Source organism: Theobroma cacao, chromosome 10, assembly GCF_053813885.1.
Source record: "Theobroma cacao isolate CCN51 chromosome 10, ASM5381388v1, whole genome shotgun sequence".
Classification (NCBI taxonomy): domain Eukaryota; kingdom Viridiplantae; phylum Streptophyta; class Magnoliopsida; order Malvales; family Malvaceae; genus Theobroma; species Theobroma cacao.
Genome location: NC_142648.1, coordinates 6,399,021 through 6,471,109, shown reverse-complemented (window position 1 = coordinate 6,471,109; position 72,089 = coordinate 6,399,021). Strand labels below are relative to the sequence as shown.

Sequence of the window (72,089 nt, the reverse complement as noted above, 5' to 3'; positions counted from 1 at the left end):
TATTCATTTTTCTCAATTTTTTTCTCTCTCTACCAATTTGCCTCTCTCCTTCTCTCACTAAATTTCCTCCACCATGAAGGATAATAGAGGGTGGCGGCAACAACGATGGTGGGTGGCGATGGCATGCAGTACTGGTATCTTCACAATCAAACACGAGAAGCACAGACCAAGCGTTTCTCAACCAAATTGAGTCACAAAAGCAATGGATTTGACGCCTTCTATAGCATCTGGTCTTGAAAGTGCCAAATTTGGCACCCCCTCGTCAAATCCGATTGTGAAAATGCCAAATTCGATGCTCCTTAACTAGATCCAGCACAAGAAGCATCGACTCGGCACTCCACGATCAAATCCAACCGCGAGAACGTCAATTTGGTGCACCTTGACCTAATCTGGTCACATGGAGTGCATATCAACACTATTTTACACAAGTTGACCACATCTCCGGTGGTCAACTGTCGAAAAGAAAGAAAAAAAATAAAAAGGTTTAAGTTTTAATTCTAAATTATAAAAAGTTAATATTTAAATTTAAAAATATAATTAAAATTTTGTGATATTTTAATATTTTAAAGTAAAGAATAAAATAAAATAATGATATTAATATTTTCATTATAAATTATTAATGTTTTAACTACAATATAAATTATTAATATTCTATAAATTAAAATAAATAATCATATTAAAATTTAAATAATAATTTATTAATATTTTTAATAAATTATTTAAAAAATAAATATTAAATATAATTGTAAAAAGTATTTTTGTCATTTATCACTTATTCCTTAAGTATTCCTAAAACTATTCCTTCCAGCTAAACATTGAAATAATTCATAATAGCAATTCATATCCTATTCTACTCTTGTAAACCAAAATACATAATAATTATTCATTTCTTATTCTATTCCTACGAAATGAGTATTTCATTCTTACTCTATTCCTTCCTACGAACCAAGCACAATCTTAGGACATTGGTTCAAGTCTCAGTATGTGTGGGTTTGATCCAATTTTATGTTAGATGTTTTCCATTTAATCTATATTTGAAGAGTCTATACTTTTCTTTTAAGCATATGCATTCATTATATATATATTTTAACTTAAATATTAGTGATATCTAACTAATAATAACAAAAAATAAGAACAGAAAAATCTAGCGAAAAAGATTATAAATGAACAAATAATTAAGTGTAATTTGATTGTTATGCTAAACATAGATTAATAAGTAACCTGATGCTCAAGTTTTCGGATCATAATTGTCAATCATTATTCAATCAACATCTAATGATAAATGTTATATATATCCTCCATTAATAGAAATCAATAATTACCATTATTTAATTAATAAATTATGAGATCCATAAATAACTTAAATATAAGTTAAAACAAACTGTAAGAAAAAATAATAGGAGAAAAGAAAAACATGAATTGTTACGTATATATCATTTTGTTATTGGTTAATGCAAATGAGAGCGTCTCTAAATGGTAAGGAAAATGTCTTAAAATTTTTAGGTTATAGGCTCAGGTCTCACTATGTGTGGGTTCGATCCAATTTTATGTTAGATTTTGTCCATTTAATTTAAGTTTGAAAAGTCTTTATTTTTCTTTTAGGCATATGCATTCATTATGTATATTAACTTAAATATTAGCATTGGAAATGAATATTCCGCTCCAAAATTATATATATCATTGGACACGAAAATCTTATCGTTAGTCCATCATTAGAGTTTTCATTTATTTATTGACATGGGATCGATTTCTAGATAAATTTACCCTTCCTACAATGGAGTTACGAACTCACTACCAAGCAATAGAGAAAACATGGAAATGGAAAGTTCCCACTCCTGGCAAACTTGCATTCCTTCACCTTTTTCTTCTTTTCATTGATTACTTTGTCCAGTGTCCTGTGCCAATGAAAATGACAGACAAACAACGGAGATGAGAAGGAAACAACAAAGCAAGCAAAAAACAAACAAAAAATCAATGAGAAGAAAGACCCCAGCAGAAAACCACCCACCATAGGGGACGGCACCATGATTGTAGCCATGGTACCACAAAAGTGGTCTTGTTTTCCTGCTTGCTGGAACATAGAATTGGAAAATCAAGAAATGGCTTCAAGCGTGAAAAATGCCACTTTTCTTTAGGTTTTATTCCCTTCACTTGTTATGTATAAAAGAATTACAGACATATAAACCTCGAAAATACAATGAAGCTTAGTTATTAATAGAATTTTGAACTAACGAAATCAATCTATTGAGCACTTATTGGAGAATGGCAAGATTATCAAACTTTTATAAGATTTTTCTGTAGAAAAACGATATAGAAGAAAACTTGAAGAATATTAAGAAAGAAGAGATTGTTGTTTGTTGTTTTTTGTATGTTCTGTTGTTTTAAAGGAGAGTCCTTTTATAGACAAAGGTACCTATTCCCAATAGACACAATCGTGTCTATTTCAAACAGTTACAACTGTCTGTTTGTATGTTTCAAACAGATATAACCGTTGGTTTTTCCAACAGATATGACTTTTTACTCTTATTTCTTTTATTTTCCAATATGGGATTGTGTGCTATATTTATTTTATTTAAAAATGCTAACAATCACTCACCATTTTGAAATTAATCTAAATTTTTGATAATCTTGAAAATCAATTACATAAATGAAAATGTCTTCCAATTGAACCTTCACTTGGTACAAACATGTTAAAGTTAACCAAAATTACATGATAGACTATGCTTTCAACCAACTGCTCCATTTGGTTAATCGAACACATCTCACATAATGATTTCAACACCAATAAATGCATACTATCTGACGATACATTAATGATCATGTGTTTGTATCCTTTTTTCATTAGTGCTATTAGAGCCAACCTCTTGAGCTCCTAGAAACGGCCACACTTCATACTCACATAGGTAGATCTTATTAAAAATGCCTCCATAACTAAAGCATTCTAACAAATTTATGTTATGAGTCTATTAAAAGTATATAGCTCATCATTTCCTTATCATTATAGGTACATAGCACTCTACTTGGGATGGAATATAAAATATCATATTATGGTGCTAGCAACCACATATAGATGATGTATGTAGTTTCATTGAACTCAAGACTTGACGTTATATCAAGTGTTGAATGGAGTTTTTACCACATGTCACTTTCGAAGCTTTGTCGATGGAATATTCGATTGATACCCTTACTAACAAAATATTTTGTCACCAATAGATCTGCCATTACCGATGATAGTTATATCGATTGATGAAATATTCCATTAATAATACTCTATTCTTTTGTAGAGTAATTCAAATAAGATTTTTTAATATATTTTTAAAAAACTATAATGAAGATACTTTGTGATAGATTTCTAAACGAGTATAACAATTTTTTTTCTTTCTTTGTTTTTAGAAGCTTTTTAGATGTCAATAACTAAATGATATTTAAAACTTAGGACATGTCTTATAATTAGATAAAGATGGTAGTGCAACGCATGATGTTTGTAAAAGCGGTGGCTTAATCATAATTGAAACTATTGGCTAAAAATGATCGTTTTAAAGTTAAGATGAACAACACAACAAAAACCAGAGAAGAATAAAAGAAGGAAAATTTATTTAGATTATGATCTAATTACTCTAATCTCATTGGAAGGCTACAAATATGACAAAATAGAAATAAATCACCCATTGGAATAGATAACTTTAATTCAGAAGTTGAACTATGCTAGGCTTATAATAATTTTGTTTAAACATGATACAAATTTGAATTTAAATAAACGACCATTAAGTATAATACTATAGTTTAATAAATATTTGAAGGCAAATGCATTATTAATTAAAAATATTTGTATTACGAATTGACTTTTTTCTCACCATTTTTGAAGACAACAATAACCCTAAACAAAACTCTCAAGTTTCTAACTCAAATCATATGTACTACACTACTGCTTCACAAATAATAATCTAACAGATCATTTAAACATTTAATCGGGGTTACAAAAGGAATTAAAAAATAATTAACCATTAGTCTTATTAATAAAGAAATTGATAAACAATTATCAATATTCTGTTTTAGTAAGAAAATTCTATAAATATAATTAGGAACGAAATTCACAACTGAAGAAAAACATGTGAATGAAAATGGATTTGAATAGTAGAGTTTCTAGTAAATTATGTGTAGAGCTAAACACACTCCTAATTTAATTGTGGCATCAATTTAATCATTTATTACTTTATAGAATTTATTGTTAGACCATAGAGATATTCCACACTGACATTATAGTGTTTTTAGTTTGATGAAAAATTTTCATTATCATCAAAATATTTTAAATTGATTAACAATTAGTTAACCTATATTAGCCTAAACTTTGAATTTGTAATATAAAAGAATTTTACATATTATTTAGTCTATTAGGAGTTTTAGATGGAAATTCATTAGAAATGAAACTTGTTTTATATTTTCTTTAATTTTGTCAGTGTTTAAAATACTTTTCAACTTTTAAGTTGATAGCATGTTAAATAATTTAAATATTCACTTAATGGTTGTTAATTACAGTGAAAGGTAAAAATTTTTTCAAGTTTTTTAAACAAATAATGCTCAGTATTAAGACAAGTTTAAGCTTAACACTTGTTTTATAGTTGTTTTAGTTTACAAGAGTAATGTAAGAGTGCAATGTAAGGTTGTAATTAAGCTTGATAAATATATGAACAACCTTTTGTCTTGTTATTGCTCTCTCTCTCGCTTCTCTGTTTTCTTCTTTTGAACAGAGGTTGCTGTTTCAGCTAACCTTAGCTTCTTGATCGATTATAACATACAATGGCAGAAAATTCCACATTATTTTGCGAATGACTGACTCTCGGATGACTTATATATAGAATTACATAGATTGCAGATTTTACATAGATTGTACTCTAGTTTTGCAGCCTTGAGGTTGATTTCAGAGAAACTAACTGTCCAGTGAGTATCAGCGAGCATATCCTGGTAGCTTGGCAATAAATGCCAAAACAGCTTTGGCTGCGTTTACTGCTGCAAGAGACCCAAACGCCTTAATTGCATTCTCTCCTCGTTGTCTTCCAGCTAAATCCGATAGCCCTCGAATCACAATCAGAGGGAAGCCATTTGACAAGCTTGTCTGAGAAAAAATCCACCACTGTTGGTTTAATAAACCTGCTACTGACTAGAAATTCTCAAAGTGAAATGCACAATGAAAGAATAAAAATGAAAGTTATTTTTATCCCAATTTTGGAATTAGACTTGGATTTTTTACTGCCAGTATAATGTTATTGCCTAAATTTGAAACAGTTATAAATTGTATTAACACACTCTCTCTGTTAAGCCGGGTAAGACTGCAAACATCTAACCCTCCTCAGACCACAGAAAACAGAACCCTGGAACACAACATTCCAGTCATAAATTTATGCAGCCAGCCCATATAGTAGGCCAATTGAAAACAGATGATTATACAGTTCAGATTTAGCAGATTTCATATTAGGATGCCCCAGTTTGGCAAAACTGGTAACCCTCCAGCACCAGACAACTGTGTTTTCCCCAAATGCATCAACCAGGATGTTTACTCTAATCTTTACCCTCACTTGATCAAATTGTGGTTATCAGAAGCCAACATTTTGTGGATGCGAACCATTATAACAGAAATAAACGCTTGGAAACTAGAGTTGGAAGAAATCGTACCATTACTACAGCTGCACTTTCCATGTCCACTGACGAAATATGAAATGTTTGAAAAAGAAAGTCCCTGTAAGCTGCATTGTCCACAAATATGTTTGCTGTCGAGGCCCTTAGACCAACAACTAACTTGGGCTTTTGTGGTAAGCACAAGCTTGAATTCACACACTGCTCTAATATCAACTCCTGATGCAAGTTTAAGGATACAAAAAGACAATATACATAAGTCTAGAAAAGGCATCACAGAAGAATAATCTAATAACAGTGGAATAGAAGTTGCAAACCTGTTGCAGAAGTTAGATCTCTAAATCAGACAATTGCTTTCCACTACTTGTAATCAAATTTTTATTGCCTTTAATATGTTGTATGTCAAAGTCCATATAGGAGAAATGTTACATTCTGTTCGAAGTTCTTATGTACAAATAGGAGTCCAATTCTTTCCTTCGATCCATCATGGGGGCAGCATGATTTACAAGATGTTTTTTGTTCTGAGGAAGTCGAGAGGAAGACTAACACTTTAATAAGGCTACTTTGGTTATCAGAAATGAGGGGCATAAGCTTTCGTTCTTTGTTTCTTTTTTCTACTTTTGTCAACTAGATATCAGATATGCCTTCAAATTGCAGAAGAGTTGGAAACATATTGCCTAAAGTTATGGCTACAAGGTGGTGATAAATCAAGAAGAAAATCAGGAAAATAAAAATAAATAACTACATTGTCCAAGTTGGGAGCAAGCTATATGTTGTTGACAATAAATTAAGAAAGAGGAAAAAGAGTCTACCCCGAAGTTGGAAGCAAGCTGAAGCCACTGTGGACTTGTTTTAGCCCAAACCAGAGACTGAGCAATATTCGGCTCTCCTGACTTTGAAAAAAATTGCTCTTTCCTATACCCGATATGCCCTAAGAGGTTAGCTCCACTTCCTTTTGGAACATTGTAGCTTCCAATATCCAGTTGAGCAACATCATCCTGATCCACTGTCCCTTGTGGGTTCTGTTCATAACAAAATTGGAGATTATAGCTAAAATTGCCTTGTAACAACAAGAGCAACTTCTAACAGACAGAAAAGGGGATAAAAGTAGAGTCTTATATGTAATACCAGCCAATCCCAAATGCCGGTATGTGCAACTTGACTTGGAATGGTAACATCTCCAATGGACATAGAGTTATTTACATTGCCAGCAATTCCAAAATGGATGATTCCCTCCACATCAAACAGATCTAGCATTTGTTGTGTTGCTGCAGCTGCATTAACCTGATCAAGCCAAGCAGTAAACAAGCGTAAAGCAGGAAGTACCTTAAGCGATGAGTTTGTGCAGTGTTGATTGAGGTACAAACAAGGATTTCTAACTTTTCGTACGGGATAAGAAGAACGAGATGTGAATGCTGGTGTATCAACAGAAATTAAAAAAGTTGTGATCTACCATTCCAACCCCACATCTGACATAGATGACTTTCTTTCCATGAACTTTTCCTATGCGAAATCTTCTTCCTGCAACATAAGAATTCTTTTTACACTAACAGAAACAGAACGCTAGCATTAGAATACCCAGCAAATCATATCCAGTGAAGCATTACTTACCAGAAAGATCCACAAAAGGGTACTTGGGATCAGGCCTGAAGGACCCTGTAGCAAAAAATGCATTCTCCTCTGTACGAATCACAGTGATGAGACCAATATACGGCCCTCTACGGTTCAGTTGTTTGATTATGTTCAAAGATTTTTTCCCATTATTCGGTTCAGCTGAAACACAGACATATGCGGAGAAGATCAAAACCAGCAGTAAACATGGTTTAACGTGTTTTGCAGCCATGGTTAATCTTAAGCTCAAAGGAGGTCCCAGATGTAAGTTCAGTAAGTCAAGCACTTCCATCAGCGGATTATAACATAATGGTCAACTCCCATCTTAAATTTGAAAATTATTGATATTTTGTCAGAGGATTATCTTTTAAAACTAAAGGCTAGGACCAATTGAACCTGGGGCCTCCACTCAGATTTTCCTGTATTTCAACATCTAAAATATTGTCAGTCAAAGAAATGACTCAGTATGTTGGCAATTTCGATATTAAAAAAAACCAGAGAAATGCAAACAAAATAGAAAATTTTCAGTAGGAAAGACAACTGACAGGCAGGCTTCTTATCTCAATTTCACTTAGCTCTTCTGAACAAAGGAAGAATCTTTACAAGTTCACTGTATATGAAACAAAAGAGAAAAATAACAGTGAGTAGAGTTGAAGAGGCATACAATTGAAAGGTGTCCAATCTAAAATTAATTGATAATAAATACAAAGACTCTACTCTACTTGCATATTAAATCAGACTCATAACTTGAAGATGAGGAAATTGTGAAAAAAAGACCTCGTGATAAGGTGATTTAAAAAAAATCATCCATATAAAGTTATCTGTTTCTAACAAAAAAGAAGCATGAGTAGACCAAAATGCTTTTAACAATATCGTTTCGAATAAATGCTCAGCTGTTTGAGCTATCTCCCTCCCGTCAGAGAAAAAATAAAAAAAAATAAAAATAAATGCTCAGTTGTTTGAGCTCGGTCATCTTTCTCTCTCAACTCTGCCAAGTCTGTGTTGAACACCATCGTCGTAAGCTCTCTCAGATCTCTAAACTGTACAAGCTCTGTCAACTCTCTGTTGAGCACCATCGTCATCGGGCTGTGGTCTATCTCTCGGCATCTGGCCATATTATCGTAGATTAACAGACCCTATAGCAGAGATGACATTAAGGTATGTTATTGGGTTTGGGTTTATTGCTGCAACACTTAAATTTCTGAAATATTTGGTGTAAATTAGAACATGGATTAGAAACATTGCCAAGAGTTGTTACATGCCATGCATCTAAAACATGTGTTTCCGTTATTTTAGTGTGTCACGACATTGGTTATTTGCATGGCGTGTTACAACATTTTATGTTATATGCATGGCGTGTTACAACATTTAACATTATATGCATGGCGTGTTACCACATTTTCAGTTATATGCATGGCGTGTTAGCACATTTTATGTTATATGCATGGCGTGTTACTATATTTTACGTTATATACATGGCATGTAACAACATGACTGACAAATTTTTGAACAAGGCATGTATTGTGTAAAATGATTGACAAATTTTATTTTATTTTCAAAATTTTAGTGGAGTTCCAATTGTGCGACTTGTGATAAGACACGGTGGTTAGTGGGTGGATGGCATTTACAAGGGTGGTGAGTCAAGAATGCGGGGGGTTAGGAGTGATTTGTCGTTTACGGGTTTGATAAAGCTGATTGAAGATGTTGTTGGGGTAAACTCAAAATTTGACGAGATTGAGTTACATGCATTGATTAATACACCCGGAGAGCTAACACGGCCAATTATCAAGGACAATGAGGATGTTGCATTAATTCTGTTAAAACAAAGGAATGTTCCTGCTGTGTATGTCAACATTAAGGGACGCAAAACAAATTAACAACATGGTAATCAGCTCAATCAAAATGAGATTTATAATGCTTCACAATTACCACAACACTTACAGGAGTTTGTGCAACTCGGTTGACAGACAACATTCACAAAACAGTTGGCTACACAATTCCAATTAGGATGTGCATCAAACCAATTACTTGCTCTTGTCCAATAAATGCAATAATCGAGTGGAACTGTAGAGTGTGTAATGCCATTGTCAAATGAGAATAGGACAGTTGAGGACAACAATGTGAGGTTGGAGGGTGACACTGCGATGTTGGAGGATAATACTGCATTTGATGAGGGAAATGAGGATTCGTTCGCTGGTGGTGAAGATAGATTTGATGACAATTCAGATGATCGGCTTGAAAAATGGCATGATGACAGTTCAAACGATGACCGGCTTTATGACAGTGACATTCCAATTGCAAATAATGTTGAAGGCGAAACGAAATCTGTTGGAGGTGTTAATGTAGGAGATCTTTAGTGTGATGACCCCATACACAATAACCCCATCGCTGGTGAGAACGGAATTCGTTCCCTTGATACATTGGTCTATGATAGTTATCAAGAACGGGGAAATGTAGAGACATCTCGTATGTGGCAAATTGCAGGTGCAGAAAGGTTCTCTTTCCAAACAATTACCACTGAGGAGTCGACATGTACCAATGATCGCATATACAAAGGAAATATGTTTTTGTCAAAGGTCGAGTTGAAACGAGCTCTGAACATGTTGGTTATAAAGGAGAAGTTTGCGATAAGAGTAAAAAGGTCATGTCAACGTCGTTATGAGGTTGGTTGCAAGGACAAGGCATGCAAGTTCAGTGTCTGTGGAACAAAGTTAACTGACAGAGGAGAATATTGGCAAGTGCAGACGTTCCACAAAGTACACACCTGTACTATTGATGGTTTGCAAGGGCGATTTTCAACAACGAGTGTGAAGATAATTGGTAAATTTATGTCACACAAGCTTTAGGCTAATGGAGTCGCATTAAGACCTAAGGACATAATGTGTGAGATGAGGGTTCAGTGGGGATTAGAATGCTTGTATGGTAAGGCTTGGTAAGTGAAGGAGTATGCAGAGAGGCTTGTTTTCTGTCCACCAGATGAGTCATTTCAACTACTACCCTCGTATTTTTATATGTTGGAACAAGAAAATCCTGGGACAGTGACTACAGTGGCTACTGATGAGGTAGAAAGATTCAAGTATTGTTTCTAGTCATACGAGGCTTGTATTCGGGGGTTTAGGGATGTAATGAGTCCTACGATTGTAATTGATGCTACACATCTCAAAGGCAGGTTCAAGGGTGTTCTGTTTGTCGCTCTATGCAAAGATACGAATGAGTGCATATATCTAGTTGCGTTTGGCACCGGCCATGTTGAGGACGAAAACTCGTGGACATGGTTTCTTAGCAAGCTGCGTGATGCGGTTGGTTGTCCTAAAAACACTATGTTCATTTTTTATCAGCATCTCGACATTAAGAAAGCAATCCAAAATGCATACCCAGAAACGCACCATGGATTATGCGGTTGCCACTTGAAAAAAAACTTTAAAAACAAGTTCAAGCAAGGCGATGTTTGTATGTTTTTCACCCTTGCTCGAGATTGCTATAAGGTGGCCGATTTCAATAGACATATGAACCAACTATAGCATCCAATATATATCAACAGACATATGAACCAGCTATAGCATATTCACCCGGGATCCCACGCTGACCTTATAAAAATAAAGCCTGAGAGATGGGCACGTGCATGTTCACTGGCAATGCGATACCAAATGATGACATCCAACATTGCGGAATGTGTTAACTCATGCTTGAAGCATGCAAGACAAATGTCGATCATTGTTTTGATCGAGTTCATCAAAGACATGTTCCAGTGTTGGTTCCATGACCGGTATAAGGAGGCGGTCAAGGTGACCACACCCTTCAGCCTTTGGGTTTCCAAGCACTTGAGCCTACGGTTCAATGATGCACATCGCTTTGTAGTTAAGCCTATCAATCGAGTGGAGTTTGAAGTTAAAGACGGGAAGATGGACGGACTTGTAAACCTGTCCACGAAGACTTGTTCATGTTGTGAGTTCCAAACAGATTTACTACCATGCAGCCATGCATTGCAGCAATAAGGTCAGAATATCTTTATTTCTTATTTGAACCCTAATTGATATGGCATTTACATTGTGCTTGAAAATTGAGTTTATTGTATTTTTCAGTAAATGCAAACGTGAAGCCATTGCATTCTATGCTGACTACTACAAGACAACTGTTTTGATGGAGGGTTATTTAAGATCCATTTGACAAGTAGGGCATCCTAGTGAGTCAGACATCCCCCCTCATGTGAAACAAATTGTCTTCTTGCCACCACTTTGGCGAGGCCAAGCGAGAAGACCTAAGAGGAGAAGGATTCCATCAACTGGTGAAGGCAGTAAAGCACGGAGATGTTCACAATGCAAGAGGTACGGGCATAACAGACAGAATTGACCATCCCCATTTGCAATTCTATCCACAAATCCGGCACCATCTACAAGTGAATCGGCGCCTCCATGAATTCGCCGACCCAAAGCATGTTCAAGTTGCAGACAACTCAGTCACACACGCAACAACTGTCCAATACGAAGGACAATGTATGAAAATGTAGGGTGTGTTGTGGATGAAGACTGCTTGTCTGCCTAACTAAATGTGTAACCCATGTGCAATACCTTTCTTATAATTTCCTCTTGCAGTATCTTACATTCATTCATATTTTTTAATGTTTGTTAGTTTCCTCTTGTAGATGAGTCTTTATTTTTTTTATTAATTTTGTAGATAGATTATTTGAGTATTCATTTCATTTTGTCCATAGTTTTGAACACTGAATAGACTTGTGAAGTCCTTATACTGTTACCTCATTTCTCACATTTTTTACCACTTGTATTAAACAATTAATGATTTGATTTAATTCCTTTTTATTTCATGAGTAATTAAATTTTGCCAATATCGATTAGTCGACTAAGAGCATTCTACTTGCAAGTCTTGTGGTGACACGGCACAAAATTAATAAAATTAAGGAAAGTTTTAAAAAAGTAATACCTGTTATAAGAAAAATCAACTAACATGATATTTTAATTGTTATTTGGGGTATGCCAACTCTCAGATGCTTATCCATACTCAATATTAAAACCCACTGTAAATGGTCACAATTGCATTACATCACAATGACTCTCCAAGAGATGGGGGAGTTCAATGCAATGAAGCCTACGTGCTTTGAGATGCTCCTAGAGGTCTATCCATAAGCTTCATCTATCAAACTTTGACCTTGCTTGGATGGTTGAGTTGATTGTAGCCCGGTATAGTTTTCCTAGTACCCCAAGGGAAGCATACATGGGTTTGTCAACCCTCTGCATGAACTTTGGAAACTCCCTTGGTTTCAGGGATCGAGGCATCTCAGCTGGTGCTCCTGTCTTTGCAAAATCAACAGCCATAGAGTGAAAAGTTGCCAATTCTAAGTCCATGATTTGAGGTCTCGATCCAGCCTAGAATTGGCAACTCTTCACTCTATGGCTGTTGATTTTGCAAACACAGGAACACCAGCTGAGATGCCTCGATCCTTGAAACCAAGGGAGTTTCCAAACTTCATGCAGAGGGTTGACAAACCCATGTATGCTTCCCTTGGGGTACTAAGAAAACTGTACCAGGCTATAATCAACTCAACCGTGCAAGCAAGGTCAAAGTTTGATAGACAAAGCTTATGGATAGACCTCTAGGAGCATCTTGAACACGTAGGCTTCATTGCATAAACACCCCCGTCTCTAGGAGAGGAAAAATGTCAAGATCCTCATACTGTCTGCGTTGGATCTACAAAACATGGCACACATGCACTAGTGAGTTAAGCCGAAATGTGCAACAAGGTATACTGAAGACATAAATAAGGAATAAATTTTGTGAAACGCCATGCATAACAAGCAAAATGTTGTCACACGCCATGCATAACAAGCAAAATTTTGTCACACGCCATGCATAACAAGTAAAATGTTGTCACACGCCATGCATAACAAGTAAAATGTTGTTACACACCACGCATAACAAGTAAAATGTTGTCACACACCATGGATAACAAGTTAAACATTGTGACACGCCATGCATAACAAGCAAAATGTCTTGACACGCCATGCATATCAAGTGAAATGTTGTTAGACGCCATGCATATCAAGTGAAATGTTGTCACACTAAGATGCCAATAACTAACTACAATAACAATGTTGTGACACGGTAAACACCAAAAACCAGTAAAACCACTACGACTTAACTTCAAAAACCATCCATCCAACTAGCGAGAAAACCCAGCAAAAAACACGAACATATCAAACAAACTCGGCAAAAAAGAAAAAAATTAACGAACACAAGAATGTTTTAATTTGAGACTCATTCACCTTGTCACTCATAGCCGACATTGTTACTGTTGCTCTGGTGTCGTTACGCTTGCAAAGAGCCTTCTAGAACACTCCGGTACTGGCGAAAATGAGAAATGAATCACACAGACGTTAGGAATTTTGACAAATAAGTGTTTAAAATGAAAAACGACCTTAGAATATTCTCATTTTTTTGTTTAGGGTAGTGGAATTAATTTGTGGAAGTCCAAACGGTTACCATGGCGTGTCAGCTGTTCAAGCAATGGCGTGTCACAGTCTTGTCACATATTATAACCGTGGCATGTCATAAATTCTGAACCCTGCTGTTTCATAATTGTGACACACTGAGTGCAAACAGATTTATGGCGTGACACGGCTAACTTGGTGCAATATCGTGGGATCACATGCGACAACCCAATTGTTATGACACGTTGAGTGGAAGCAGATTTATAGCGTCACACGCTGAGTATCTGTAGATTTATGACGTGACACAGCACGATCCAATTATTATGACACGCTGAGTGGAAGCAAATTTATGGGCGACACGCTAAGTGTTAGTGGATTTACGACTTGACACGCTGACTTCTTGCAGATTTATGGGATGACACGCTAAGTGCAAGCAGATGTATGTGGGGACACGCTGATTGGTAACAGATTTATGGCGTCACACGTTGACTTCTTACGACTGTGTATCAAATTAAATATACTGTGTATACAAAAGAAAAAAAATTATTGGTATCAAATTAATTGTGTATAGGCAAAAAAATTAATTGTGTATAAAATATATTGTGTATACAAAAAGAATTAATTCTGTATACAATGAATTGTGTATACAAAAAATTTGTGTATAAAATTAATTATATAAAAATAATTTTGTATACAAAAAAATGTACAAACAATGGCCGATTTGTTCAGGGTTCACTCTCATAACTGTTGAAAAAAATTTCTAAAGCGTATTGCCAAAGCATTTTTGCAATCATATTCTACTTAACTCCGATCTGTTTCGATTGCAAAATATGGTCCATGTACCCTATCATGCACATACCGCAGCTGACACTATCATTCTGCCGATGCACTTTAGCTTTTGGCAAATGAATATTTAATGGTATCGGTGTCAAATTTCGTGTCTTCCGACGTCTATTGTTGAAATAACTGGCTTTGTGGTAGATGAATGGCATCATTGTCGTCAAGGGTGTCATCTGACCCGCGCAAACTCTATTATCCTGAGCATTCGAAGTTCTTGCGGAGTCCAACACCTTGATCGTCCACCTCACCAAGTCAATCTTCGCAACCACCCAATGCCCACCAACGTTGCAAGGCGCGAGGATGAAATCCACATTTTCCTATTTTTTGTCGTATATCGGCCTTTCACCCTCCACGTACCCCACAACTCATCTGAAATTTGCATTGTGGCCTAGGCATCTTCTGTTGGAAATTTTGTGTGTAGTATACGGATGGTGTCCTGTGAAACATGTAAACATTAGCTTACACTTCATACAATCAAAAACTTAGTGTTTATACAATTGAACAATTTTGAAATAAACTTACGAAGAATGTCGTGTCAACCACGCATACACGGGTAGTGTACAGCTTCGACTTCGGCCCTATCATTCGCTTATAGAGTAGGCTGAGGCATGCGTCGATATGTTTACTTGTCATTTTCTCATTGGGATCCTCTAAGGTTATGAAAAAGTCAGTCCCTTGATCCCTTAAGATGTCGACGTTACGCCTACATATGTAACATAATGAATTTCATAAGTCTTGGTGGATTAATGTTTCATTAAAAAACAATATTTGCAATGTTATTTATGTGCTTACCTCGTGAACTCGTCTTTCTTGAAAGCTTCGTAGGCTTCTACGATTGTAACCTTCACATCTCGATGGGTTACTAAGGGGTTGACGTAGGGGCTTGCCATGTATTTGCCCGCCATTTTCAGCCGTGCCCACTCAATTGGGTCTGAAATTTTTGTTGTACCATGATGGACAGCAAATGACTCTGGTGACGACGATCGTGTCTCAACTGCATCAGGAGTGCTCTGATGATAAAGAACAATAGCTCCTATTGCTACCTCGACGAATGCATCGGTCGGAAGAAGATGCTCTCCTTCAGCCACGACTGAGTCAAGGTCCCCCTCCCCTCCAATAGATGCATCAATAATGGACTTAGGCAGAGGAACATGCTCTCCTTCAGCATCATCTGATTGAAGGGTGACATCCACTACCACAGTTTCATCGACGATGTCATCGATATGAGTTACGTGCTCTCCGTCAGCACTAAGAACGTCATTGTCAATGTGAACACCAGGTTCATGATGCTGCCCATCATCAGTATCATAGTGCTTCAGACCAACACCATGAGATGGACCGCCCTACAAAATGGGAAAAACCGTTAGTTAGCTCATAAAATACCACAAACCATAACCAGTAAAATGTTGTGACACACCGTGCATATCAAGTAAAATGTTGTGACACGCCATGCATAACAAGTAAAATGTTGTGACACGCCATGGATAACAAGTTAAATATTGTGACACGTCATGCATAACAAGCAAAATGTTGTGACACGCCAAGGATAACAAGCAACATGTTTTGACATGCCATGCATATCAAATCAAACGTTGTGACACGCCATGCATAACAAGTAAAATGTTCTGACATGCCATGCATATCAAGTCAAATGTTGTCACACGCTAATAACTAACTATAATACAAATGTTTTGACCCGCTAATCACGAAAAACCAGTTAAACCACTACCACTTAACCTTAAAAATCATCAAACCAGCAAGAAAACACAGTCTAAACAGTTGCTAAACGTAAACCACCAAAATACGAACGAAGATAGAATAACGTACTTGTGATTTAAGGCCGTCAAGAATCCGAGCAATGATACGATCCTCAAGCGTCTGCATTACTAGAGTCAATGACTGAATTGAAGCCTTCAGCTCCAACATCTCTTTTTCATGCTTGCGCATGATCCGTCGGAGTTGGTGAGTGGTGGCTACTCCATCATTGACTCTTCTCGACTGGGTCAACTACAATAACATATATAACTATGTTATTCAATAATCATATATGAAATTGTTTAACATTAATCGTTACAACTTTAATATCCTAACCGACGGCTCGTTAGCAGTCTGCGATGGAGCCAGACCTATCGATGCTTGAGGACTTGTCGTCGCTTCCGTAAACTGCAATAACATATATAACTGTGTTATTCAATAATCATGTATGAAATTGTTGAATATTAACCATTACAACTTTAATATCCTTACCAGCGACTCATTAGCAATCTGCGGTGGAGCCGGACTGATCAGTGCATGAGAACTTGTAGTCGCTTCCGTAAACTGCAATAACAGAAATTACTGTGTTACTCTATAAACATATGTAAAAATGTAGAACACAAACCGTTAGAACAGATCTTACCAACGAGTCATTTCTACTGTACGTCTGAGGAGGACTGGTGGGTGGTTTTGGAGTTACTGGCGCATGGTTCAACTGCAAACACAAAAATGTTATTCGATAATCACATATGGAATTGGAGAACACAAAATCGTTAGAACTGTCCTTACTAGCTGTTCACTGCCTTGACCATGGTCATCCCCTTCGTCCATTAACTTAAGGCCCGACAACTCATCAACTAAAGCAACGGCGGTGCGCATCCACTTCCTGCCACCAGAGGTTCTTTTCTCCTTCAAGCTTCTCTTTTTTTGCCTCGCACCTAAGCCCCAATCCGACCGATCCTCCATGTGCCCTATTGGCACTTACTCGTGGCCCTCCGATAATGGGACATCAAGGTCCATAAAATACTCCCAACTGGCCTCATCCATGGTGGGTTCTAACGTCTCCAGTGCCCACAATTGCAAATAAACAAATAAAATGTTGTCATTATCGAATAAGGAAGATTATTATACAAATATAAAGCAAAAATTAGCAGTTGTTCACTCACATGCTCAAATGACTCTAACTTCTGAAATGCCTTGTAGAAGTCTTTTGGCTTCTGATTGCAATCCTATATGCACATTCGTGGGTAGACGTTGTCCTTTGGACCAGAGGGGCTAACTATTTTTCAGAGGGCTGAAATTGCCTCCATTGCCTAAAACTGCAAGTCAAATGTAACCATTATCAGACTGTAAATCATAAACGAGTGCAACCATAAATTATTTTTTCAAAAGGAAACTGAAAAATGTTACGTGATAGTACTTGTATCACCCATGCGAATCCGTAAATGTTGTAGCACAATCGAGTTTCCCTTATCACGCTTGAGTCAGACAGTTCGAACCCCTTCAAAAGGTATTCCAAGGTCAGCTTCCAAACATAGTGCCCCTATGGGAAAACATTCCAAGCGTCGATGTCCTCCACCAATGACAGCAACCAAGGCATCACCCGTCTACGGTAGTCTTGACCAAATAAAATGTTATTCGCGATCAAGACGAATGTCATCTTGGTCTCGTCTCCTGGTCGCTGGAAGTTGCCCTCGCAAAACGTATCAAGCAAAGCCTGCAGCTTAACACTCTCCTGCCCGTTCCAGTATCTTGCATGAATTATGTCCGCAGCAACCTTGTACGGTCATCTGAACACATCGGGCATTGGACCAAACTTCAGCCCGGTGATGAGGCAGAACTCCTGCTTTGATAGTCGCGCCTTGCTCTTGCCAATGGCAAACCATAACTCGCGGTCCATTGACTGGCTCTCAGTGATTCGGCAAATCATGATGCCGTGTAGGAGACCGGCACAAAAGTACCCCTGTGGATAGACGTCCAGGAGCATTCCAAAGCACGTACGCTTAACTGCATCGTACTCCCCCTTCTGTTGGAGAGTTTTTGTGATGTAATGCAACTGCGACCATTTACAGTGGGTGTTAATTGCAACGTTGAACGCCCATTTCTCCCTCGGCACGATCAGCAAACTGTCAAGATCCTCATACTGTTTGCACTAGATCTACAAAACATGGCACACATGCACCAATGAGTTAAGTCGTAATGTGCAAGAAGGTATACTGAAGACATAAATAAGGAATAAATGTCGTGACACGCCATGCATAGCAAGCAAAATATTGTGACACGCCATGCATAACAAGTAAAATGCTGTCACACGCCATGCATATCAAGTCACACGCCATGCATATCAAGTCAAATGTTGTTACACGCCATGCATATCAAGTCAAATGTTGTCACACACTAACGCTGACACGCCAATAACTAACTATAATAACAATGGCGTCACACAATAAACACCCAAAACCCCTAAAACCAGTACGACTTAACCCCAAAAACCATCAAACCAGCAAGAAAACATAGTCTAAACATTTGCAAAACAAAACAAAAAACACGAACATATCAAACAAATCCAGCAAAAAAGTAAAAAATTAACGAACACAAGAATATTTTTATTTGAGACTCACTGACCTGTTCACTCATGGCCGACATTGTTGCTGGTGCTGTGGTGTCGTTACGCTTGCAAAAACCCTTCTCGAACACTCCGGTACTGGCAAGAATGAAAAATGAATCACACGGACATTAGGAATTCTGAAAAATAACTGTTTAAAATGAAAAATGGCCTTGTAATATTCTTATTTATTCGTTTCACTAAAGGGAATTAATTTAGTGGAAGTCCAAACGATTACCACGTTAACTGCCCTCTTTTCTTTTTCCTCTCTCTATTTCAAACCATGACGTGTTAGCTATTCAAGTAATACCGTGTCACACACTCTAAACCATGACCATGGCATGTCAGCTTTTCAAGCAATGTCGTGTCACACACTCTAAACAATGACCAGGGCATGTCACCAACTCTAAACTCTGGCGTATCACAGATTCCCTCTATGGCGTCTCACGAACTCTGAACGTTGGCGTGTCACAGATTCCCTCCATACCGTGTCACCAACTCTTAACTCTAACGTGTCACAGATTCCCTCAATGTCGTCTCACCAACTCTTAATGCTGGCGTGTAACAAATTCCCACCATGGCGTGTCACCAACTCTTAACTCTAGCGTGTCACAAATTCCCTCCATAGCGTCTCACCAACTCTGAACGCTGGCCTATCACAGCCGTGTCACACATTCCCAACATGACATTTCACAAACTCTAAACCCTACCCTGCGACAGCCGTCTCACATATGGCCTGTTATAGCAGGATCATTTCCTACTTTGGATTCACATCTTTCTCCTTTCAACTCACTATCATATCAAGGATTTCTAGTTTCACATCATTAGCCAAGCTTTCCATTCATCACGATCGGTTCCTCGTTCGATTTAATATCACTCTTTTCCTATTATCTGAATGTCATGTCCCAAATCTCTGAAAACCCATCTCATGCAACATTATTTTGTTTTGCACAACCTTCACAAAACAAAAAATAGATGTTTTGCACAAAATTAGATGTTCGCAAAATTCTTTGCATATTTTTTTCCTCATTTTCCACCTGTTTGAGAGTGCACGCTAACGAAGATGGCTCATTAAGGGCATTTTTGTCCCAAAATTTATTCTGATGGCTAAAAACAGTTAAAATTATCCCGATGGTTATTTACAAAAACACGTTATTTTTAAGGGCTAAAAAAAAAAATCTCCCCATGAAGATTATTGGATCTTGAAATCGTTTTTGTCAAAGAAGAAATCTATTTTGGTTTGTTGAAGTGATTCAACAAATCCTAGTAAAAACCAAGTAAAAATGCTGGCTGCACGATTTCTTAATGGAAATAATGTGACAGCCAGGATAGCGACTATTGCTGGTTTTCAAGCCATAAAATTTTTTCCTTTAGATATTTCATAGCTATGGGGAAAGTAAACAATCAAATGAAAGCTTGACCACTTGAAGGCAGAAAAGACAAAAGAAAATGAGGAGAAATGACCACTATGTTGCTACCTACCTTTTCACCTCTTGATCACAATTTGGTTCCATTTTAGCTTACTGAATTTCCATCTTGATCTAGTTTTGCTCAAAAATAAAGGAAGAAAAATGTTGTATAGAGTATTCCATTAAATTGCATGCTATAGAAATAAACTAAAAATATAAGAAACAGGAAAAATAGACTGAGGTGGTCTGCATGGTAAAAGACAGAACACCACAGTTGGGCGGTCTAGCCCAAAGAAAGAGCATCAAAATTTTCTTCAATTCTGCAGCTAGCGGAATTCAACAATTGAATTTGCACACATTCGACAAAACTTATCAAGTCTTGATCAAATCTACTTTGTGACAATCAAACTGTTGAGTGCAAGACTAATTCAAGCCCTCAGAATTCGCTACAAATTGGAAAGAATGAAAAACGAGTCCATCTCAAATGAGAGAAGATGGGCATAAGGAAATATTCCAGCACCACTTTTGGAGTTTAAAACTTTTCAGGCGGGTAAGCTCTTCGCTGCCAAAATGAATTTCATCAAAAGAAATCTTCATTAATGACTGGAAACATCTACTTTCAATACAATACTAACATGTAATTGACACCACCAGCCCCTTCCCCTTCTTTTTCTTCTCTTAAAACCGTACATCAGGATTTCACATGTTACATTCATTGCAGACAAGGCTAGAAACAGATAAGAAAACCCTCCACTACATACCCAGTTCTACAAAAGAGGGCATGAAAGCTTAATATCAACCACCCGCAGCTTTGCACGAGGAGACAGCTGAATCTGAAAACTCTTGAGCCGCTTTCATGAAATAAACAATTGCTTTGTGATGTCAATTGTTTAATAGTTCCCAAGTTCCTCTATCATATCAGAATGTCCAAAGAATGTGCTTCACAACAATGAATAAAATCACTTCACCGGTTTTGAAGGCCTTCAATTGCTTTTTTCCATTGCCATGCTCTTTGTTTTGCATCCTCAAATGATAATACCTTTTTTGGCTGAAGCACAACAGAAATAATAGATCAGAAAAGTGAAACTGCCCACAAGAAGTACAAGCAGAAAGCATGCACAACTTAAATGTAAGTTTTCCTTTTTACCAGCATCCTCTGGAATTATTTATTAACAAATTGGTTGTGATCAACCATAGAACAGTGCACCAGTCAACTATATAAGAAACAAAAGTGATACAAAGCACCCAGGGGAAGCATTTCCAGAATTACGATATCATTCCATTTATAAATTTGAGGAATTCATTGCTATCTTTTTAGGACATAGTCACAGACTTACCGTGCAAATCTTGAAATGTGATGGACTCGTGACCTGGACACTGAGGTCATTAGAGTTGTCAGACCAAATAATGTTCCCCTTTACGACCAATTTTGAAGGATCCACATAAATCAATTTTGGCTTGTTGGTGAGGATAAGCTGCACCTTTTTGCTTGATAATTTCTGTAGTTTCTTCACCATTGAGATCATAAGAACAGATTCTCCTGGATCCAAAAATTGTTGCCTGTTAACATGGCGCAAGTACGTATTAGGCAAGAAGTACAGTTCAATTAGCCCAATTCACAGGCGAAAAATAAAAGTCAAACATTAAGACAACAAACTGCAATATTAGTAACAACTTTCTCAAAGCAAATGCTTCATATGGGAATCATTATTGCTCTATCTAAAGTTTGTTTCCAACAAAAAAAATATCTAGGGGAGAACAGTTAAGTAGACACAACAATCATTAATAGGTTCTACAAGTCCGCAAGTGGACAAACTTGCAGCAGAAGTCATATCATTTTAATAAAAACAAAGAAACATGCTGAGAAAATAACAAGACATATTGCCAAATACCATTTTGAGTCGAAGGAGTCAATTGAGGCAAGTCTAGTTATATGACCAGATGATTCAGAAGATGAGGCACCACCATTTCCATCATTCTGTCTGGCTGAACCATCTCCAATGTGGGTAGGATTCCATGAAGAATCATTATGATCGTCACCCTCACCTGATTGAGCCTGAAAATAATAGATAATGATAATAATAATATTTGAAATGACAAGATGCAAAGGGAAGTTGGATTCAATAATGAACAATAATTGAAAGCATGTCTGCCATTATACCCCTGTCTCTAAAGCAAGTCTCGGAGGGGTTTGTGCTCTTAAATTACTCCAGTCAACTCCCCTAAAGAAAGGATGCATCTTGAGAGCGGCATAACCATCAGCTCCAGCACCTGGTCGTCTACTGGGATCTATATCCTGCACCACAATTGCACTACAAGTCTAAGCCTAAAATCTTTTACTCATAAATTAAAATTGCACATGAAATCAGATAACCTGAACCAGGACCTAAAAGGGGAAAAAGTAATAATGTTAAATTTCTTAAGACGCTTAATATGATGCACATTCACACTGACCTTGATCCAAAGAGAAATCACAAAGAAAAATAACTTGTGGCTGCAATTCAAGATTATGGCCTGTAGATTTCCGTCATGATGGCTCATTTTAAAGAGGGGAGGGGAGGTGGGGAATTGAGACAGGGAAGAGGAGCAAAAGAGGAAGTAACTAAAAGGATGAGGACAAAGGGACAAGAAAAAATAAGGATCAACATTTAAAATGTCTTTAGGAAAAAGGAGAGAAATGAAGCATTTCGTGAAATTTCTTCATTAAAATTCGACATTAATCCTGCCACCTTAATATGAGCATTCTTATGGGCTTATTTATACTCCCCCTATTCCAAATTAAATGTCCACTAATCAAATGGCACAAAGTTTTAGGAATGGGGTTTTTTGTTCGTTGCTTTACAACTATTGCCCTCAAAAGTTGTAAAAGTTAGATGGGCCCACTTAAGGTTAGTATTTCAACGAAGGGTAACATTGAAAAAGTGTTTTCCATTTTGAAAAAGAGGACATCATTTTGAAACATCCTAAAATAGTAAGGTGGTCATATGAAACAGAGGGAGTATTATACTTCCAAAAATGAATAATAAATAACCTTAAAAGTAGAAGCAAATCTAGCAGGTAACTTTTACATGAACTGACAATAGAAAAAATCACAAAAGAATAACAAACAAAGTCTCCAATCATAACATCCCTTCAAATAAATAGAACAATTATAAAATTTCATGTAAACATTTTATAAACTAAAACATAGTAATAATTTCTTACTTATTAGGAAAGCAGAAAAATGAATACTCCATATTCTTTTGCAACATATAAAATGATGCAAAAGAAAAAAAAAAGATTTCATCATTTTTAATTACACATAAGATTATATTCTTGTTCCATTTTTCCTGATAAGTAAGAAAATACTCCAAAAAAGAGGGGCTTTAGTATGCAGGAAATATACAAGATAGCGAATGGGGAAGGAAAAAGTAAAGAACAAAGCCTAGGAGTTAATGCATCCAAAAGCCTAAACAAGAACCAAGAAGAGCCCACATTAGTTGTAGAGAGGTGGGAAGCACCACAAGACTAGGTTCATAGAAAGTCAATTAGCTGCAAGCAAGCAAATAGCAGGCCCAAGCACACTCATCAAATTTTTCAGTACAGCTCATACTACTGTTTCAAATTTTCAATTTGAAGATCCGCCTAATGTGCAAAGAAATAAGGAGACTATTTGATCACTTAAATATATACAGAGACCCCTAACAAAACGTCAGCTAGCAAATTATATTTTCACTGAGATTCCAGAGAAAGTTAGGCCTAAGATAAACTAAAGAAACACAGCAACTAGCGTTGTGGTCATTAAAATTTTGCTTTCCCTCATCATGTAACTCTACAAGTGACAACCAATTCATTGGAACTCCAATTCTTCTTGGCATAATAAATGTCAAAAGCAATACGACGGGCAATTGTCTCATAATCTTGAGCCATAAGTTGATTTTTTCCATCCCCCAACTGGTCCACCAAGCCCGTGTATATCAAAACCTACACAGTTTCTGAGTCCTCTGAAAACTTGGCTCAAATGTATGTCAGTTACCAAGCTGCTTTTATGCTGTCATTTTTCCATCATAAATGTACACAAACAAATATAATGTCCATCTAACAACAGAAATAGATAACAAGAACAACTTTAAAAAGTCTCAAGCAAACAAGTTTATGGATACATAAAAGAAACCAAATCCAACATGCAGAAAATGATAGCTTACCAATAACCGATCAATAAGGTCTCTGGCTTCTTCAGAAAAATAATTTGGAAATCTTATATCTCTGGCTATAATTCTTTGAAATATAAGCCATTCACTTGCATCTTTAAAAGGAGAAGTCCCTGAAAGCATTTGGTACAAGGTGCAGCCAAGTGCCCAGAGGTCATTTCTGTTTGAATATGTTCAAAAAAAAAAAAAAAAACCTAGTTATCCTACATAAACAATAGATGAACAAGATCAAGGCAAAAAACTATGCTAAAGCACAAGTTTCTACACTTGCATTCTCCGGGAAATCAAGCGGTACAAAAAAAAAAAGAGTTGAGAAAAGGGGTTGAGGGGAATAAAAACATTAAAGAAAAAAATATTCTACAATTAGTTGTAGCAAGCTTAAGATCTCACTTCAAGTTTGCAAGATTTAATCTAGAATGAAAGACAAAGTCATTAAGAGATTGAAGGGCTCTTACCCAAATGTTGCTGGAGAAGAGTTGAGTACTTCTGGAGGGACATATGCGGCTGTCCCCACGAATGTGCATGCCTTATCATCTGAACAGGACACCAAAGACAATCTTAGCCTTAAACATTTGGGGGTGGGGGGGAAGAGCATTTTTTCTGCATGATAAAATCATGATTTTACCTGAGGCTGCATTAGGAAGAACTGTAATTCGGCTATCCTGCATAGGCTTTACACTGCCAAAATCAGCAATTTTAATGTGCCCATCTGTAGTAAGTAGCAAGTTCTCTGGCTGCCATGTCACAAGCATTTAGCCTTTTTCAAATGTTAATAAACAGAACATGCATGCTTGGAAAATACCTTAATATCTCTATGTATCAATCCCATATTGTGTATGTATTCAAGAGCATCTACAACTTCTGCAGCATAGAAGCGAGCGTCATCCTCTGATAAACAACCTTTCTGCACAAAATGTAACCAGAAGTTGAATACTGAACCACAAATAAACCAGTAGAGATAGGAATGAGTGCTAAATCATAACAATAAAATTTGAGCTTGAGACATTCTTGCATTCCAAATATTGTAAAACTAGGGGGTTGGGAGGGTTGGCATCATTGTGCAATAAACTTTAAATAGCTTCAAAAGAGATATTTGAGTAGAAACTTATGGCCATATATAAAGAAGCATACATGATTACCCCAGATTTATTAAGCATATGACAGGCAAATAGGAAACAAATAATAAGATTCACCAGATTCAATGATAATTCAAAGGGCATCCAATTCAATTTTAAACAACTCAATCATAGGCTACAAGAAAAGAGTTGCCACACCCTTTTTTTTTTTTTTTTTTACGTGTGAATTTTCCATATCTATAGAGGATCACATGCTAAGAGCAACTTACTCTTGTTATTTGGTCAAAAAGTTCTCCACCTTCACAGGATTCAAGTGCCATGTCTTCACAATATAATCAAAGAAAACAACGTCAAACAACAAAGCCATTCAATGAATTGGCAAGACATAACTAATGGAAGAGCGTCGAGGGAGAACAGGTGTTGTAAAAACTAACCAAACGAGTGTCAACATATGACTAATGAGAAGATACAACCAAGATACGTACACAGTGAAAATGTATCTTGAAATGTAAAAAATAGCCGCACAACACCAGGATGGTCCAGTTGATCAAGCACAATACGTTCCAACTTCACATAAGCTGTTTTATTTTCCTTGGTGATGAACTTTTTGTCCATGATCTTCAAAGCATACACCATTCCTGTATCCTTCTTCTTCGCCCTCACAACCTGATGACAACATTAATATCATATTCAGAACAAACCAATGTGAATAAGAAGCTCAGATAAGAAAAAAGGTGAGCAAAACATGAAAAGTGAACATATACTTAGCAAACAATTCAATAGGTATTTACTATAAAAATTCAAAAAGATGACTACAACCAAAAAACAATAATAAATAAGCCACTATGGGCATTATGTTAATCAACTGTTACTAAAAGAAAGGATGTTAGTTTATCCGCATTCTCAACCAACAGATATATTCTATACTAACATAACAAGCAGCCCTCACCCATGTACAAATTTTGTTAGCATAAGAACATAATCCATGTAATAATTGTAAAGCAGTATTATGGAGACATAAATAAAAAAATTTGTAAAGTTGGAATCATCCCTTCATACTCTTAAGTCTTAACCATACTGGCATTTCCGCCTCTTCTGCTCTTATCCATTATTTACATTATTTAAGCTACGCGAATCACCACACATGAGAAACTCCTTCATTCATACCTTTAACCAAGCAAACTATGACTAGGACACGACTGAAATGATCAAATAACAGAAACAGGTAGTTCAAAACCCCACATTTTCAAAACTCAAAATACAAGTTTCTAACAGAAGTAACAATCAAAAGTGTTTGCTGATAAGTGATTTAGCTTCTATGAGGGTGGATTAACAGAATAGAAAAGGTCAAAAGATATTAACAGCACCAAAATGAACTAAATTGATATTTGATATCAGTGTATTAACGTCATTATCTATAAGAAAAAAAAAAAAAAAAGAGAGCAACCAATAAGGCCTTGATCCAGCAATAAAAGGAAAAGCTGAGAGTCTGGAAGGTGAAGGTTCAAATCCCCCACTGCACTTATCTGCAAGTTGAATCATCATGCCTTGCTTGGTACTGACCATAGAAAACAAGTTTATAATTTAATGGTAGTTATGAAACTCCCATTAGACCCTAAAAAATTTTCCAACCTCCTCTTGGCAAGTATAGCCTAAATATAATACACGTTCAGAGAGAAATATCATTCATCTCCTAGGGAACAGAAACGGAATCAAATATTCTCATTTAAAAAAAATTTATTTCCTTTCCTTTGCATCAATTTTCGAGGAAACCACACAAATTTATTTCCGTTCATTCAAGCATCCTATGTCACCGATGAAAACCCACACAATTCACAAGGATAGCTAAAAATTTGTCCCAGAAATACACAATTCATCAAACATCACCACTGCCCATCAAATTCATATAGGTAAAACATTATAACATATATATATATATATATAATCAAAAATCAAAAACAAAGCAAACCCAGAAAACTCAGATGGCAAAAATCTAAAATATCAAAACCAAATTCGAAAAAGAAAAGGAAATTAAATTGGAAAAAAAAAAAAAGATAACCTTTGAATAAGAACCAACACCATAGATCTTGCCCAATTCAAAATCCTGGATAGTGAAACTCTCCAGAGGAGCTCTAAACGCAAAGCTTTTAGATCTCTGAACACTGTTGGAAGCAGCACTATTAGAAGAAGTATTAGAACTATTATTATCATCGTTATTATTGGTTCCCTGAATCCTAAGCTTTGAATCAAAATCCTTCTCCATTGCCAACATTTCTCTCTCCAGAATTTCCCCCTTTCCCTTTACATAATACTAGAAAAAAAAATAAAAATCTTGGAAGAAGAATAGTTTTTCTTTTTCTCTCTCTCAATTTTGGGTTCCAGTCAAAGAGGAAAAGAAAAGAATATATATATATATATATTAATTAAAATGGTTGGATTGGATCTTCCTTTTATATTCTTCTGGAAAAGGAGGAAAAAGTAAAATGATTCTTTCTCCTCTCTGTCTATATTTTATAAAACCTTATTGAATTTTGTGGAAGTGTAATTTAAAAAGAAAAAAAGGGGAAATGAGAGGGGGTGATAAGCTTTTAGAGAATTTCAAAACTCTAGAAAAGTGATAGATGGGAATATCGGGAGTGATTAAAGATGAAGGAAAGAAGAAGAAGAAGAAGAGAAAGGGAATGAGGAATTTGATGGAGGAGAGGCATGGGGATTGAAGCTTTGCACATGCCCTTCAATGATGCACATCATCCTCCTCCTCCTCCCCCTCTCTCTCGTTTTTGCTTATCTTTTATCATCATTTCTTTTGGCAACTGTCATGTCATCAACATTATTTATTTTTCTATTTAACATTTTAATTTAAAATATTTAAATTTAATACAATTATTTGTTTACTTACTTTTGACATTTTAATATACATAAATAAGAAGAGAAAGATCACAAATAACTAAGTTCAATTAAGTTAATAAAGTCTAAGAATGATTAATTCTTTGGGAAAAAAAAAAAAAAAAAAAGAAAGAAAAAGAAAAGAAAAGAAAAAAATAAAGCAAAAGCTTCCGAATTCGCTTTCCATGATTTGAGTTGCGGAAACACTTGTGCAGTTCGGGGCGGATCTTCCGAGTCAAACGACAAACCATAACATGACACGTGTACCGCATATAAAGCCAAGCCAAGCCAACCTCAGCCTATCTCGGTTTCTCCCTCACTTTCCTGTGTTAGTATTTGTCTGCTTCTCTTTGAATTTAATTTATTTCTTTTCTCACTCTTTAATTTGTTTATTATGAAATTTATTTTTGGTTTATGTACATTTTTCATGATTTTTATAGATATTGTATTTATTATAAAAAAAAAAGTAAAATATCAAAATGAATTTCCAAAGCATCTTGCTATGCTTTGAAAAACATGTAAAATCATAAAAAAAAAATAGTTAACTTTATGCAAAACAAGAACATTTATTGTAAATTTTTAAATACAAACTTACTATTTCAATAATTTTTTATTGTAAGAATTGAGTTTTGTTTTTTTAAAGGGTAAGAATAGAGTTGTTACTGTAAAATGAATTTATAACATTTAAAATTATAATGAAAATATTATTTTGTGTCAATGGAATCGCTTCACATTTTTTAATGCAAATTTACATTTTCATAAATTTTAAATGACAAACGATTAAACCTATAATTATGGTATTAATTCATTCTTTTGTGACACATTCATTGAGATATATTTCAAAAAAATAATAACTAAGTAAACACGTAACAATCTTCTTTTAATAACAAGTATATGTATCTTCAATTGAAAGAATTGGGTTTGATTTTTTAACCCTTGTAGAATCTTACATATAACGAACTAATACATTTCATAATCCAATTAGTTATAGATAATGAATATTTTACTAAATCATTAATTAATTCCCATTTCAGTTGTAAATAAGGTTAGTCATAGGAAAATGATAAGCTAATGAAAATTTTTTTTGAAGAGAATTGGGTTATAAATGTTTGAAATTGAGATTTTAAATTTGTGGGGGCAGTTGGCTCCCCCAAAAGCACGGGACAAGCCCATGTTGAGCTGGTGGTCCAGCAACCTATCGTTTTAGTGTTCCCCTTTGATTAGGACGTGGAGTCCACATGGGCCCAGACTCCAGAGTTTTAGATAGGGATAAAATTTATTTATTTATTTATTTTAAAAGAAAGAAGGAACACAGAGAGATGCATTATCCATAATCTATACGTGGGATAAAACTCTATATATGTTAACATATAATATCTAAACATGCATGTGCACGTGCACATGCAAACTGCTAAAACTCCCAACCTGATATGAATGTACCCCACGCTACCCTGTCTTCCCCCAGACACCCATGCCATGTAATATATTGATGGAATAATTGTCATTCTCTGTTTTCTGATTCTAAAATAGTAAAGCACATGGTCTACTTCCTTTTTGCTTGCATTTTACAACATGGTAAAGGTATCCAAACTTTATCCCCCAAAAATTCAATTTGTAATGGCAGTTCCGCATAAATACTAGTATGGATACTCGTTGCAGTATTCCAAAGAGAACACCAAAGACTAGGAGTTTGAGAGAAACCCTATACTTGAAGAACATTCACAAACCTTTCCTATTCAGAAACAAAACCTGAAGATTAATGTACAACCTCCTATTTAAGTGCATTCAAACCAGGTTCCCCATAAAAGAAAATAATAAATTGAACAATTCACAGTGAGAGGGTACACGAATTTACCAAGAGGGTTGACAGAAGATGAACAAAAGGAAGGGCAGGTGGAGAAGTTGCTCGTAAAAGCTATTTGTTTCACTATAAATCCCAACCATCCTTCCGCCCATCAAATTCCCACCTCCGGCCTGCCAGACTACCATACATGTCAGTGAATTTCATGAGGCAGTCACTTCTTACTTTGTAATGTACTTTTGTGTTTCGGCTGATTGCGGCACCAGAAAATTTCGATGTGTCTATTGCCCAAGCAGGTCTCACATATTCAACAGTTTTAGACGAGCTTGCATTTGCATACAAGAAATTCAGAAGCACATCCTCGCAGTTAAAATACTTGTCAACCACTTCTCTCCCTTCCTTACCTTGCTCACTCCAATACCTTCTAAAGGCTACATGACTGTCCATGAAAGCAGCCCCTGTAAGAATCATATTATACCCTTTATTCCTTCTGGCATATTTCTCACCCTTATACTCCAATCGGCTCCCATCAACAAATCGAGGATAGAACCCCACAATCCTATCTGGATGTTGACGCCACACCATAAATCCCCGCTCAACATCATCACAAGTCATCATTATATCATCATCAAGCTCAAGAACTGCACGAGTCTTGATAAACGGATCCATCTTGAATCGGTTATTGAGTGAGTTCTGATTCTCCACTCTGATCCTAACAGGCACTGCTGAGTCGAATTCACTCAACTTAGGGGGTATCCCTTTGTTCCAAACCACAACAATTTCTTTTACTGAAGCACACCTTGAATAATGCTTCACATACATTTTCAGATTCCAGAGACGGGCATCATATGTCATTGTTAATAACGTAAATTGAGAGTAGTGACCCTTCCATGAGTAAGGTTCTTCTGCACCATTGCCTCCATATATGAACGTAACCCCTGCACAAGAAAGTGCAACTCCTATAGCGAACACCAGAGCCAAAACTAATCTTCCAGTATAAGTGTTTGGTTTTATCCTGCCTCTTAGAAATGAAGGTACTCTATTCAAGCGGCTGCAAAACCGCCTCACTTTTGAAGAAAACAAATTTGCTCTTTCCCAAGCTGAAAGAGTATCGCTTCTCTTCCCTGAGTAATCAGCACACCAGTTTAGGGGGATAATGCAGTTCACTGCTCCTTGTAGGACACCCAATAACACAACAAGGCCAGCAACAGCCGCAACAGAAGCACAGCCAAGAAGAAAACGATGGACTGAGTCTCCTGAAGGTACTCGGTCCCCATCCATTACCCCAACCCATTCACCAGAACCTAACTGCTGCACATCAAGGTGATGGTAGCGAGCACCATTCCAAGCATTCCGGCCCTTCCTGGACTCTTCAAAGAGAAATGGGACTTCAACTTCCTTGTAATCGGCCTTTGTAAGAACTTCAACCTTGAAGATGCGCACCCGTCGTCCATATGTTTCACCGCAGTCCTGACCAATCCGATAAAGATTTCCATTATACCTAAATGGCCTGCCCCCATTACGAGCCCCCAAACTTCTGTCAAAATTATAAATAGGGTTCTTCTTGTGTGGTTTCCAAGGACCGAGAGGTGAGTCGCTGTACCAAATTTCCAGCTGTCCATTCTTCTTTGTTCCAAAACTGCTGTGATCTGAGCCAAAAAGCCAATACTCTCCATCATGATTAATAATAAAGGAATCGATAAGGGGCTTTTTTATGATGATCCTGTCCAGTTCCCACTGTAATGGAAAGTTAATTGCTCGATACAGACGAAGTTCTCCTTTCTGACTGCTTTCGGGCATCATGTATATCTGTAGTTAAGAGCAGGACAATGAACAATTCCATCAATAAATGAGATAATCTACCACATAGATTACATAGTTATTTTGAATATGCGGGTACTTAAGCATTATAAGAAAACGGTAATATTTGCTATGGCCATTCTAGAAATTAGAAAAACCACCTAAGAAATTTGTGTCCGAAAATCAGATAATTTATGAATATTAGTCACTTAATTTGGCACATTTGGTCTTTTCACTATCACTACCTATGTTCTAGATATAACCTATATGTTTGTGATCAATAATAATTTGGCCATAATGTATTAGGTTGCACCAGTTATGTTCTGCCTTGCTTGCCCACATTAGGAAATCACGAGGTGCTTAATGATGTCTAAGATAAGGAATAATAGTAGGTATGCTTAAGTGCATGCAAGAAAAGTGAGAAAAAGAAATTGATAGTCTTACTTGGCCAAGGTAGTTAAAGACATAAGGGTAGGAAAGATGCCAGTCCTCATCCAAGGCTATGCCCAGTTGTTGCCATGTTGCTCCCTTGTCAATACTTTTTGCAACCCCGATATCCCCTTGCATGGTGAAAGAATTCTTGGTTTCGTAGAATAGGTAAAATACATCTCCCTGGATCATGATCCATTTCAAGCTACCATGAGGATAGACTTCAAATACAAATAAAAACTAACATATTACATAAAGTTTAAACCTTAGGATATTCTAGAACAAAGTTCGGTCTAACTACAGGGGCATATGTGCTCAAATGAATAATAAATGCACAAGGTGAATGAAGAGAGAGACCAGCATTCTCTCAATTTGTGTTTTGAAGACCTCTGTTTAAATCATAGGAAAATTCATAAACTTGCCAGTAGTGCCCAATAAAACTATTACTGTTAGATGCATGACACAAACTACAGTAATTCACTTGTGACATTACTCATTGTTTGCATTTTAATACGAGTGGTTGAAGACTAGGAAAACCTTTACATTATAAAAGGACAAATATACCTACATCCACAGTAAACAAGTCTCTCCACTCAACTAATACATCTTAGAAAAGTTTTCAATGGGTTGTTACTGCTAAATGAACAATAAATTCTAGATGCCAGGCATTCTCTTCACCGCAGTATATATTTTTCTATCAACATTTATTTTAATAGCATGACATGACAGTCTTATGCAAAGTTTTCAGATAAGAATGATGAGTTCACAAAATTGAAACCCTTTAACAAATCACCATTTAGACTGTAACATGCATGCAGTCAATGCTGGAAACTTGGTAAGCAAGGAAACTGTCTCATTTATACTGACAGTGACACAATTCTGGCAAAACGAAATGTTCACTTGCTTTTTTTTTTTTTAACTGATTAAAGTGGGTTCTAACTAATTATCATGAGATAATATAAATAGAAATGGATTACTTGATAGTAGCATATATCCATTTAGACAAGTTTAATATTAATCATGCGATAGAAATGATAAATCTTAGTTATGATGAAAGCAGTGTCAAATAGCAACATAACAAAGTAAAGAAAATGACTCATATGGTAGATTGTATTACAGTCAAGCAAAAACAGCCACATCTTCAAGCACTCAGGATTTCATCAAATGCTTCTTGTAAACATCCAAATCACATTCCTCTAACCTCCTCTTTTGTTAATTTTCGTCCTACTCTAACATTTGTTGTAAGAACATCTTAAACCACCAGCTAAGACAATATTCAACGACAGAATTTCATCATCCTAATTGATGGCAAGTAGTAACAGCTAATTGAGTGCATGCATGAATATACATACAAATAAGTATATATGGGTAGTTTTTTTTCTTTCTTCGTAAAAAAGAAAAAAAACTTGGGGTTAGGTGTGTTGGGTGATTTGATGCATGTTACAGATAAGGAGTTTTTAATTCATAGAGCAGAACCTATTCCTGAATAATCAACTGAAACTATTGAAAGAATTATCTTATTAAGACCATGTAAGATAACTAAAACTATGGAAAGAAAAAAACCAAGTCAAAGAATCATAAAGTTCTCACAAATTCTAATAATCTTCTCTCCTAATACATTCATTTAGGTTCTTGAAATTAAAAAAAAAAAGGTTTTGCACAAACTTATCCCCTGATTTTCAGTGTCCACCATTACACTCCACTTATTAATGAAACAGCTTCAAGATCTAAACAACACAATCAGGAAAATGACAAATGATAGATTAAAGTTGGAGAAGCAATGTGGCAATTATTAATGAGCAGCCCCTCAAACTAAAATCATAGGGAACATGAACAAACTTAAAATAAGTCAAAAGACAATTTGGTGTTGAATGATTCATGAGGTCAATCTGGGAGAGGTAACAACCAGACCTGTAAAAGCCACCAGTTGACCAAAGTTTCAGGATGGTATCTAGTTGCCTGATAATTACATAATTCTGGAATAACTTGGACTAGTACAATCAATACTAGTATTCGAAGTTACAACTAATTAGCTGTTTAAACTCAATAACTAAAAAAATAAATACCAAGATAACAATGTAAAGAAAATGACAGATATGGTAGATTGTATTACAGTCACGTAAAGACAGCCACATCTTATAAAAATGGAGTTAGGTGGCTTGAGTGATTTGATGCATTTTCTAGATTATGAGTTTATAATTCATAGAGCAGAGCCTATTCTCGAATAATTAACTGAAACTAGTTAAAGAATTATTTTATTAAGACCATGTAAGATAACTAAAACTATAGAACAGCAAACCAAGTCAAAGAAGCTTAAGTTTCTCACAAATTCTAATAATCTTCTCTCCAAATACAGTCATATAGGTTCTTGAAGTTAAAAAAAAGTTTTGCACAAACTTATCCCCTGATTGTCAGTGTCCACCTTTGCACTTCACTTACTAATGAAACTCACAGCTTCAAGAACTAAACAACGCAATCAGGAAAATGATAATCGATAGATTAAAGTTTGAAAAGCAATGCACCAATTATTTATGAGCAGCCCTTAAACTAAAATCTTAGGGAAAATGTGCAAACTTAAAACAAGTCAAAAGACAATTTGGTGTTGAATGATTCACAAGGTCAATCTGCGAGAGGCAACAACCAGACCATTGCAATTGTAATTTGTTAAAGAAGATCAACAATTCTCCTCAAATGCTCTCTTAAAGTAATTATAAAATAACTGAACAGAGCTAGCAACATAGTACCGAGCAGTACGGGAACATGTGCAAACTTAAAACAAGTCAAAAGACAATTTGGTGTTTAATAATTCACAAGGTCAATCTGGGAGAGGCAACAACCAGACCATTGCAATTGCAATTTGTTAAAGAAGATCAACAGTTCTCCTCAAATGCTCTCTTAAAGTAATTATAAAATAACTGAACAGAGCTAGCAACATAGTACCGAGCAGTACGGGAACATGTGCAAACTTAAAACAAGTCAAAAGACAATTTGGTGTTTAATAATTCACAAGGTCAATCTGGGAGAGGCAACAACCAGACCATTGCAATTGCAATTTGTTAAAGAAGATCAACAGTTCTCCTCAAATGCTCTCTTGAAGTAATTATAAAATAACTGAACAGAGCTAGCAACATAGTACTGAGCGGTACGGGAACATGTGCAAACTTAAAACAAGTCAAAAGACAATTTGGTGTTTAATAATTCACAAGGTCAATCTGGGAGAGGCAACAACCAGACCATTGCAATTGCACTTTGTTAAAGAAGATCAACAGTTCTCCTCAAATGCTCTCTTGAAGTAATTATAAAATAACTGAACAGAGCTAGCAACATAGAACTGAGCAGTACGGGAACATGTGCAAACTTAAAACAAGTCAAAAGACAATTTGGTGTTTAATAATTCACAAGGTCAATCTGGGAGAGGCAACAACCAGACCATTGCAATTACAATTTGTTAAAGAAGATCAACAGTTCTCCTCAAATGCTCTCTTGAAGTAATTATAAAATAACTGAACAAAGCTAGCAACATAGTACCGAGCAGTACAGGAACATGTGCAAACTTAAAACAAGTCAAAAGACAATTTGGTGTTTAATAATTCACAAGGTCAATCTGGGAGAGGCAACAACCAGACCATTGCAATTGTAATTTGTCAAAGAAGATCAAAAGTTCTCCTCAAATGCTCTCTTGAAGTAATTATAAAATAACTGAACAGAGCTAGCAACAAAGTACTGAGCAGCCTGGGAAAATGTGCAAACTTAAAACAAATCAAAAGACAATTTGGTGTTGAATGATTGACAAGGTCAATCTGGGAGAGGCAACAACCAGACCATTGCAATTGTAATTTGTCAAAGAAGATCAAAAGTTCCCCTCAAATGCTCTCTTGAAGTAATTATAAAATAACTGAACAGAGCTAGCAACATGGTACTTCTTTTAGAATTCAATTCTGCATCACTGCCTTGGGCAGCTTCTGTGCTGAATTCTTCTTTAATACCCATTCCCTACTAACCAACCTAAAAACATTAAATAAAACTTTTTATTGAGGGCATCAAAGGTGTTTGGACAGATATTATTTTCAATAGTTTGCATGGAAAGATTCTAATCTTATGGAAAAGGGATGAAACATCCTCGTATTCCAAAAAACCATTAGCCTGTGCTTGACCAAATCCTAATAGAAAGCAGAGAGCAGCAAATAGACTAACCAAATGCAGCATGAGCCCTATGGTTCCTCCCTCTCAATAGACTTTCTATTGCATTGATATATCTAGCCAATACAAATTGTTAAAATCAATTATGTAGCTCTGCACACCATGTCTCATATAGTTCCTCCAACTTCAACACAATAAAGGAGTTGAAGACAATAAATGCCAAAATAAATATATAAGTTGTAAATCAACATCCTCCGTGGTACAGTTTATTGGCTCGACTTGACTATATGTAACATGTATAATACAGCACATACTTGGCCAAGAAACTGCAGATACAAACAAAAGAAAATTTCTTCTGCTGATTGAAATAATAGCATTAAAGATTACCAAATCAATACTAAAAACAGTTGAAGTTGCAGAGATGAAACTAACTAAATATATATTTATAAAATTCTCAAGTTTCTCAAATTATTACTGTTCATTCGGCCTAAACAATACTCCTATCTTAATTACATATACCAAATAAAACAAAATCAATTACGAGAAACAGATAAATGAACAAACACGTTCGAATAAAAAAAAGAGAGATAATAAACAAAAGTTACCTGAACATAAAGAAAAGGATCAGCCACAAAATTACTAGGAAAACCAGAATCAGAAGCTGAAGCACAGGTGATAACTGGGTTAGCTACTGGCCATGCTGCACTCTCATTTCTCCATACGTCAGCCTAAAATATTGTCCCAAATATCAAAACCACCATAATTCAAAAAACTAAGAAATACCCACAATTACCCATATCACATGAACACAAATACTACCCAAAAACCAACAAAAAAAAAAATCCAATCTTCCAACTGTACATGCATTAGAAACAAATCAAATACCCAAACATAAAAAAGTTAAAAAAAAAAAAAAACAGCGTAAAGATCCAATCTTTCACTGCACATGCATAGGAAAAAAGCCTCAAAAATAAAACAAAAAAAATTCACAGACACCAACTCAAAATAAGAAGAATTGCATGCACTAGTACAAAAAAGAAAACCTATATCCACTTAAAAAATTCCCAAGATTATTTTTGAAAAAAAAAAATTAACTTCAAATTATAATTTGAATACAATGATGAAAGGAACAATAGAAAGCAAAAAAATAACCCCCTTCTCCCAAAAAAAAAACAACAGACTTACCGTTTCAATAGGTTTGAGAGAGAACGGAGAGTGACCAAAGAAAAGACCAATTGACCACGAACCTTCATTATCTTCTTGACAACCAAGCCACGGCAAGCCCCTTCTCTCATATGTAAAAAACGACGGCGTCAAAATCACCCACCCATATAACCCCGCGATCAACCCATATATAACAAAACAAAACAAGCAGAACACAAATCCCGACGCCACTACCCTTCCACCCCCTCCGCCACCACCGTTACTATTCCCATTACAATGGCCATTATAATTATGGTGATGATAATGGTTTCGGTTATGCTGCTGCCACCACCTCATGCAGCAGCTACCTCCACCACCGCCGCTGTCACCGCCACCAGCAACAACCATTGTAACCACCCTGTTTTTTTTTTCTTTTTTCCTCAGGGAAAGGTCACCGCCATTTTGTTTCTAAAGGGCCTTACTTTTTCTTTTCAAGAAAAACACGAAAGTGTAAAATTAAAAGCAGAGAAAAATTCAAAAATAAAAGAAGAAAGAAAAAGAGAGAGAAAACGTTACTTTACAAAAAAAAAAAATACAAAATTTACACAAAATATTTGTTTGTTTATGAGATAAACACTTGGTTGTCTTTTTTTTCTATCCAGAGAAAAAAAAAACAGAAAGAATCAAAATTTAAAATGAAAACTTTGCTTAAATTCTTTCTTGTTTTTTTCTCTGTCTCTATAGCAAAAAGAAAAAAACCCAAAAGATCAAAATTCAAAACAAAAACTTGGCTTAATTTCTTTTTTTTGACAGAAAGAAGTGATTTTTTTTTTCTTTTCGGTTTTGGGGAATTTGATTTGCTGTATTTATAGGGTGGCATTGGAGAAGGGTGTAGTGTCTAAAGATTTAAATCTCAGTTTCAACTAGGATTCTGTTGGGGGAGGAATCAGCCTGACCTGCAGCAAAAATAATCAGCGTTCTGTTCACTCGCTCTACATGGGCGCCACGTGTAAACCAGGGTGCTGAGTAGGACACCTGGAGGTCTAAAAGAGTGGCTAGTTGATTAGGCGAGCACATTTTTTATTATTGCTTTTCGGTTTTAGGGGCAGGCTAAGGCTGCAGCCTCCTCCAGAAAATCCTGGGTGAAGCAAAGTCTCAGCTTTCCTATTTGTTCTTTTATGTGAATTTTAATATGGTTTAATTCAACAATTAAGTGCAAGATTTTCAAACGAACAACTAAAGTATGTATCTGGGACTGAAACTTATTGCTTTCTGCTCTATAAATTCTTTCATTCCCATAACAAGAGATAATAATTTAAAGGGTATTTGCTAACAAATGTGGTAAATTTACCATATTCAATAATAATATGTTTTTTCCCAATTCTCGTATTAATCATTAATTATTACATTTAATATAAAAATGTTACTATAAATAATATCCTAACGAATCTTAAAAAAATATTGTTAAGATTCTCGTTAACAAAACTCATAATTTATAAATATACCGCATTTAGTTAGTGTTTTGGGGTACTTGATCTTGTTCCCCCCAAAATGATGCTAATATTTTGGAAATATGATTAATAAAATGTGCAATTATTTTAGATTTAAGTATTTTATAATTGATGCTGTGTTTTACTTATTTATCAATTCTTAATGAATTAAAACTTGACTTTGTCCCCTTTTTATTTTTATTTTATGGTAACTTTTCAAGAAAAAGAAAATAATAGACAACAAGTAATGGATCTTGGTGGGGGAGAATATTATATATCAAAATATGAGCCCAACCAGGACAGGTGGCTAAGCAAAAGGGTTTGTTAATTTCAAATCAAAAGAACACGTAATTAAGTAATTGAAGAGTTAGATGGGTCCAGAGTCCTACTGTCGAAATCATTCAAAAACTGTACATCAATTCGCAAATATATTTTCTGGTCAAAAACTAATGGCATTCACACCTTATTTCCAACTAGTTTTCTGGCTTCTCCATGCAAGAATTCTCTAAGCAAAGATCAATTCAAACATCTGAAACGAAAACCAACTTTTATTCAAAAATGTTATGTAGTTTGATCTGGAAAAGAAAAGAAAAAGGAAAAAGATAGTTTGGCAAAATTTGCACGAGGAAATTTCTTTGAAGTTTCAAAAAGTCACATGCCAAAATTAAGAAGCATGTCATGTGTCTTTTTTAATTAGATTTTTCTAATTTTTCTTAATTAATTTGGGACAACAACCACACCCATAAGAACACTAAATATCTGTCTTTGTCCAAAGTGGTGAAATTGGAGACAGCAACATGTGCTGCTCATATCTCTTTGTCCAACCTGATAGCTAGTCTGCATATTTTTTGAGTTCCATACATTCCAATGATATTTTAACACCTTTTTCTTTGTGAAAAAACACAAATCAAACAACTTTCACAACTCCTATATATCATAATCAAACAATTCCCAACAAATATGTTACATTATCATTGTATTCAACATAAAAAAAACAATTAATTATTACCTAAATAAATTTACAAATTGACATAGAGTTGAAGCTAACTCATACATGATGAGGTTTCAACCTTGAATCCAAATCCAATGATACATAAAAAAGATGGAGCCTTTTTTTAATTATACATAATAAAGATGGAATCAATTTATTTATTTTGTACATAAAAAGGAAAGGCTGTGGAATTAATTAATGTTAATCAATTTTGGTTCCATTAGTCGACTCAAGAATTTTAGGCAACTTACTGCTTAAAGTTAAAGGGGGCATTAAAATGCAATAATCTTTTTCCCAAACAATGAAAGATAAGTGAATTTAAGGTTTTAACTTATGCTATGCTCAAATTTTAATTTAAGCTGGCTCCATATATAGGAGCAACCTATTTTTTTTTTTTTTTTTTGCAGTGGTGTGATTCTACTTGTACATAATTTCTCTAACTTCTTAGTACTAATAAATATTAATTATGTTTGAAAAGATAATATGTAAAAATACTAATTATTTCGCCACTTTTGTCGTGCGTGATATTGTAATAATTTATCAGATTGATTATAATGTTTCATTTATGAATTAATTGATTTACCCATGAATTGATATATCTCACTTTGAATTTATCCAATAATTACATGTCATGTTTTTCCAATACAAAATTACAAATATTTGAGATAAGGAGATTGAGACAAGTTTTGTGTAATCTAATGTCTAATTGATGTTCATTGTTACAAAAAAAAAAAAAAGAATGTACATATACTTATAATAGATCAAATACAAACTCTATTAAAAACAAATTTTCTTTAAAATATCATTAGTACATTTCATGAAAAATAACTAAAAATTAGGTGCATTTTTTTCTAACATGAAAAGCTCAGGAGTGAGTACAATGAGATGAAAGCTAAGTAGACCGACTATACACCTTTAATTCATGGTTAGGCACCTACATTTTAGAGCATAGAAGCGACAGGTGTCTCCCCTCCCTATACCTACGAGAGGGAAGAAAAAAGATCCAATTCCAAGGTCATTAATCTTTTGTCTATTTCATGGCCCTTATCCAACCACCCTAAATGGCTTTAGGTTGAAGATAATCAATCAGAGTGAAGACATACATTCGAATTGTATTCAGCTGACTGAAAGTTCAAAGAAACTACCCAAAGTATGGATTCTTTCTATTTTTCTGTTTTGTATATCACCAAAAGTGACTAGAACAACTGGATATGTAGTACAAAAGGAAAGCGCCCAAAGCCTTCACCTTTTTTATTTTCTTTTTTGTCCTTGTAATATTGGAATCCATCTCATGCCATGGCATAACTTTTGACTTCAGTTGCCCTAATTTAATATTCCAAGGCATAATCATGAGGATATGTTAGCACATATAAATTCAAGAATATATACGAGAGTTTTGTAAGATATAGAAGGTTTTTCTTTTATCATTGGTCTGGATGCTTAGGTTTAAATGATACTCTAATAGCATGTTTGGTTGGGGGAATGGCTAAGCCATTCCCCCTTTATTCCCAAGGAATTTTTATTCCTTTGTTTGGTTGAAAAATAATCCAAGGAATAGCCATTCTTATGGAATGACTATTCTTCAAAATCCTTTAAAATCAAGGAATAGCTAATACCACCCTCCCCCATGGTATTAGCTATTCCATGGTTGAGGAATAAATTTAAAAATTAATAAAGACAAAATTACCCCTTACAAGTTTAAAAATTTACAACTTTATTAGTATAAAATATTATTTTTTCTCTCTCCTCTTTCTCTCACTTGATTCCAATTTTTAATAAAATATTAATATTAAATTATAAATAAAATATTAATATTTAAATTATCAATTATTAATAAAATAAATTATAAATTATTCCTATTTAAAAACAAAATAAATTAAAAATAAATAAACATAATATCATTTAAATTAGATAAACAATATTAATAATTAAATCATCAATTATTAATATTTAAATAAATTACCAATTATTAATATTTAAAAAATAAAATAAAAAATTAATCATAATAAAATTTAAATTAAATAAAATATTAATATTTAAATTATCTATTATTAATATTTTAAATAAATAATAAATTATTAATTTTCAAAAATAAAATAAAATAAAATAATTGATCATCATAATATTTAAATTAAATAAAATATTAATATTTTAAAAAATAAATAAATATTAATATTAAAATTATCAATTATTAATATTTTAAATAAATTATCAATTATTAATATTTTAAAAATAAAATAAAATAAAAATTAATCATAATAATATTTAAATTAAATAAATGTTAATATTTAAATAATTTATTATTAATATTTTAATTAAATTCTAGATTATTAATATTTAAAAAATCTAATAAAAATAAAATATCACATAAATAATAAAGGATGTTTTTGTCTTTTTATTTTCTATTCCTTTCTTATTCCAAAATTATTGTTACCAACCAAACACTACAATAAGTCATAATAATTATTCCTGTTCTATTCCCTTTGTCATACCAAACTAAGTAATAACTATTCTATTCTATTCCCACCTCATTTTATTCCCACATAATAACTATTCTATTCCATTCCTGTCTATTCCGGCAACCAAACGTACCATAAGAAGCATTGCTAAGGGTATCAATGAGCTAGTGCTTCAACTTTTTATCAACAAATTTGAGTTTTCTAGGAATATACAAACATATAATGCAAAATTCGTTTGTAATCAATTACCTCGTCCATCAATCTAGAAACTTCTAAAAAAAGCCATTGACCAAGTTCCATCTCAATTATTTGTCTATAGGTGGTTGTTCTCTTGTTATGTAGTTAATTCATCAACTTTGGTGTCCCTCAAAAACTATAGTTGAGTTCTAATTTTTATTCCCCTCATCATTAATTATAAGGTCGGTATAATTGATTTTATTTATTATTTTAGGGGATTACATGATGTTTAATATTCAAAAAAAAAAAAAGCTAAGGAAGTTAATTCCAATTTGATTTTGAACTTCTTAATTTTCTTGTTTTTCTTAATCTGGTCTAAAGCAATAAATAATTAAGTTTGAAATATAAATCAATGTTTTAAATTCAATTCGTCAATCACCTTAGCGATTAGACTTTTTCTACACGTTTGGCATTACAATTTGAAATTTGAAAATTTCAAATTCAAATCCTAAGATGACAAAAAGTGAGGTTTAGGGAAGAGAAAAAATTATCTTATTATGTCGCTTATAAAAATAATAAAAATTAAATTTAGGTAGCATTGGTCTTATGTTATGATTTGATTTTGAAAAAAAATTTCTCATCATTTAATTTAAATCCCAATAATCAAGTGCTGTATTTGCTTTGGTTTTGAAGGCAAAAGGAGAATTGTGGATGTTGATGATTACAAGGAAGAGTCTTGTTTCGTTTGGTCAAAAGATGAGAAAAGAAAACAGAAAACAGCGAGGCCAAAGAAGAACTTTATGCTCATCACCTTTTTCTTTGGCATACATGTATGTCAAATTGCAATGCGTTATTAGGTGGGCCTATGCCGCCTGTTTCGCTTGAATAATTATAACATATAAACTTTGACCCGCTTTTCGCCACGTTTATTTTGGTTTTATTTTTTTCAAAAATAATATTAAGCATAATATTTTAAAAAATATACATAAGTTTTTATTTTTTTATTATATTTAATTAAGTTTTTATCAAAAGACCTATCCAATCTTTATACTTTACAATTTTATTCCATTTAGTCCCTATATTCAAAATCGAAGCAATTTGTCTCTTGATTTTGAGAATTACGTTAATTTAGTCCCTCTTCCTAACGACATCCAATTTTACCGTTAAAGGATAACGTCATCGTTAGCGTGTTACATTTTGATAATGTGGCATTGAGATGATAACGTGGCATTATACGACAACATGGCAATGCTGACATGGCATTGATATGTTGACATATCAATGCTATGTGGCAGATCAAAAAAAATTTCAAAAAAAATTTACTACATTATTGGGACTTAATTGATTAAAAATATATAGTATATGGACTAAATTGAATAAAATTGAGATGTTAAGGGACTAAATTGAAAAAAAATTAAAAAATGTAACTATTTAAGTAGATTATTGATATACTTATTAATAAGTCAAATATTTAAATATAAAAGATTTATGTTGTTATAAAATATATATAAATATTTTTTTACTTGATTATTTGATTTTAGCGTATGTAACTTAATTTATCCTTTTTATAAAAATTAAATTTGAATTCTCTTTCTATAAAAAAAATTTTGAAAAAATTTTATACCTGAAGTCAAATTTAAATGAATAACTTGTATTATGTTAAAATAAAATAATATAAAAATACTAAATAAATTCTTTTTTCTTTTACTTATAATAGTATAAAAATTTGAAATTTATTTAATTTAGTTTTTAACTTGACCGAAAGTCAAATTAGCAAAATATATTGATTTAGTTTTTTTCTTTTAAAAAAATGAAGAATGGAGATATGGAGTTAGCGATGATTATAAAATAATTCTTCATTCTGATTTGCTTAATTTAGACATGACAAACCTCTTATTACAACTATAGAATTTGAGCTCCGTCCTTTAAATTTTTTATTTAGTTTTTATATTTTTATTTTATTTAATATTTCAAGTTATACTTTTTAAGTTGAAATTTTCTATATTAAAGACTGCATTTATGGTTGATAAAATTAAATATAACTGTAAATATTTGTATCATTTTATTTTATTAATAAATTTTTTGTAGATCCAAACTAATAATTTAAATTGAAAATTAGCAGATTTGATTGTGGTATTTGAATTTAAATAAAATCGTTTTATAAGAAATTTTGAGTAAATTTAAATAAAAGGTAAATTTGGTAAGAGTTGAATAATTTCAAAAGAATGTATTTTTATAAATTATGAAGGTTGTAACTAAATCAATATATTTTGCTAATTTGAGTAAATTTAAATAAAAAGTAAATTAGATAAAAGTTAAATAATTTCAAAAGAATACGTATTTGTAAATTGTGAAAGTTGTAACTAAATCAGCATATTTAGTCATTTTATATTATTTTAACATAATACAAGTTATTCATCTAAATTTGACTTTAGGTATGAAATTGTTTCAATTTTTTTTATAGAAGGAGAATTCAAACTTAGTTTTTGTAAAAAAGATAAATTAATTTACATATTCTAAAATCAAATAATCAAGTAAGAAAATATTTATATATATTTTTTAACACCATAAATCTTTTACACTTAAATATTTGACTTATTAGTAAGTATATCAATAATCTACTTAAAGATTTGTATTTTTCAAATTTTTTTTCAATTTATTCTCTTAAACATCTCAAATTTTTTTAATTTAATCCATGTACTATATATTTTTGTTCAATTTAGTCCCTATGATGTAGCAGATTTTTTTTTTAGAAATTTTTTTGACCTATCACGTAACATTGACATGTCATCGTATAGTGCCACGTGGCATTGTTACATCATCACTTAATGCCACGTGGCATGTCACATCATGGTCTCAAATGCCACATCATCGAAATGTGACATGTCAACAATGACGTTAGCGATGTAGTCATCATTGACATCATCTTTTAACGACAAAATTAGATGCTGTGAGGAGGAAGGATTAAATTGAGGTAATTTTCAAAATCAAAAGACTAAATTGCTTCGATTTTGATTACAGAGACTAAATGGAACAAAATTGAAAAGTAAATGGACTGGATAGGTCTTTTGACCATTAAGTTTTTGTATTTTTATTTTTGATCAAATAAGCTCTTATGATTAATTGTTGATTAATTGTCATTAATTAAAATATCATTTATCATTTTATACTCATTTGACGATGATGTGGACGATGAAAAATCTCATGTAACGTTGATATGAAAGATGAAAAATGCCACATGACTATATCTTCTATGTCAAATTAGTATTTTATGTCATCATTAATTATGATATATTAGCATGCGAAATTAACGTCACGTGACATAGAATAATATATTACATTTGACTAAATCAACTATTAGTTATGAGAACTTATTTGGTTCAAAATAAAAAAATAAAAATTTATTTAACTCAAAATAAAAATATAAGAACTTAATTGAACGCAATAAAAGAATAAAACATTGTGTAATTTTTTTAAAAATAATTTAGAAACTTTTTTTTTGAAAATTATGTCCACATATTGGTAGTAATAATCATCAAAATTATACAAAAGCACTCATTTTGTCTTTTTTATTTTTTTAAAAGGTCGTACTCACTTTGTGTTGAATTGGTCAAAACATTTGATTTTAGTAATACCTTATTGTAAAATTCAAAAATTTTCTTAAGAATTTAAGTGTGGTTTTTGATTTTGACACGACGGGCTCAAAATAGAGGCATGATTTAATTTTATGAATTGGCCCTGCATAAAAGTGAAACTAATATTGTCGACATGACAATTGAGTGAGATACCACTGACCCTATATCACACTATTCACTACTTCCGACTTGTTTGTGGAAATGCACGAGGCAAAGACATGAATAATGAAGTCGTTGAGCAGTCTCTTTCCTTTCCTCCACTGCTTTTCTTCATGACAATTGTCAACACTTTTGACGTGCTACTTATCCATGCAGAATTTTGGCAATTCTATAATTTTCTCAATTGACGACGACTTTAATAGCAGCCGCAGGCTACGGTATCCTAACAAGAAAATGAGACTAGAAAATTCCAAGACGTTATTTCCTACGGTAAAGAAAAGGATGTACTTTTCTTTTTTTGTTTTTTTAGATTGGGTTTTCCAAATTCCAATGGCCTACTAAGTCCTTATGTCATGGACATGGATAATGTCGAAAGGCAACTGCACACCAATTAAGTTGACTATTATATATGCAGCAAATCAAACTTGTATTTTCTAATTTGGTTCAACAACTATGCAGCAAGTCAATGCTTTTGCTTCAACTCCCATCTTATCTTCTCACAACACTGTTATTGATAGTTAAAACTTAGAAAATGTTTTACAAGAAAATAAAAGAAAAACCTTTTATTCCAAGTCATTTGGAAACAGTTAATTTGAGATAAAGTATTAAAAATCGTCATATTAATTACTAAATCGTCATATTAATTGGTGTGTACTTGAGCAGCTATGAATTAATGAAAGTGACGGGGGCTTTTCTTGAATGCTTAACACAAGTGTTATAATTTTTCTTTGGTGCAAGGTTGATCTGCTAAGGTTTCTTTTTGGCTTTGTGTAGGTTTCTTCATCTTTTGGGGGGTTATAATATTCTGAATTGTCTGGTATAGTTTGGGGCCTCCCTCAAATATCGGTTTACTAGTAGAGCTATTCCATTCTCTTTTTCCTTAACAAGATATGATTTCCCCAGGGAAGGCATTTTCTTTTTCTTTTTTTTCAATTTTCTTGTTTGAATTTCTCTCAAAAAGAATTCATGGAAGTTCACAGAATTACTTTATATTGATTGGTTTGGTAAAAATATTTTTTTGTAGAATCTTAATAAAATCTCTTTGATTTAGGGAAAAAAAAAGAATGGATACTAGCAATTAGTGCATTTGATAACTTTAATTATTACATTTGAATTGTTAACTATATTCTTACTTAATGATATCCATATAGAAGATCCCATAATAATTTGACAATTGATTATAAAGAGAATTTGTACAACTTTTTTCCTAATTTTTATAAATTATTCATGTTCTTGGAGGTACTAAAATTTAATTGTTAGATTGAGATTTTCTTTATATGATCAATAGTTTTAATATATCTATGCTTATCATATATTTTTATGAAATTATGGATTCTGATTTCTTATTAATTTTCTATACATATAAATAGCATCATGATAAATTTCGATAGATCAAAACATTAATGATAATGGGAAACAAATCCAAAATTTTCCAAACCAATCAACTCACAATGAATGTTAGTGTTGAAAAGGCTAGAGAGTGAAGCCATAACTTTTTTTTTTTTTTTGCAGGGGACCTTGATTGAAAGTCAAACATTCTTAAAATGCTATCATACAAATATTATATATATATATATATGGGTTCAAATTTCACCACTTAATTACAAGAAATTTTACGTGCCAAAAGGAATAAATATATAATATTATAGTAAATTTGACTTTTGTTTGAGAATTTGCCGTGATTCCTTCTGACAAGTCTTGTTGACAATTGTTATGCCAATTTATTCCTAGGTCTTTGTAACGTAAGGTAAAAATGATAGAATTGAACCTTTCCGGGTGATTATGCTTTGGACGTCTAGGAATTTTGCCCAAAGATGTTTGAAGTAGGTTTTTTCTTGGCTTACAAGTTGTAAGTTTTTTGATTTTCTCTTTGCTTTCTTTTTAGTCTAAGCTTTTGGGGTTTTGTCAAGTGACTCCATTATATTACTGCTTTTCCTCTTGGTTTTGAAATTGCCAGCCATTCCCTTCTTATTCACGAAAAACGTTCGAAGATGAAGAAAAAAAATGAAATTCATTGAGTTTTATACCAACCTAAAACAGGAATTTGGTTAGGCTCAAAGTTTTCATGTTTCCAATTTTATTTGTTTTCTGTTTATAAAGATATTGTTGATGACAGAGGTTTTGCAATGTAGCTGGTGATGCATGTTACTCTAGACTGTGCTTGTTCCAAAAATGCAGCTATTCCTGGAAGAATTAAGCTGCTTGATGTTAGTCCTCCTTTGGGCATGTTGTGATTTTCTTTAGGCAGAGTCTGTGGTTATTCAAAAGCAATGCTGGGAATTGCACTTGCTGTTTGTTGAATGGGCTTAGGAAAGTTTCTGGTCTGTTGATTATGTTGTCCTGCTTGTACAGATGGTTTCCTTGTAGTAGCTTTGCTGCTCTTTTTTTTCTTCTTTATTTCAATATTTCTCCAAAAGATTTCACCATATTATAATTAAATGAGTCAATTGTAAGTATCAAAAGAAAAATTACTTTTATGTATGGTTTTTATATTGAACTTGGAACAATTTAACACGACATCCCCTCTTGTTCAATGAATATTCAAAATTGCAAAAGAGACAAAGGGTGAATCAAGCTCCTGGCTTCGACATTTTGTTGTTACATTCAATTAGTATAGAATAAGAGAAAGAAATTCAAAAGAATCAAAGTACGTGCCCCAACAAGGTTTTTGCCTTTTTCAAGAACAAGGTCATAGGCTGCTGATTTGACTATAAAATTAGTCAAGATTAAAGACAAAAATTAACTAATTAATCAACAAAGTTATATAAACTTATTGCAATACTTAGATTCAATGAAATTGTACCAACTTCTTATAAGTTGTATCATATATTTTTTTTTGTTTTATTAGGCCAATTGAGATACACTTTGATTCGTGTAAATTAATTTTTGTGTTTTTAAAAGTTTTCTTCATTCTTCTCTGTTGAATGTAAGATTCTTCAAAATCTAAACCAATCTTATAATTATTTTCAACCTGAGTCTCTCTAAACTAGGTTTATGAGAGGGTATGTCTTTGTTCTTTCAAGGTAACCGCCAGGGCTTTTCTTTAGTTTTTTGGCTAGGTAGGGTGGTTTCTGAAGTTAGTATTACGTTTCAATTTCAATTGTGAAGTGCTTGATGGCGGATTTCCAATCTAAATGGAGAGGATTCAGATTATCCGAAGAGGGTAATAATAATAATAATTATTATTATTATTCTTAATTAATGTCTACAAATACTCATTAATAGAATCCATTTGTCAACGTGATGTGGCCGTTCAAATATCATCTCCCTCACGCATCTGTAAATCAAATTCAAATTTTAATGCATATTGGTTAAAGTCTTAATCCTGAAAACTTTATTCAAAAAATGTGCAATTATTTATGGAACTAGATTCTTTTACAAATCCAAGCTTCAATCCAGTTAATCACTTCAACTAGATTGCCACTCTCGTTAGGTTTAAAAGTAAATTGCATTACTTTCAATCTAATTATGATTAATGTGACAGGGGTTTATCTTGAATGCATGGGAACGGGCATAATTCGACGTACGAGGGTGCAAAGGAAAATTCAAAAAATTATTTCTTTAAAGCTCCAGCACGATCAGCAGAGGAGAATTCCAAAAATTATTCTTTTACATCACCAGCACGGTCAGCAGCTTTTTGCATGAGGACTGTCAATCAGTGGCAAGGATTGGGGCCAGGGGTCAGAATGAGGTAGTGGACATGATGGAAGGAAGTGGGGAACACAACCCACCCGCAGGTGATGAGACGGTGTAGCATGAAGTGGGGCAGGCGGGAGTTGAAGAAAATTCAAAAAATTATATTCTTAAGCCACCAATGCCGGCAGCGAGTGCTGGAGAAAAGATAGTTGCAATCTCAGCTAAGCCGCAAGCCATGCCAAGCGACGTGCAGGGAAATTATCATGTAAATAGAGTGCAAATCGTAAGGGGAGAAAAGGAAATGATGGCGATTTGTTGAGTTTTAGGTTGACTAGAATTTTAGATCTTATTTGATTAAGATTTTTGTTTGTATATAATATTAAGTACTTGTATGGTTTTAAACTTCTTATTCCACATCGAATCTTAATCACATTCTACTTTGGACTTTTATACTATAAAAGTGGATTTCTAGACTTTAGAATTGCAAGTAGTGCATTGAGAGCTCTAGAGAGGGAACATCTTGTAACTCTATCTTTTGCTCTAGGTAGAGCTAGAATGGTTTGAGTGAATGTTCTTGGGAGGTTATTGAGGAAGAGTGTGCAAGGGATCTTGGGTTGTTTTGGGGAACCATAAAGGTCAATTTATTGTACTTTAAATTCTCAATAATAGAAGAACAGTTTCACTCCGTGGACGTAGGCAAGAGGCCGAACCACCTAAATTCTTATGTTTTTCTATTTGCTTATTTTCTCTGGATTTTATCTTTGTTGATTCTTGGGCAATTTCCACAACAAACTGGTATCAGAGCTTCAGGTTCGGTAAATTCAAGATTCAACAAGGATGTCGAAAGTTACTAGTTCTGCGAATTTTTCAATTGAGAAGTTTGATGGGAAGACTAGTTTCACGCAGTGGCAGAGAATGATGAAAGATCTCCTTGTACAGCAAAGTTTAATGCACCCCTTGCTAGGAAAGGAGGAAGGGCAACCAAATGACATGAAGGATGTTGAATGGGCAGAGTTGGAGCAAAGGTGTGTGAGCACTATTCGGCTTTGCATTGGAGATAATGTGTTTAATCATGTTATTGATAAGGATTCTGCTCTAAGATTATGGGCAAAGTTAGAGAAAATTTACTTGGCGAAAAGTCTTTCTAACAAGTTGCAGCTTAGGCAAAAGTTGTATCGCTTAAAGATGGAGGAGAATGGAGACCTCATGAAGCATATGAATGAATTCAATGGAACCATTGATCAGTTGAAGAAGGTTGATGTCAAGGTGGAGGAAAAGGAAAAGGCACTATTGTTCCTGGCTTCGCTTCCAGACTCCTATAAGGTATTTGTGGAATGTCTTATATGTGGGATGGATACAATAACGTTAGAATAAGCACAAGCAACGTTAATGTCTCGTGAAGCCCGAAAGAAAAGTAAAGAAGGGGATAGAGATCCAAATGGCTTAGCATTAGTAATTGAGGCTAATAGGAGAAAGTCAACTAGTAAGGGATCTAAGGGTGGCAAGTCTAGATCCAACAATGTTCAATGCTTTAAATGCAAAGGGTATGGGCATATTAAAAGGGATTGTCCTACAAAAAGGGATGAAAGTAACGAGAACAAAGGTGAGTGTGCTTTCGTTGCTGAAGGCGATGATTGTGATGTCCTTACAATTTCAGAAAATATGGATGCAAATTCTTATTGGTATTTAGATTCTGCTTCTGCTACTCACATATGTTATCAAAAGGATTGTTTTGATTTACTTCAAGAAGTGGTGGTTGGAAATTTGACTTTGGGTAATAAGTCAATAGTGAAGGTCATGGGTATTGGAGTGGTGAAAATCAAAATGTTTGATGGGGTTGTGCGCTCTTTGGGTGGTGTGGCCTATGTCCCAAAGATGCGTAAGAATCTAATATCATTGAGCCTGTTAGACTCCAAAGGGTATGGATATTCTGCTTGTGATGGAGTAGTAAAAGTCACACAAGGCGACATGGTTCTAATAAGGGGGAATTTGCATAATGGCTTGTAACGTCTAGAATGTGAGGCCTCGAAAGGATGGGAATAGGGCACAGGGGATGGTAGTTACCAAAGTGAGATTTCATTTACCGAGGAGGTGATGAAAGGTTCCCATGGTGTAGACGATGGTGAAAGGACGAAAAATCTTGCCAGTAGTGAATTGGAAGGGTCGAGGTCCCTTTCCGAAGTCAATTAGTGCCATTGACTTGACGGCTACACAGGTGCATTGACCGTTTTGTGGAATCAAGTGTTGGACCATGCTTGATTCGGTATGTGTAGTCGTGGTAATTATAAAGGCCAATGATTTAGAAAGTCTTATGCTTGGAGAGTTGTTCAAGGTGTTGGAAAATAGGTGGAGTTAGGAAGTTGCAATTAGGTGCAACTAGTGGAAAAGGTTTAAAGAGTTTGAATTCAAGTCAAAGGTAGAGATTTGTTGAGTTTTAGGTTGACTAGAATTCTAGATCTTATTTGATTAGGATTTTTGTTTGTATACAATATTAAGTAGTTGTATGGTTTTAAACTTCTTATTCCACATTGAATCCTAATCACATTCTACTTTGGACTTTTATACTATAAAAGTGGATTTCTAGGCTTTAGAATTGCAAGTAGTGCATTGAGAGCTCTAGAGAGGGAACATCTTGTAACTCTATCTTTTGCTCTAGGTGGAGCTAGAGTGGTTTGAATGAATGTTCTTGGGAGGTTATTGAGGAAGAGTGTGCAAGGGATCTTGGGTTGTTTTGGGGAACCATAAAGGTCAATTTATTGTACTTTAAATTCTCAATAATAGAAGAACAGTTTCACTCCGTGGACGTAGGCAAGAGGCCGAACCACGTAAATTCTTGTGTTTTTCTATTTGCTTATTTTCTCTGGATTTTATCTTTGTTGATTCTTGGGCAATTTCCACAACACGCTCACTGCAGCAGGCAGGTCTGACATAACTTTGTTCTTCAACGTGAAAGGTAAGCGGGGCAAAAGAATAATAATAAAAAATAATAATAATAACAATGTCAGGAGGGAGAGGGATATGGAACTTACAGCTTCTGTAGAGGAATGGACGGGAGGACCCAAATCAACGCAAGAGGGTGCAAGTGAGAATTCAAAAATTCATTTTTATATGCCACTAAAATGGGCAAAAACTATTCCGTAAGGGAACAACCAGCAAATGGCAGATAGTGAGGAGGGGGGTCAGACTGGGCCAGTGGACATGTTGGAAAGCAATGGAGAACATAGCCCAATTATTGAAAGGAGTGCAAGTCAAACCACTAGTGAAAACAAGTTTGTTTCAATAGCAGCATGCCCACAAGACAGAATGGAAGCTTATATTGAAAATCCTCCAAATTTGGAGTCCGCCTCTAGTTAGTGCATGTACAATAAAGAATTAAGTGACGTTCCTTCTATTCCTTTTGTCTTCGGAATAAATTTCATAGAAATTAAAATTCATCCTCGGGTACGGCGTAGGAGACACTCAGACACTGAAATTTCAATTGATAAAATACTCAGTCTAGCCTTAGATAAAGCCATGAATATGGGGGAAAATGATGAGGCCTCGGATGAAGACACAATCTCGGTGAACTTTGCAGCTAGTTGGGAACGCGAGAGGTTTTTCTAGTGCACGACTCTAGAGAAAAATAAAAAACTTGCAGTTATTGCAAAAATAAATAATCTTTGTCATTTCGGAACTTATGGTAGATGCTTCTAAAGTCAATTTCATTCACATAGATTGTTGTAATATGGAAGTGTTTCAATTTTATGACGGTAGTATAAATTATGGTCATAAAATGAAACATTCCATTGTAGGTGCTTTTCTTATTTACATTTTCTGTTTTAAATTTTCTTACGATCATGTAACTTGGAGGTACGGTTTAGGTCCCCCTCCTTTGTACTTTTTATTTTGTACTTAATCAACTTCAATAGGGTAGTGAGGCCCTTTAAAAAAAAAAACCCTTGATAGGCAATCTTAAAAATGGATTTACAATGATTTATATATTGTTATTGTGGAAAGTGTCGTAACGTGCAGGTCCGGGAACCCGACCGCTAGACGTGAATGTGAAAACTCACTAAAAATTAAACTAGGAGTCGCCACCAATCTTTTTTTTTTTTTACTAGGTGCGATTGGCCACCTATTGACTCGATTCTAATCGATGAAAACTTAAATTAATTTTAAGCCCACCGAAAAGAACCTTAAACCGGTCTACAATTTTCTGGATCTAGGTTCGGGAGTACGGTTACGCCCGGGGAAGGATTAGCACCCCTCGGACGCCCGTTCCATGAACGGTGCCATTTTTTAGATTATCCTATTGGGCTTTAATTTTTAATTTCACTAGATTTTCTTAATTATTATTATTATTATATATATATTTTTATCTTTATATCTCCTATTTAACCTAAAATGGAATGTAAATGGGTGGCGAGATGAAATGCATGGCGTGAGATAAAAATGCCGGACGAATAACCTTTTATCGAGGATATTTTCCGAATCCGCCCATCATACTGGTGGGACTCGGGATATTCTCTCACCTAGGGAATTATCCGAGAAACTCGCCTTCGCAAATTCGACTAATAATTCTCGTTATCGGGGTCATCGTACGCTTTCTTTTTTAAAATAATATTTTTGTGCATAATGAACCTAATTCAGGCAAAAGCCTTTTATTAAAGATGGTTCTCGAGCCCTCCCATCATACTGGTGGGGACCCGAGGACATCTTTTTCACCTAAGGAACTTTTCGAGAGATACCCGCCTTCGCAGGATCCCCGAAAGATCCCATCATCGGGGCTTAAACTCGAAAACAAAAATATTTATATGCAATGATATGTATGATGCAATACATATATGCTATGCAATAATCTATATTTTTTTGTTATTATTAATTATTTTTATTTTATTATCATATTTCCTATTCTTATTTCTTATTATTATTATTATTATTTTTTATCTTTATCTTTTCATTTTTTTATTCTAAGTTCTTATGTTTTCCATTTATACTTAGACAAATTGCTTATAATTCTATATTATTTTAGTGAATAAAAATTATATATTTTTTATTATACTATTTTTATTTTATATATATATATTTTTATATTTTTATTATTATATTTTTCATAAGCAATCTTTTATTCAAACCTAATGCCTAAGATCTTACTTCATATATATATTATTATTATTTTTTATCTTTATCTTCACATTTCTTATAGTTTATGCCACTTAATGCTCAATATTTAATTTTGAATTAGTTATTTTTTTACTATTATATATTTATTTATTTTTATTTATTTAATATTATGTATATTGTATTTTCAAATTAATTATTTATTATACGTTTGAATTGTTATTATTTTATCATTTTTTATCATTTAGTATTTGTTTATTATTTTTATCGAGTAATTTTTTTTGTACAATCAAACTCTTTATGTATTAAGAATTCCGGAATCTTGAAATCGAGGCTCTCCCATCGTACTGGTGGAGCCTTGATTCAGATTCCGAGCCTAGGGAATATAAGCTCGGGATTACGACTTCTCGCATCCCGAACGATTATCCCATCATCGGCATATTATACTTATAGTTAATATTATAGTATTTTGTATTTATTTTATTATTCATTATATTTTTTTTGAAGAGTTAATTAAATTTTTTTAAGATTGATTCCCATATCTATTTTATTATAATTATTTTGATACTTAACATAATATATTTGTTTATATTTATTTATATTTATTTATTTATTTCTATTCACTAAATATATATTTTAATGTACATAAATATCTCCCATGCTCTTTTATATATTTTATTTAAGAATACCTCACTAATAGCCTAATAATTTCCAATTTCACTTACTTATTCTATATGTAACTCTTTAGCTTACTATTTATTTCATTCATTTATATATATTTCGTTTAGCAATCTATTTTTTTGTTTTACATATTTACTTCCCTCACCCTTATTAAACATTCTCCTACATTTAAATTTTTTATTAGCTATATGTATATATTTTTATTCTTATATTGTATTTTTATATATAGATTTATATCTCTCTATGTGTATTATCTTCTTTGACCTAAAAATAATATCTAAAAAATTTTAGAACCTTATGCTAAAGTAAACCAATCCTAATCCTAAAAAAAACATTCTCCAGAAATTTCTAGGGCACTGTATTAAAATATTTTCAGATTAATCTTATGAGGCTTAAATTGAATATTATAGATTAAATCCAAACAAATCAAACCATAATAACCTAAGCAATTAAATCATTATGAATCAATTAGGCAAAGGAGTGAAGTTTTCCTTACCTGATCACGCTAAATTAGTTCAAGACAATTAGGCTAACCACAACTGGCACTAAACGCGCCATTTGGCTCTGCACAACACCCTCTGAAGCACCAAACGACGCCCTACGGCTTAGGGGAGATGGACTTCCTTTTCTTATTTTTCTCTCCTCACTTTTCACCTTTCTTTCTTCTCTCTATGCCGGCGGTACTTTCCCTTTTTCTCTAAAAATGCCGCCTTTCTCTTCTTTTCTCAAATCATCCCCCACCGGCAGCGACCCCAGCTCCCTCCCATACCGTCGCTCGGCCTGTTTCCTTCCTCTCTCTACTGCCGCAGCAAATAACCCCAGCTTTATCCCTCCTACACGACAGCAAATAAACCAAGCTTACCCATTTTCAACGGGCGGCAAACACCCCAGCTATTACCCACTCTCACCGGCGGCAAACCCCCAAGCTATTACTCCTCTTAACCGGCGGCAAATACCCAAGTTTTTACTCCTCCTAACCGGCGGCAAACAAACCAGCTTTAACTCTCCCTGCACACACCCTCTTTTGTATTGTTTTTGGTATTCATTGATATATTTTTTTGGTTTTTCTCTGCTGCTAGGCTCTAAGGTTTTTTTGTTGTCTCTCTTTTTTTTTTTTTTGGCCCCCTTTTGGTTGCTCGGATCCCCCTCCCCTTTATACCCGATTTCTGGGCTCTGGAGGGGGCACTCTCCATTGCCTTGTCCCTGGGCATCAGGGGGGCAATTCCACTACCCTGCCAGATGCGAAAAATTCGCGTCTGGCAGGTGAGAGAGGTGCCTGGCAGGGTGCGTCCGCACCCTGCCAGTCGTACCTCTCTCCTTTCTTTTTCATTTTTCATTATTATTATTATTATTATTATTATTTTAAAAATTTTATTATATATATATTTTACTCCATTTTTTGTTTGTAATTTAGTGTCTACAGAAAGCATGAGCCATTAGAAACCATAGGAAATTGTGGATGCAAGTTGTTTTGGATATATCTATAGATAAGCGATTTTTGTAAAGTGTTTTGGAAATCGAGAAACAAGCCTTTTTACGATGTTTGCATCAAAATCCGTGCCTTATATCTTTGTGAGATATGCATAGTTAAATGCATTTGTTAAATGATTTAAAATGCAAGTTTTGAGCATCGGTTTTAGTATGATCTTCGTATAAGAGAATACACCATGCCTTGTTATGTGAAAAGCAATTTGAAAGGTTATCGAATCTTGTTTTCAAATGGTTTTTGCGAAAGATTTGGAAACCTTGATTTGGTTTTGAAAATGGTTTTGACAAACCAAGAACGTCAAGAGTAGGCCGAATGTCACATAGGAATAGTGTGACCCTTGTGCACTAGTGAGCTCTAGCTAGAGAACCTTTATGTTGCCGACGGGCTGTTAGACATGGTTAGGGCCATGGTTTATGATTATACGTGGCAGGGCCATGGGTTGTTATATGTGGCTAGCACACAAGTGCTATTTGTGGTTGCGACTGCTTGATTTCTCTAATGTCAGCCAACATCATCGAGACTGCCATGGCTATAGGAATCCAGTGGAGCGAGGCTCCTAGATTGTTATTACATGGAAATGGGTCCACAGGTGATTACTATGCTTACCTACTCGAGATCCTTTTGAGTTTTTCTATGCATACTCTCTTGCATGGTGGAGAGCTAAGGTTTCTCTACAACTCCCCTCGTTTGAATAAAAGCTTTCAGTGCTTACTTGACGATCATGAGTTGGTTTATGTGACTGTACACGTTGATTTCCTTTCATGCCACATATTTTGGGAGCGTGCATACTTTAATACTGTTTTTTGTATTTTGAAGGGAAGTGATGTTTTCGATGATTGAACTTTGTTTTACTACACTTGTTTCCTGCATCGTTTTGCCAAGTGAAATATTGCATTATGATTTTACGGCATCATTTTTTTTACAAGGCACAAACACTCTACTTGTGAATTGATTTTTCTAAGATTATTATTCTTATTCCAGTTTTATCATTCAAATGATCTGCCTTAAGCTTGTTTCCCATCTACGCCCTACTCACGGAGCTAATGATCACTGAGTCTGTGAGACTCACCCCTTTATTTCCCCTTTTATAGATAGTGATCGACCTAGCATCCATTCATTGGTGTTTGTTGTCTATCGGGATAGGTAAAGGCATCTTGTGGCATCTTATTTCGAGTCACTCCGCTGCTAGAGGTCGAGTCATTTATAGCATAGCATATTTATAATAGTGTCAATGTAAATTTATGGTTGGATATTAAGGACTTTGATGTAATTGCTTACAATCATATGAAGTAAAAGTCAAGTTGATTAACTATGCTTATTGTTCAATTCATGTTACAAGAGTTATGCGATTGAAAGCATTAACGTAGATGGGCGACCGAGTATAATGAATTAATGAGAGTTCTAATAAGGCTTGTTCAGGGCTTGGCGGGTTCTCCCGAAAGTCTTAGATGCCAGTAGCGATTGAGGAGTGATCATTACAAAGAAGAACTACCGTTAGCCGCTGACAACTCGCGGACATAAAATCAATTCATAATTTTGGCATCCAATGACGCTTTCGGTTGCAAGATTTCTTCATTTTTATCCTAACTAACACGCACTTTCTTGTTTTAGGTGGTGATCAACAAGGGATACCAAAGCCCATCCCTAGACGAGTGACCCACTTGAACAATACTGTTGAATATCACTTGGCTCACATTGATTGGCATGCCAGAAGTAATTGCATATAACAAAATAGCTCTATCCCATGTCACATCACTAATATGTTTCACAAAAAGTAGCCTCAAAGCCAAAAAGTGATACTAGAGCTTATGAATCATCTTCATGGTATTGGCCTTAAAAGACATAAGTGTGCCTTTTGTCATTTTTCATTCCACCCCCTTATCACAAAGCACACCAAGAACCTTATCCAAATCAATGTTGCCCATCAAGAATCGACCATAGTCATCATGTTCAACATCAGGTAAGTTATAAACTTGATTGATGGTTGCACTATCAAAATGAACTTGACATCCTTGCATAAACACTTGGCCTTGAATGAGTTTAGCAGCATTAGCGTAGAATTCGCGAACCACTGGTAAAATAGTAGCCTCAGGTTGTTCACAAAATTGCTCCCATTACTGCTCAATGATGACTTTATGAACCGAACTATATAACTCAAGATGGAGATCAATGCCCCATTCCAGAATAGGGACTTTATGCACTAATGATTGCATATGTCTTTCAATGACATCAGACACAAATTTGTTGTGCTCGAATCAAGTCCTACTACCACTTCCTTAAGTTCTTTTCTTTGATGCCATCTCGTTCCCTCAAATACAGAATGTGTCCTTCTAAAACATGCAACCACAACCCAAGGAAATTACCCAAATAATGATACAAGAATAATTGAAAACACAAACTACACCACCCACAAAGTCTACACCAATTCAAATATTGATGGTCATCAATCATCTTTATCAAAGAACTAAATTCATCAAAAATTCAACACATTAGTTGAATTTATCACAACTCCAAGCACAGAAGGAAGAAATTGACTTACTTGAGTCAAAAATGCAAAAATTGGAGAATGAGTGGAAGAATAATCATACTTGACACAAAACAAATGAACAAATGCAAAAATTATAGGTGGCTGTGGTGTGGGTGGAAAGGATAAAAAGGTTTCTGAAGGTGAGAGAGACAAAAAGAAGCCCTAAAAAGTGAAATAGGGGCAACGAATGAAAAAGATAGGGCTTTTAAAGAAAAGCCCGCGACACAGTATCACAAACTATGCTCTTTTGCCTAAGTATGCAATAGTTTGTGTAGCACTTGAGTGGATGCTTCCATGCAAGTTAGCCAATACTCGGTTATATCTGGTCCAACATTAATAATAACAATAAATCAGACGAAGGGAACTCGCATCAAAATCAAAACGCATACTAAATGCCATATATGCAACCATTGAGTTATAAAAAGAAAAAATGTTTTATTAATATGAAATTAATTTCAAAGGGACCGAGACATGCCATTGTATAGCCACAAGGGTAGCCCTAGATGATTTACTACAAATATACCATTACCAATGAGGTAGCCTAACAATCCGCTGACTGCTCAACCCCTATAAAGAGTTTATGAGATCTTATAAGAATTCTACCAATAGTGATTACAATGCTTGAAATGAGGACATTCCTTTTCTAAAGGATCTCACCCTCTAAAGACTTAACAAGTTTTTATGGAGGTGTCACCACGAGCCATGACATTGTTTAAAAAAGAGACATTTCACTTACAGGTATAAAAGATTCAATCTTTTAAACAATTCTACGTTATCATAATTCGATACAAGGTTGGCTTATGACACACGACGCCGCAACACTTTTTTTTCTGATGCCGTAGTGCCTTAGCCCTGGCCTAATGTATGGGTTGGGTTAAGTCATCGATGTCGCGACACTAAGTGTGTAACGCCACAGTAGCCTCTTCTGGAGTTTTTGTATGAGAAGAGGCTTGATGCACACACTTGGCGTTAAGTAAATGGCGTCGCAACGTCTTTTTTTTTAATCTTTTTTTAATTATTATTTTATTTGTGCTTACCTCAAGAAAGTTCTAGACCTACAATAAGTAAAGAAAAATCAATCAAATTGGGAGAGAAAAATTAAAAATAACACTTAAAATTTAGAATTAACTTGAAGTAAAAAGACGACGAAGATAAATGATGTTGAGAAATTTAGGTTGCTTCTCAAGAAATGCTTCAATTAAGGTCATTAGCTGGACCATTGTGGAGTTCATTTAGGGTAAGAGAGATGGATGAACGATCGATGTTGATCAATAAGTCCACCCGAGTAGTGCTTCAATTGTCGTCAATTAACCTTGAATGTCTCATTGGCCAACCTATTAATTATTTCCACTGCTCCATGGGGAAACACTTTTGACACATTAAAGGGGCCTAACCATCTCAATTTTAATTTCCCTGGAAATAATTTCAATCATGAATTGAACAACAAAACTTGCTGACCTGGCTCAAAATGGCACTCGACAATCTTTTGATCATGCCATCTCTTTGTTTTTTCCTTAAACAATTTGGCATTCCTATAAGCATCCAAACGAATTTCGTCTATCTCATCCAATTGAAGCAACTTTTTCTCACCTGCTGCTTCTAAATCAAAATTCAATTTCTTGATTGCCCAAAATACACTATGCTCCATTTCAATTGAGAGGTGACACACTTTACCAAACACTATTCGATATTGGAACATACTTATTGGAGTTTTGTAAACAGTCCTATACGCCCACAATGCATCGTCAAGTTTGCTGGCTCAATCTTTCCTTGAGGGTGATGCCACTTTCTCAAGAATTATTTTGATTTCTTGGTTTGATACTTCCACTTGTTTGCTTCTCTGAGGGTGATAAGTTGTGGTTACCTTATGTGACACTCCATACTTTGTGAGTAATGCTATAAAATATTTATTGCAGAAATGACTCCCTTCATTGCTCATAATAGCTCTTGTCATACCAAATCTAGTGAAAATGCTTTTCTTTAAAAATTTCATCACCACTTTAGCATCGTTTATAGGCAGGGTTGAGGCTTCTACCCACTTTGACACATAATCGATAGCCACCAAGATGTATCGATTGTTGAATGATGGTATGATGGTCCCATGAAATCGATTCACTAGACATTGAAAATCTCCACTTCCAAAATGTTGTTCAGCAGCATTTCATGTTTTCTTGAAATGTTTCCCACTCTTTGACATCTGTCACAATGCAACACAAAATTATGAGCATTTTTGAATAATGTTGGCCAGTACAAACCTGATTGAAGAACTTTGCCCTCAATTTTATTGCTTCTAAAATGACCCCCATAGTTTGATGAGTGACACTGTCTCAACACATTTTCAACTTTTTCCTTTGGAATGCACCTTCTTATAATTCTCTCAAAACATTGTTTAAACAAAAATGGTTCAACGCGTAAATAATATTTAACGTCATGCAAAAGTTTCTTTCTTTGTTAAGAAGTTAAATTTGAAGGTAAAAGCTTTCTCACAATGAAGTTAACATAGTCAGCATACCATGGTAATTTCTTATGACCAACACACAACAATAGTTCATCAAGGAAAGTTTCGTTGATCACAGTAACATCCTTACGTTGATTGTCATGTTTTAACTTGGACAAATGGTCAACTACTTGATTTTTTGAACCTTTTTTGTCTCTGTTTTCCAAATCAAATTCTTGTAGCCACAAAACCCATCTTATTAACCTTGGTGTGAGACCTCAACCCCTATAGGCTCATAACTACGCATAGACGCAATAACACGAGCCAGGGGTAGTTTCGTCATTTCCTCTAAAAAGCTCCCAGAAGAAGGTTTTATGATATTTTAAGATCTAAATAGGCATAAGACTGAATAAATAATGTGTAATGATGAAAACACGAAGAAAACCCGAAGTTTCAATAATTATCACCACAAGGGTAAAATGGTCATTTTTCACATCGGGTCAAAATTTTTAAGTTTCGTAAACTCGAGCATGTTTAGACCATTATGGACTTGCTTTAGTATCAAAAGAGTAAAAAGATTGCACCAAGAATTGAAGGAGAACAAGTTAATGTGCTAAGGGCATTTTCGTAATTTCAAGTGGAATGGATAAACTTGAGCTATAAATATCTTTTTCTTCCAGCAACTTCTTCATTCTCCAGCAGCTTCTTCTCCTTGTTTTTCTTCCATCTCACGTTGCTTCCATCCTCCATGGAATCTTGATATGAAACTTTCACAACTTTCTCTCTCTAGCTTTAATTTTCATACCTTTGTGCATTTTTGACTAGAACCCTTGTGCACTTTCACTCTCTCACTTTAAAACCCTCAAAAAGTCATTTTTCAGCATTTTCTCTCACTAGTTGGAGGTTTAGAAAGAGAAAGAGAGATTTTTCACAATTGTTTGGAAGCTATTGGAAAAGAATTCAACTATAAAGAAACCCTAAGGTGAGTGATGAACTAGGCTTGGTTTTAAGTTGTTGATAATGGCTAGTAATTGGGATTATGAGCTGTTTTATTGTTGAGTTGTTTATTCATTTTTAGTGTGATTAGAGTAGTGCAAGGAATAGCCATTTGATATAGTTGGAAGCTAATTAGGAATGACTAGAAGAATTTGAATTAGAAACTAGCTTTTGGAGTGATATTAATGTAAATTGGATTGATAGTGATGTTGTGTGTGTATAGGTTCCAACAAGGCCTCACTTGCCCATTTGAACTATTAATGAAGGTTAGAGTCGATTAGAGGTTCAGCAATACTGGTGAGTGAACTGCATTTCAAAATCGTTTTAAGAATGTGACTGTTTTGTACAAAGCATTTGAATGATTTTATACAACTTTTTCTTAAAACAAGTGCCTTGGGAACAAGCTTTTACTAAATGGTTTTATGTTGCGGTATGTGGTTGTTATGGATTCATGCACTATTGCATTATGATGATATATATATATATATATATATATGTTATGCATGATAGTTGATATTGTGTATGATGATTATAATCGTGTGTGTGCACGATGTGGCGGATGCACATGCTGGTGATGATGGTGGTGTGGGAGATGGATGATGATAGTGCCCATGTGCACGATGTGGGGGGATGTACACGATGTCACTGATTGTGTACGATGTGGGGGGATGCACACGATGACGCCGACTATGTGCACGATGTGGGGGGATGCACATGAGCCGGGTGTGATTATGATGATATTGATGTTTATCTATGTATTTATGCATATCTATGCTTATGAAATGAAAGTTCATGAATATGATATATGATTGAAATGCATGTGAAATTTGGCATGATGAATCTTGAGAAATTTCCATTTTCTTGCAAATTGATCTTTATTGTAGCACCAAATGGGTTTTAGTGCAAAGGAGGTCCCTTTTTCACTTAGGTGCCCTGCTTCTCACTGCAGCGAGAAAGCATTCTCACTGCAGTGAGAAACATTTTGTTTTGGCAGCAGAAAACTCGCTGCAGCAAAAAAAAATCTCGCTGCAGTGAGAAACTCTCAGGTTTTGATGTAGTGCCTTCACTTTGATGAAGATTTTGACCACCTTTCCGTCAGAACTGGGAAAAGTGGTAAACATCAAAGTTGTAGCCCTTCCTCTTAGCTTTATAATGGTCCAAAAATCAGGTCAATTTTACTTCTGTATCGGGAGATATGATAGAAAAACTGAAATACATGCAAACTGGTACTGTTTCTCGCTGTAGTGAGAATGAACTTCGCTGCAGCGAGAAACATTCTGTCCTACATGCTACCCTATTCGGTTTTTGACATATGTTTCACCCATTTAATTTCATGGATTGATTATGGGTTTGTGAAACACTATGAGGGTATTAATCAAGATTTGAAATGAGGGGTTTTTAGTAAGAAATTAAATCAAGTGCATTGTTTTTGAAACAAATGCATCATGATTTCCAAATTCTTCCTATTGATTGCTTGTTCCCTTCTTATGTTCACTCACTGAGTTTTATACTCACGTTTTTAAAATTCATGTTTTCAGATTTAGAGGCAGTTGGGACCTAGATTGAGTTGCACACATATGCTCGCTTTCTTGGTAGGTACTATGGCATCTCAGTAGCCGCATCTTCACTGTGGTCACTCCGCTAGAAGTCAAGAGTCATTTTGTTTTATGAGTATGTTCATGTGATGTAAAATACTAAGATACGTGTCTTAGATGAAATATATATATTTGAACTATTAATGCCACCATGAGTTGAAATGTTAACATCATTTTGGGTTTATATTAATGAAATTCTTGATTGCCATAGCCTATTATTAAAGTGATTATAAGTTGGAATTATGAAAGGTGACTTGAGAATAGTTGATGGGATGTTAAGCAAGTTACATAATAGGCTTCCTTGGGCTTGGTGGGCTATGCCCATTGGGCCAATGCACCGGTCATGGCCCGAGAATTTTGGCTGTGACACTTGGCTTGGCATCCTTTTTAGCAATCAAATACTTAATGGCAGAGTGGTCAGTATAAATAATAACTCTAGTGCCATCAAGCATGAGCAAAATTTGTCACATGCATACACAGCAGCTATTAATTCTTACTTGCATAATATATAAAATGAAGAATTTTATTATTTTTCTATCCTAACGCTGCACCTACAACATGATCACTAGCATCACACATAAGTTCAAAAGGAAGTGACCAATCAGGAACTACAATAACGGGTGCAGATGTCAACTTCTTTTTCAATTCTATAAATATAGCATGACATGCATCATCAAATTTAAATGGGATGTCTTTCTCTAAAAGATTGCACAAAGGTTTAGCAATTTTGGAAAAATCCTTAATGAATCGTAGATAAAAACCTGTATGCCCAAGGAAACTGCAAATACCTTTATTGAGGTTGGTGGTGGAAGGTTGTCAATGGTCTCAATCTTGGTTTTGTCCACCTCAAATCCTTTGCTCGACACCTTATAACCAAGAATAATGCCTTCTTATACCATAAAATGGTACTTCTCCCAATTTAAAACTAGGTTTGTCTCCTCACATCTTTGCAATACCCTATCAAGATTAGGTAAACATTCATCAAAATTATTGCAAAAGATTGAGAAATCATGTCACGACCCGGAACTCCCCTTGAGCCCATGACAACTGCTGCGATGTCCCGATTGACACTCATTACTCGGAATGTCAACCGAAACCCCGCAAGGCTTTAATATCAGCTTCTCATTTCCCCTGTGAGTAACCATTGCCAAATATCACATTCTAAAAGATTTTAAAGTATTTCCAACTTAAAACAATAAAAAGTAATTTTTGTCTCACATGGGTATTTTTGTCATTTTTCCTGAAAATTTTAATACCAACTAATAATGTAGTATAAAATTTTGGTCATTAAGTGCAGAACGCATATTTCAAAATCAAAAATAAATTTAGATGTATAAACATTCGTTTAAAGTGAAATTATGACTATTAGAATAAAATAAAAATATTAGACAAAATATTTTATTTTCTTATAAAACAATATTTTTAGAACACTGCGTAAATAATTTTTACAGCGTAAAAGCAAAATAAATTCCTACATATAGTAGTACAGATAACTAGAGTATAAAATTTAATTTACAGTGACAGTGGACTCCCAAATGACAAAAATGAATGAAGGCTGCAAACCTACAGTTTTTGCGGAAGTTAAGCCAACTGTAGCCTTCGTCGATATCAGCTATCTATAGCCTATATTGAGCCTGAAATGGATGGAAATGAGGGTGGTGAGATTATAAAATCCCAGTGAGTAAACAGACATCATCATAAACATTTAGAGTTGAGTACATGGAGACGATAAAATAAATCATCGTAAACTGGATTACAGCATTAGAACACATTTCATTCAAAATACGTAACGAGGCTTATGAATCTCATCAAAACTAGGCTTGTGCCATAAATCCATCCTCGGGGACACCTTGGCCGAGGCATCCTACAGAGACCGCCAAGACTGTTAAAAAAATTCACATTTCTCATAAAACACATTTTTCGTTGGACATCATAGCCGTTCCTTGGCGTTGGCTAAATTCACCATCACGTGGTGGTTCGACGTGAAGTGAACTCAAATATCACCTCAGGAGCTACCCTACGCACCTCCACAACCGAGGTGAGCACATATAAACGGGGTTACCGTACCCCTCTCATAGGCTGGTCCACGAAACCCGCCTACTGCAGTAAGTTAATAATTATCCCACCAATCAATAAAATTTGTAATACCATGATGTGGCAATTATTGTAATTCACAGCCTTTCAAGGCAAACAAACAATCCATATTTTAATACAATTAGCAACCAGCCAATCATGCTCGATTTATCATAAGCCAATTAATTTAAACAATCAAATTGCAACAAATAGCAGTCTCCGTGTACTCTATTTTTCAAAATCATTATTAATTTCAAAACAATTTATAAATTAATTTAATTGAAACACATTTATTCATAAAACATAAAAATTTACCTTTTTAAATCTATTTTTCCATAGAATTCATGAAATCATCTAAAAGCTACCCTCGATAATTAAAATGACAGTAAATTTACTCACAATGTTTAGAGTGCAGATTTTCGAAGTACTCTGACTACTGGTCCTCGGATGCAATTTTCTTATCTTTATCGGAGGACTCACCACCTTGACATAGTACCAAATCGAGAAACTTACTACATTGGTACTAAATCAAAATTAAACTAATTTAGACTACTAATGCATGATATGGAATGCAAAATGCAAGGGTAACCATCTAAACCCGGTATTGGCCTAATTCGTCTTATTACCCGATTAATTGGCCAACGTGTCCAATTTAGCTCCAAATTGCTCCATTTCTTTTCTAATACCTTAATTCACCAAATACAAGTCAAATAACCTAAAATTTGGCAAAACCATCTTCACTTTTCTTCTTAGAATATTCGGTCAATAATGGTGCATTAACAACGTGATTTTTCCTACTACTTTTTCACACCATAATTCATCATTTTCTAACCAATTCTCTTAAATAAAAATCAAATTCATCCTCACTCAATACAAGGTGGGTTCGGCCATTGATGGGTGATGGGGAAAATGAATTCTTTTCTTATTGTTTTGCTTCTAGACATGGTAAACTAACTAAAAACACTAACATAACTTGAAATCAAATCAATCCAACATCATTCTCTCTCCATACCCATTCGGCTAGCCATGAATTCACCATGAAAACATGAAATTTAACCATGGAAAATAAGGAGAAATGCTTAAGGAAACTAGATTTCAAGTTTAAATTGAGAAATCCTACCTTTTTCACTTGTTTTCCTTGATTTTTCACACTTATTTCTCTTGAAATTCTCCACCTAGGGTTTGTTCTTTCTTTTTTTCCCTCTTTTCCTTGCTTGGCCGAATATTTGGAGAGAAATGAGAGGTTTATAGGCTGATTTTTAAAGGAAATAATAAAATATTTCAAGCTTGACATGTGTCATTTTATTATTGGTCCATATTTAAAACTTTAAAAATTTAAACTTTTTATCTCCATCACATATATTTTTCTCACTTATCCATAAGATAAAAAGTCAATGGATGAATTCTATGAGCATGACAAGTGTTTGTGGTGTAAAATTGCAATTTTACCATTAGGGTGGCAAAATTATCATTTTACCCCTATGCTTCGAAAAATACCGAGATTACAATTTTTCACTTCTCAACCTCAAATCATACTCCAATAAGTCAAATGTGATCAAAATCTTTCAAAAAAAATTACGATTTTGTCCTCGAGTGGCAAAATTACCATTTTACCCTTGGATAGTGAAATTTTCAATTTGACTCCAAATTGATCCTCGAACTTGAAATCACCATTTTAAATCATTCCTGGACTGTAAAATTTTCAATTTCACCTTAAAATCTCTATTTGATCTAATTCGAGGTTTAAATCAACTTTATTGTACCTTTAGGTACAATACCTATTTTTGTAAATTTTTCGAGACTCTCCTAACATGCAAATATGTTATCCATCACATGTATGTCATGACAAGTATTTTATAAGGTCAAGCTTTACAAATCATCCATAAATACCTATATGGTTTTCTCCACCATATTCGAGAAGATAGACATCATGCACCGTTGAAATGTGGTTGGAGCATTACACAATTTAAGTGGTAGTAGTCTAAATGCAAAAGCACCATAGGCATAGGTAAAGGTCATTTTCTCTTAATCTTCTAGAGCTATGTCAATCTAATTATAGCCTGAGTATCCATCTAAGAAACAATAATACTCTTTTCCAGCTAACCTATTCAACATTTGGTCAATGAAAGGTAAAGGAAAATGATCTTTCCTTACGGCCTTGTTTAGCTTTTTGTAGTCCATTCATACTCTCCATTTACTGACTGTTCGTGTGGGAACGAACTCATTCTTTTCTTTAGCCACCACTGTCATTCCACCTTTCTTTAGTATCAATGCACCGAGTTTACACATTCACTGTCTGAAATTGGGTAAATGATGTTTGCATCTAGCCACTTGATCATTTCCTTCTTGACTATTTATTTCATAATTGGATTCAATCTCCTTTGATGCTCAATAGTGGCTCTATGATTATCCTCTAATAAAATTTTTTGCATGCATATTGAAAGACTTATCCCCTTAATATAAGTTATTTGACCACCCTAGTGCCTTTTTATGCTATCTCAAAACTCTTCTTCTTGCTTATTATTAAGATCAGATGAAAAAATAACTAGAAGAGTAGATAAGTTTCCAAGATATGCATTCCTTAAATGGTTTGGCAATGGTTTGAGTTTTAACTTAGGAGGATCTTCAATTAAATGTTTCACTATTGAGGATGAAGATGAAGGCAAGTCTAATAATTCAAATCGAGTTTCCATTACTGGAGATGGGGCATTCAATTCATTAACACATTATTTAACTTCTTCATTATTGGGCTCAGATTCAGAAATCAATGTTGCTTCAAGTGGGTCCTTAAGATGATTTTCCATGATGACTTCACTTGTGGCCCTATCTACCACACTAACTACAAAACACTCATAATGATCATTAGTGAACTTTAAAGCATAAAAGATATTAAAAGTTACCTTTTGATCTTGTACTCATAAAGTAAGTTTTCCCTTTTCAACATCAATGAGTGCTCTGGCTATGCGTAAGAAAGGTCTCCCAAGGATAATAGGAACCTCTCTATCTTCCTCCATATCAAAAACTATAAAATCAGCTAGAAATATGAATTTATCCACTTTCATAAGCAAATCTTCCACTATGCCTTTGGGATATGTGAGAGTTTTATTTGCTAATTGAAGAGTTATAGCGGTGGGCTTAATCTCCCCTAAACCCAACTTGTTGTAGATTGACAATGGCATTAAATTAATACTCGCCCTTAGATCACTCAAAGCTTTAGCATAAAATAAAACACCAATTGTACAAGGATAGTAAAATTGCCTGGGTCTTTAAGTTTTTGAGGAAGCTTATTCTGAATGATTGCACAACATTCCTCAATGAGCGCCACTATCTCAAACTCACCTAATCTCCTTTTATTGGATGGAATGTCCTTCAGAAATTTTACATAGAATGGCTTTTGCTCTAGTGCCTCTACCAATGGAATGTTGATGTGAAGCTTTTTAAATACCTCCATAAATTTCTAAAATTGATTTTTTTCTTGTTGCTTCTTGAAGCGTTGAGGAAAAGGTGGTGGCAGTGCAATTGCCTTAGTCATTTTTGCTTGACATTGATCACTAAACTTTGAAATTTGAATACCACTCTCCACAGTTTTTGTCTTGTTGTGCAACTTATTGTGGTTTGGTTTCAACTTCTCTTCCACTTCTCAAAGTCATGGCCTTGACATGCTCTTTGCCCTCGTTTCTTTAATTCGCCTTTGTATCACTAAGTAATGTTCCTTTAGTTTTGTTGTTTAATAAATTGGCAAGTTGACCAACTTCAGTATCAAGGTTTCAAAATGGGCTTGCTTGACTCTGAATGAGAGCTGTTTGACTTTGAATAATGCTATCATTCTAAGTCATGTACTACCTTAGCAAGTCTTCAACAGTTGGCTTCTTTTTTTAGAGAGGTGCTCTAAGTTGTTGTTGAAATCTTGGAGGTGCATTTGGCCTTGAAGTTGATGTCGCCCCTTGATTGTTAGACCAAGAGAAATTGGGATGATTTCTCCACCCTATATTATAAATGTTAGAATAAGGGTTATTCTGCTATTTATTCCCCATAAATTGCACTGTCTCTATTGAGCTTGGGCACTGATGAGTAGCATGATTATCTCTATAATACTCGCAAGCCACAAAGGGCTTTGCATAAAGTTAGTATTAAAATATTCAAGAGTTTTAGTTAAAGCTACAACCTAAGCAAATAATGCTGACATGGCATCTATATCATGAATTCCAACTACTCTTTTATGCATTGATTGCTCTACTGGCCGCTGGTAGTTGTTTGCAAACATCCCTTCCAATGGATCATATGCCTTATCTATAGATTTAGCAATTAAAGCTATTCCCGCATCAACATCAACAGTGGTTCAGACCTAACCATTCAACCTATTGTAAAAAGTTTGAACCTAAAGCCACTTTGGAAAACGATGATGAGGACAACATTGGAGTAATTCTTTGTATCTTTCCCAAGCTTCGTGCAATGATTCTGAATCTTGCTACATGAATGATGTAATATCATTCCTTAATTTCACTGTCTTAGTCGGAGGAAAGAACTTAGTAAGGAACTTATGAGCAAGATCAACCCATATTGTTATTAAGCCAGTAGGGAGAGCATTCAGCCATGCTTTAGATTTATCCCTCGATGAGAAAAGAAAAAGCCTTAAATGAATTGCATCATTGTGACACCATTATGTTTGAAAATGACACAAATCTTCAAGAAGTTTGCTATATGGCCAGTGGGATCATCATTTGGAAGGCCCTCAAATTGAATGGAGGTTTGAATCATGGTGATGATAGCCTGCTTAATCTCAAAATTGTTTGCTTGAATAGTTGGCCTTCAAATGCTCGAAGGAATTCCTTGTACCAAAGGAACAACATAATCCTTTAAGCAACGATTTTTAGCTACTATGCGT

At 34.5% G+C, this 72,089-nt stretch overlaps 3 protein-coding genes and 2 non-coding genes across 6 annotated transcripts; 2 read left to right on the top strand and 3 right to left on the bottom strand.

Moving 5' to 3' along the window:
* Positions 1–4,683: 4,683 nt before the first annotated feature.
* On the bottom strand, positions 4,684–7,681 carry LOC18586588 (bark storage protein A-like). Its single transcript, XM_018128569.2, has 6 exons — positions 7,243–7,681; positions 7,085–7,152; positions 6,760–6,915; positions 6,444–6,653; positions 5,671–5,850; positions 4,684–5,113 (listed from the first exon to the last, which is right to left on the bottom strand). Exons 1-6 carry the CDS (start codon positions 7,532–7,534, stop codon positions 4,946–4,948), a joined length of 1,074 nt encoding a protein of 357 aa, XP_017984058.2. The 5' UTR covers positions 7,535–7,681; the 3' UTR covers positions 4,684–4,945.
* A 13,188-nt stretch (positions 7,682–20,869) lies between these two features.
* PDK1 (3'-phosphoinositide-dependent protein kinase 1) lies at positions 20,870–28,362 on the bottom strand. Of its 2 annotated transcripts, none has more exons than XR_001929903.2 (11): positions 27,620–28,362; positions 26,046–26,226; positions 25,830–25,882; positions 25,287–25,388; positions 25,110–25,218; positions 24,940–25,018; positions 24,479–24,644; positions 22,456–22,590; positions 22,187–22,350; positions 21,632–21,834; positions 20,870–21,342 (listed from the first exon to the last, which is right to left on the bottom strand). XR_001929903.2 is itself a non-coding variant. In XM_007010064.3 (11 exons), the coding sequence occupies exons 1-11, from the start codon at positions 27,830–27,832 to the stop codon at positions 21,259–21,261; spliced, it is 1,509 nt and encodes a 502-aa protein (XP_007010126.2). In that variant the 5' UTR covers positions 27,833–28,362; the 3' UTR covers positions 20,870–21,258. The 2 variants fall into 2 exon arrangements, 1 of the variants encoding a protein (XP_007010126.2); XM_007010064.3 differs by having other exon boundaries at positions 21,632–21,854.
* A 1,792-nt stretch (positions 28,363–30,154) lies between these two features.
* On the bottom strand, positions 30,155–38,713 carry LOC18586586 (glycosyltransferase family protein 47). Its single transcript, XM_007010063.3, has 4 exons — positions 37,802–38,713; positions 37,222–37,344; positions 32,492–32,659; positions 30,155–32,056 (listed from the first exon to the last, which is right to left on the bottom strand). Exons 1-4 carry the CDS (start codon positions 38,165–38,167, stop codon positions 30,374–30,376), a joined length of 2,340 nt encoding a protein of 779 aa, XP_007010125.2. The 5' UTR covers positions 38,168–38,713; the 3' UTR covers positions 30,155–30,373.
* A 5,991-nt stretch (positions 38,714–44,704) lies between these two features.
* LOC148760313 (small nucleolar RNA snoR8a) lies at positions 44,705–44,796 on the top strand. Its single transcript, XR_016023271.1, has one exon. It is a non-coding gene; the product is annotated as a small nucleolar RNA snoR8a (small nucleolar RNA).
* A 26,802-nt stretch (positions 44,797–71,598) lies between these two features.
* On the top strand, positions 71,599–71,705 carry LOC148760312 (small nucleolar RNA R71). The gene has a single exon (XR_016023289.1). It is a non-coding gene; the product is annotated as a small nucleolar RNA R71 (small nucleolar RNA).
* The last annotated feature ends 384 nt before the right edge of the window (positions 71,706–72,089 follow it).

What these genes read in the sequence shown, in the direction of transcription:
- PDK1 (XM_007010064.3), bottom strand. Translation starts at nt 27,832, where the DNA reads ATGTTGGCAATGGAGAAGGATTTTGATTCAAAGCTTAGGATTCAGGGA. An exon ending in GTGTTGGTTCTTATTCAAAG is followed by an intron (nt 26,227 to 27,619) that starts GTTATCTTTTTT and finishes TGTTGTCATCAG; the next exon opens with GTTGTGAGGGCGAAGAAGAA. An exon ending in TGATACATAGAGATATTAAG is followed by an intron (nt 25,219 to 25,286) that starts GTATTTTCCAAG and finishes GTGACATGGCAG; the next exon opens with CCAGAGAACTTGCTACTTAC.
- LOC18586586 (XM_007010063.3), bottom strand. Translation starts at nt 38,167, where the DNA reads ATGGTTGTTGCTGGTGGCGGTGACAGCGGCGGTGGTGGAGGTAGCTGC. An exon ending in CTCTCAAACCTATTGAAACG is followed by an intron (nt 37,345 to 37,801) that starts GTAAGTCTGTTG and finishes ACAATATTTTAG; the next exon opens with GCTGACGTATGGAGAAATGA. An exon ending in TCTTTAACTACCTTGGCCAA is followed by an intron (nt 32,057 to 32,491) that starts GTAAGACTATCA and finishes TCTTAACTACAG; the next exon opens with ATATACATGATGCCCGAAAG.
- LOC18586588 (XM_018128569.2), bottom strand. Translation starts at nt 7,534, where the DNA reads ATGGAAGTGCTTGACTTACTGAACTTACATCTGGGACCTCCTTTGAGC. An exon ending in TCAGATGTGGGGTTGGAATG is followed by an intron (nt 6,916 to 7,084) that starts GTAGATCACAAC and finishes TGGCTTGATCAG; the next exon opens with GTTAATGCAGCTGCAGCAAC. An exon ending in AAAGTGCAGCTGTAGTAATG is followed by an intron (nt 5,114 to 5,670) that starts GTACGATTTCTT and finishes ATTTTTTCTCAG; the next exon opens with ACAAGCTTGTCAAATGGCTT.